The following is a 72,089-nucleotide window of genomic DNA, read 5'->3' as shown; positions in this document are numbered from 1 at the left end:
CAATCCTTATTAAAAAGTGTGATCCTGTTTGTTTAGAAGGCTCATTAGTGCTATCCATCTGTGATGGACTGTACAGCTTTAGAAGAAAGACAGATTGCATGGAAGCATAAGTATGCTAGCCATAATATAATAAAACTCAAGTACATCGCCCACACCCACAGGCATCAAAATTTAGATATCCTTTTGCTTTTGTGGGGGAAATAAATGACAGCAAAGATCACACGCATCTGAAGGTATGTCTTCCAGTAGTAAGGCGTCCCCCACAATTGCGTATGTGACCTTTAGAGAAAATTAAAGAAATAACAGGTAAATGTGTAATGTTGTGCAACTAGAGAACTGAGACCAGAAAATAGGCATGTTCAATCTAGGGCATTCATTACTGGTGAGTTAAGAATATTTACAGGAGTAGCTAGGGGAGTTTTCAGCAGGTTGAATGTTAGACTTGCATATGAGGCTCTGAATTGGATCCTTAGTACTTTCAGTACTTCATATGTCAGAGCAGCATGCTAGTCAGTCTCTCTCTCTCTCTCTCTCTCTCCCCTCTCTCCCTCCCCCTCTCTCTCCCTCCCTCCTTTGTCTCAATTAAAAAATCAATATCTAAAAAAAACATCAACCAGAAGTCAGGCTGTAGTGCAGTAGGTTAAGTGCATGTGGCACTAAGCGCAAGAACCAGAGTAAGGATCCCTGTTCCAGACCCCGGCTCCCCACCTGCAGGGGGGTCACTTCACAGGCGGTGAAGCAGGTCTGCATGTGTCTGTCTTCCTCTCCTCCTCTCTATCCTTCCCTCCTCTCTCCATTTCTCTCTGTACTATCCAACAACAACGACACCAACAACAACTACAACAAGGGCAACAAAAGGGAATAAGTAAATAAATATTTTTTTTAAAATCAACCAAAGTATGTTTACATAATTAAACCCAGAGACTTCACTTACCAGTAGAGAGATGATGGTCTCTTGAGTTATATTCTCCAAGACATTGAATTTTCTTTTTCTTCCTTTCTTTCTTTCTTTTTTTTTTTTTTTTAGCTCCAGGATTAATTCATGGTGCATGCACCATGAATCCACAGCTCCTGGAGGTTATTTTTTTTTCCCTTTTGTTGCCCTTGTTGTTTTATCGTTGTTGTTATTATTGTTGTTGTTGTTGTTGTTGGATAGGTCAGAGAGAAATGGAGAGAGGAGGGGAAGACAGAAAGGGTGAGAGATAGACAGCTGCAGACCTGCTTCACCACCTGTGAAGCGACCCCCCTGCAGGTGGGGATCCCGGGGCTCCAACAGGGATCCTTAAACCTGTCCTTGTGCTTTGCTCCATGTGCGCTTAACCCGCTGAGCTACCGCCCGACCCCCTAGTTATATATTTTATCTAGATCATAAATTGCCAATTTTTGAAATTATTTTTCAAAATAAAATAACCAAAATAAGCTTAACATGAAGTAAAGCAATCATTTAAAGATGTATTTGCCTACTAATGAAAAAGAGGGAAATATAACCAGAGCACCAGTTTAACCTGTATCTTGCTGGGCAGTAAGTGCTGAGAATAGAATAATCACCTCATGTTTGTGAGTCCCCTATTTGATTCACAACATCCCAGGCCACTGCGGATGACCCACTTCACCCCACTGGATCACATATTGCGCCTATCTTGCGGTACTTAAAAGTCACATATATATTTAAATATATAAATAGACATATGACATAGACCAGGGGTATCTGGAGTTAACTGATCTTCTGAGGTTTTATCAGTTTCTTTATTTTTTATGACCAGATATAAGCAAAATGAACTTAAGAAACATTACCAAGGCTGGGAAGATGGTGCAGCAGTACTGAAAAGGATTTGTCAGGGAGAAGTCATAGATCTCATCCCTGGCACTACCAATAGCCAAAGCTGAGATGTAATCTGATCAAAAGAAAGAAAAGAAATATTAGTGAGGGCACTAAGAATTTGTGTACCAGGCAGAGGAGATAGCATAATGGTTATGCAAACAGACTCTCATGCCTGAGGTTCCTAAATACCAGGTTCAATCCCCTGCACCACCATAAGCCAGAGCTGAGCAGTGCTCTGGTGTTTCTCTTTGTGTGTGTCTCTCTCTGCATTTCTCTCAAAAATAAAATAAAATAAAATATTTTAAAAAGAGAATTTGTGTACCAAAAATGAAACTAGTGTCAAATTGTGATGACCTAATGAACTAATATTTTTATATTATTTATTTATATAATCATTTTATATTATTATTAAATAAATTATATAAATTAAGACAGAAAAATGACATTTACCCTAATTAAACTGAAACCCAAAATGTGTTATACTTAATAACTAGCATATAACTTTGGAGTAAATTGGGCAAGGTATATGTAGACATTTATCTTACTATTTTGGCATATTTTTTATAAATATAAAATTACATCCAATTAAAATACCTCTTATTAAATTATTGAAGTAAAATTGAGAATTATTAATAAGGGGAGCCACTGAGTAGTTAAAAGAACTCAATTGACAGAAAAATAAGGGAAGATGGCAATTTAAAGGAAAAAAGGGAATGATAAGGAAGAAACAAGACAGAAAGAGAATGGAAGAAAAAGGAAAGGAATTTTTCCAACTTAGAATATTCAAAATAGAGTTATTAGTTTCCTTAAATCTGCAAAGGGCCAGACGCTTATATTTTATCATTCAATCTTTTAATTTCTTTTAGTATTTATTTTATTTATTCTCTTTTGTTGCCCTTGTTGTTTTATTGTTGTAGTTATTATTGTTGTCATCATTGTTGGATAGGACAGAGAGAAATGGAGAGAGGAAGACAGAAAGGTGGAAAGAAAGATAGACACCTGCAGACCTGCTTCACTGCTTCACCGCTTCTGAATCGACTCCCCTGCAGATGGGGAGCCAGGGCTCGAACCGGGATCCTTATGCAGGTCCTTGCGCTTTGTGCCACCTGCGCTTAACCTGCTGCACTATAGCCCGACTCCTTTTTTCATTCAATTTTAACCAAACAAGAAAGTTGCTGTCCTTATTAACTATGTTGAAGATGAGTACACTGAACCACAGAATGTTTAGTTACTGGACTCATGTCTCTTTGCTTAAAGCTTATTACATCTTGGGGACAGGGTTTCAGTGAAGCTCTACTACACACCATCTTTCAAACAGGAGAATGACTTCCTTTCCTTTTTGGGAAATTTTAGTGAGCTCATGCTCTAATAATGATTGCAATCCTATGAATTTTTTTCTTTCAGTTTTGCCTTCTAATCTTTTTGTTTCTTTCTTTTTCGTGTGTGTGTGTGTGTGTGTGTGTGTGTGTGTGTGTGTAGCTCCAAGGTTATCATGGGGGATTGGTGCCTGCACTACCAATCCACTGCTCCTGTAGGTTTTTTTTTTCTTTTCGTTGACCTTGTTTATCATGATCATTGTTGTTGTTGTTGCTCTTGTTGTTGTTGGATAAGACAGAGAAATCGAGAGAGGAGGGGTAGACAGAGACAGGGAGAGAAAGACACCTACAGACCTGCTTCACTGCTTGTAAAGTGACCCCAGCCCCCCTGCAGGTGGGGAGCCGGGGGCTCAAACTTGGATCTTTTCGCAGGTCCTTGAGCTTCATGCCATGTGCACTTAACCCGCTGTGCCACTGCCTGGCCCACCTTTTGGTTTCTATGCCTATACAGAGAGCAGAGCATAGGATAGATTTTCATATATAGTCCAATGAGAGAGCTACAGAAAGGCACCAAGACCAGAGCACTGCTCAGCTCTGTCTCAGTAGGACTGAACCTGGGATCTCAGAGAACCTCAGGCATGAAAGACATTCATATAATCAGTATGGTCTCTCCCCAAGACGGATTTTCATTAAAGCTATTATTTTTTTTCTCATATTTTTTTTCTCTAAGATGTAACTACAGGCAGAAACTAAGAGAAAGTATACTTTATATTCTGTGTATTTTACTACCTGGGACCTGTAGCAGAATCTCACAAAGTCAGTACTGAGAAAAGTTACTTCAGTATTTTTTATTCAGACTCTTTCTCTGTAGTGCTCAAATTAATCAAAGGGATGGGACCAAGTGAAAGATACTGCTTTGTACTTAACTTTTATCCTACTACTTCATACTATGACATTTCTCATTTTCCCTAATTCTGTCTCTAGGTTTTATAGAGTTTCTCAGAGGCTACAGCTCTGCCCTGTATCAGTTCATGCATAATGGATTCAGTATAGGTTAAGATGTCAGGTGGCCAGCAACTCTAAACCTAGGATGGGCTCAGCTGGGACTCACTGCTTCATAAGCTAATATGATGTGTAAATATAAACTAGAAAATAAAATATGGTGTTTCCTGTACTATGATTTATAAGAAATAAATATTTGATGATTCAGAGCACTAAGCTCTGCTTCTAAACTAAATATGACCTTCTTCTACAGCTCCTGGGTCTCAGCTCCCATAACCTTAGGTTTGTTTGTTTTTGTTTTTCTTCTAAACTTTGAGAATGGTAAAATGTTTTTTGTTATGTAAATTAGCCCTGGCAGCATCTAGCACGTGGACTGGTTGCCTAGGGAAACACCCATGTGACTACAGGGTTTGGACCTTTGGTTTCATTCCCAGATCTCCAAGGAGATGAGCTAGGGTGGAAATTGGGTTCAATTGCTATTGGACAACAATGGAGTCAGTTGATCAGTTGTGCCTAGGTAATGCTATCTTCATAAAAACCAAAAAGGAGGCAATTCAGACAGCTTCTGAAGCAGCAGATGAGACAAGAGAACCAATTATTTGGAAAAGATGAAATTTTATGTATGCTGGGGCTTGGTGTTTGATCTCTCCAAAAAAGAACACCAGTCACTAGCCTTTGTTCTGTAGATACAGGTCTCTAAGCTATTTAATGTTATTTCGTTGGTGCATAGCACAGCATTGATGCATAATAGGGGGTTCAGAAATACATTACTAGCAGTTGGCTCTTACATTTACACATATAGTCACACATGTTTTTGCATACCTTCTCATATAATGTAGCGGCATTCCCTTTGTCCACATTTAGCCTGGCCTTTCTTTCCTTTTATTTATTCATTTATTTGTTTATTTATTTATTTATTTATTGGTCACCAGGGTTATCGCTGGGGCCCGTTGCCTGCACAACAATCCATTCCTCCTGGAGGCAATTTTTCCCCTTTTGTTGCCATTGTTGTTTATTATTGTTGTTATTGCTGTCATTGTTGTTGTATAGGACAGAGAGAAAGAGAAAGAGGTGGTGAAGACAGAGAACAGGAGAGAAAGATAGACACCTGCAGACCTGCTCCACGCTTGTGGAGAGTCCTGCCAGGGGTTCGAACCGGGATTCTTTCGCCCATCTTTGCGCTTCGAGCCATGTGTGCTTAACTAGCTGTGCTACCGCCCGGCCCCCCACTTTTAAATGTTTCATTCCCTCTTCTTCATATTCTTATAGTTCTCTATGGGCCTGACTCAAAGGTATATAGGAATTTTGAATCAGGTTAAGATGGAAGGCCTGGAGGTGCTCGGTAATCATTCAGTTTCTCAGCCTTATACAAGAGAAGATGAGACAAGAACAACGAGGAAGAAAAACGGCCAGCAGGGAGCAGTAGCCAAACTGTCTAACTGTACAGTGGCAACCAGTTCTCCCATCCCTGGGAGTACTCTAGCTTCCTGTTATGAATTCTGTTCCTGAGCTCTCTAACTTTGCTCATTACTATTCCTGACTAGTTAATGTGGTAACAGCATTCTTCTCCCAGGAAGGTACAAAGCAACCCCTTCCACCCTACCCCACCCCACACCACCCCTGCCCTTTCTCTGCTGTAAGCAAGTCTAATCCTCATCTATTCTAGAGGATGACTGCAGCAAGAGAGATGATTTAGCACTGGAGTGATACTAGCAAATCTGTCACCCATTCCATATCAGCATTGAACTGCAGAGAGCTTGTGGTGTAGTCCCATTGAGGTGCTTATTCCAACTACTTCCCCATTCCCATCCCTTCAGCTATTCCAGCCCCTAAGAGCATCACATCTCATCAAGGACAGCCCTCTTCCCTAGATCTGAGGTTTAGCTTGTTTGTTTGTTTGTTTGTTTACCAGAGCATTGATCAAGTCCGGCTTATGGTGGTACATGGAATTGAACCCAGGACTTCAGAACCTCAGACAAGAGAGTCCTTTTGCATAACCATTATGGTATTTACCTCTGTCCATATTTAGGCTGACTTTCAAGCTCAAGCTCAGAGTAAACTGAAATCTTCAGAGTGAGGAAGACACATAGGCATATCCTGGCGCTGTTCTCAGATAAATACCTGTATTCAGTGTCACCACAAAGCAAGAAGACTGCACAGGGTCCTCAGAGAATGTTCCATTGGTGACTATGGATTTGTTCTGACTTCACCACTTCCCCTGAACTGGTCTCCCTGAGACCAATTTCCTTGGACTGGGCTTTTTAAGATGAGGCAGGTGAGGTTAATCTGGGTTGCTTAAATAACCTAAGTCACCACGGGACCTGCTAGGATAGTTGAATTATCAGGTTCATATCTCTGAAGCCAACTAGTTGGGTGGGGACTGCTATAAACTCCCAGCAAAACAGGGATATACAAAATTAGCAAATCTCTGTGTCATTGTCCTGTATACTCTGAACCATTTGGAATGATGTTAATTGCATTGATTATCTGTAGAGATTTTTCTCTCAAATTTGGTCAGGATCTAGAGGCTTTCTAGATCTAAGCCTTGGTATTGGGAAGGCACTGATGTCTGTATGGCCTGCATAATCTTGATTATTCTTTTCTGGTGTTATCTGGCTTTCAGCTAATCTTGTACTCCTTCCTCTACCACATTTCTGGGGTCACTCATTCTTCTGATAGTTCTTCTTCCAGCAGTAGGCACACTGGTCTTTCTCGAGGAGAAGACCTCTAAGAGGTGTCTTGCCTCAAGTGTTGGGGTGGGGGCTCCAGCTTTACTTGGGTCATTGTTTCTTTCAGCACCACAGTCATGATGTGAGCCTTCACCCAAGCTCAGTTATCTGCCTCCTTTCTAGCTGTCCCAGTTGGCCACCACTTTAGATGCAGTATCCATCAACTTGAAAATGTTTTGCTTGTGAATCCCACCAGTCTCTGTCATTTTCTTCAAATGTCATTTGCAGACTAGGTGACCTGGGTGACAAACTAGGTGTTGACCACAGAATGATGCTCAGAGGCTCTGAGTGAAAAGACATACTGTCTCTCATAGAAATGGCTGAGGGGATTTTTCATCTCCCTTGATGACATATGTTACTTCTGTCAGATATTTGGTAATCCAGGGCCCCAGTGTGTGTGCATTAGATCATCGCTGATGGGAACAAGGTGTGGGGGGAGGCTGGCCTTCACTGGTACTAGGATCCTAGTTGGGGCAATCATTTGAAAAGACACAGCATGCCCATACTTTATGACCAGTGTGCTTGATCCTAAAGTCACTGATGAGTGGCTATGACCAGATGGTTCCTTTCATTGGTGTCAAAGAGGGAGGCTGACAACGGTCCTCAATCACTCCATGTGAGCTGGTGAATTTCCATAATGGTACTGAGGAGATCAATCATGGTCTGAAGCTTTTTAGAATGAGGGGCTGTGTGGCTATGCTAGTTCAGGAGGTCTGTGGAGGTAAAAGGCTGAGAGATGAGAACAGATGGAACTTGATGGTAGGTGTCATCTGCTTGCAAGATTAAGGGCCCTGGTTATTCAATCAAAGGAAATAGGCTCTGGGGCAGGAATCAGCTCTCTAGGAGCAGGAGTGGTGGCATGGCTGGGAGAAAAGACAGGTGGCTTCAGCCAAGATGCCGCAGTTTGGGGAAGCAAGGAGGGAATCACTGTTGACTGAGTCATGGATGATGGGGAGATGGATGGGGAAGGACAGTCATCTAGATCAATCAAATTTCATTAGGGAGATTGAGAAGCTTGTGGAGTCACCTAAGGCAGGAGATGGGGAAGAAGCAATTCCTCAGGGGTCTGCTTGGCCAAAATGGCATAGCTGAGCTCTCTTTCAACTGAGGGGCAGTTTGGAAAGTGAGAAGGATCAACTTGGAAAGCAGTAACTTGGAAGTGGAGCCAGTGGGGGAGAATGGGAAGGTTTCTGGGCCAAGGAAAGCCAGAAGTCCACATATGGGAACTTATCCGGGTAGGCTGAGTTCCTGAGACGGACATCTCAGATTCGACCAGTGGTGGCCACATCAAGAATTCTCTGGCTAGACCAGCTATCATCAAAGGAGGCCCAGTTTGTCTTACAAATAGCTCCCTCCAGTTTCTGAGCCTTCATTCAGGTACTATAATCTCCTGAAAAGCCAGACTTAAAACTTTTGAGCACGAGTTAGAGGACTGTGGGAGTGTCGGGTGGCCTAGAGGGGACAATTTTATTTATACTCAGTCTGGTGTCACAAAAGGGAAGGGGAACGCAGATCCCAAAGAGCCCACGCAGCAAACAGATACTCACCTGACCAGATCCCATAGGGAACTTTAAGCCCATCTTAATGTAGAGATAAGCATATAAAACCCACTTTTGGTTGCAACTTCAAGAAGTTGTTGAATCCCTGTTAAGGTGAAATGGCTGCCTGTGGAACTGCAGGTTAGGTCCCACTCACACTCTGTAGCCTTAAGCCTATGTACCTACAAAATATTCACATCTACTCACATTCATTCATTCACTCCAGAAGTTAACACTTCCGCAATTTAAATTCTTACATTCCAGAGGAGATTTTTGTCTTCAGAATCTCCTAATAACTCGGGGCCTGATATATTTATCTATTTATTCATTTATAAAATGGAAGAATTGATAAGACCATAGGATAAGAGGGGTACAATTCCATGTAATTTCCACCACCAGAACTCCATATCCAGTCCCCTCCCTTGAAAGCTTTTCTATTCTTTGTGCTTCTGGGAGTATGGAGCCAGGATCATTATGGGGTACAGAAGGTGAGAGGTCTGGTTTCTGTAATTGCTTCCGTGCTGAACATGGGCATTGACAGGTCGATCCATACTCCCAGTCTGTCTATCTCTTTCCCTAAAGGGGTAGGGATCTGGGGAGGTGGGGCTCCAGGACACCTTGGTGGGGTCATCTGCTCAGGGAAGTCAGGTTAGCATTATGATAGTGTCTGGAACCTGGTGGCTGAAAAATAGTTAAATATAAGGCAGAAAAAATGTTGACTAATCATGGACCTAAAGGCAAGAATATCACAGATGAAGATTTGGGGTCTCCATTTTAGAAAAAGCTAGTAGGTCTATTTTAGGTATATTCTAAGGGGGTCATGACCTCATTAGTTTTTGTCTGAGCTTGATGTCTGACATGCAGGTGACCTAAGTTATCATCTGGGGAGATGGCATCATAGTTGGAAAAAAAGGACTAGAAAGCTGAATCAGGGAAAAGAGTAGCTTTCTAATATGGGGAAAGTATATAAATATTGTTAACTGTAGACCCCACAGGTTTGATCTGAGGCTCATAATCAACACAAGAGCCTATGTAGCTTCTGCATCTCTGTAGGTCTGATCCGGCATTCTGTGGTCATGGCTAGGAACATTCCAGGCTGCACTAATTTCAGGACCCATCATCCTCAGGTGATAGGTAGAGTATGTTATTCAACCTCTCTTCAGAGTATGGAACATTCTTTACCCACATTGAGGGCAATGTCCTATAGGGGTCCACAGAAGGGTTCATTATGTTGTTCCTGATGAAGATGACCAGTGACAGTGGTGAGACAAATCCACTAGAGGTCTAGAGCCATCATGTATGTGTAGGAATCCCAGGGCTCCATGACCAGAGGGCTGGAGATGTTTAGTCCCTGGAGATGTTTGGAGAAATCAGACCCAAACTGGTTCCTCTCCATTTAGGGACTCTGTGCTGACTTACCTGTCTAGACATCCCTGAAGTTGGTCCTGTTTCCAAATTACATCAGGGCAGTTCGAGACAGGAGATCTGGGTTGCAACTCAGAACAGGAGACTACTGATAATGTCAAGAATGTCAGAGGTGTGTACTTTTCTCAGTCTGAACTTAGATATAGGGACCCTAGCCTTGAGAAGTCCACCGACATGCTAGAAATGATCCTGGTGGTCTAATCTCACTGGAAAGCCTCTAAATGAAGCAGCAAATGAGACCAGAGAACCAAGTATTCAGAAAAGGAGAAACTATTTATTACAATGGGCTTGGTGTCTGATCTCTCCAGAAAAGAACACTAGCATCCAGCCTTTGTTCTATAGAGTATTTGTGCCTATAGACACAGACCTCTAAGTTACTTGGCACGATCTCATTGGTACATACTATAGCAAGCAGGAAGTTACAGAAATAGAATATTAGCAGTTGGCTATTACAGTTACACATATCTTCACATACCTTCTTGTAGAAGGCAGTGGCATTCCCTTTGTCCACATTTAGCCTGGTTTTTCTTTAAGTACTTCACTTCCAGGCTGGTGAATATATGAAGGTGCTGAAGAGTGGTTTACTGGAAAGGGTTTGGAGTTTTCTGTTCTTCTTCCCATACATTGCCTCATGCAACTTTTTCTTTCTTTTTTTTTTATTTTTTAATATTTATTTATTTATTTTTACCAGAGCACTCATCAACTATGGTTTATGGTGGTACAGGGTATTGAACCTGGGACTTTGGAGCCTCAGGCTTGACAGTCTGTTTTGCATAACCATTATGCTATTTACCCCTGCCCTCATGCAACTTTTTCAACTGACTGATTATTGCTGAACTATCCTTTGCATCTGAACAATGATCTGGTGAATATTTGGGTTTCTTTAGTTCTAGGACCTGTTCTCACAAATTAATCAAACCTAAGTAAAGAGTGGGTCATGAGAATCTCTAATTTATAGTCAGTTGGGCAGAAGTCCATATAATAAATAACCTAAGTCATGTGTTCTATATATAATAAAATATTATAGATATGTATATTATATAGTATACTACAAAGAGCAAGGATTAGTGTCCTGAGAATCTCTCATCTAATTGGTCAAAAACATAGGTTACAGTGTAACTGGCTACTTTAAAGGGAGCGTTTGGAAAGAACTGAGTTAAGGAAAAGAAAATGATACAGAAGAAAGGGTCTGAATAAAAAATGTCAAAAGATGTCCTGGAGACCCACCTCCCAAGATTCCTACCCCAGTAGGGAAAGAGAGAGACAGGCTGGGAATATGGATCGACCTGTCAACACCCATATTCAGTGGGGAAGCAATTAAAGAAGCCAGACCTTCCACCTTCTGTACCCCATAATGACCCTGGGTCCATACTCCCAGGGGATAAAGAATAGGGAAGCTATCAAGAGAGGGGATTGGATATGGAGTTCTGGGGGTGGGCATTATGTAGAAATGTACCCCTCTTATCCTATATTTCCTATATTATCAATATTTCCATTTTATAAATAAATTTTTTTAATGTCAAAATATAGTACACCCTTGCAAAAGAAATACTGGGCAGGAAATAATTTGCTTAGAGGTGAGAGGCTTCTGAATTTATAAAATGTTTTATTCCAAACTTACTTCTTGACCATGATTGGCTAATTCAAATTGCAAAGATACAGTGTCAGGTCACAGATTACAAATAGATGATCTAGCATCAGACACCTTGTCACCTCATGCTTAGCCATGCTGACCCATGTTATGGGATTAACACATAGATTTGGGGGGAGGGGTGAGCCTGGTGCTTGTAAATAAGGGTGGATATGGGGAATTATAAGAAAGTGGCTTACTTGCTTGTTTATGACTCTTAAAGCTAGTGAGGAACTAATCTCTTACTGCATGCCTCAGAGCAATGTATTTTAAAAAGCATTTTCAGGTTAATCTAATGCCAGAATCTAGTTACTTAGAGAAACTGCTTTATAAAAGACCCAACACAAAAAAAACAACTGTTAGCCATTGGATCTTCTCTCAGGAATATCACCTTCTTCCTCTATTTCTTTCTGAAAACAATTGATATTTTTAACAATAATGTGATTCTTCTCTCTCTGTTTCTCTATCTAACTAGCCTGTCTCATCAGACTGAAGAAATCTGAAGACTCAATAGTCTTCAGAGACTGAATCATATTTTCCTGTGGAATCTAACACCATCTCCTGGTAGATCACGGGAACTGAGTTGAATTCTCAGATACTCTGCTGGTATCTGAGTATTGCCACTTGGTACGGGAAATGCTTTCTTCCATACAGCCACTTCAGAACCTATACAATATTCTTATGAACCTAACACTATTTTTTTAAATAATGAATCCTTGAATATTTCTGAGAAACTAAGTATCACTAAATAGAAGCCCCTTTCTGTACATCTGGCGAGAGATTCAATAAATAACCACTGCAATTTAGCAACTTCAAATTTACAGATGAAAAAAAAAAAGCTGTGTTTTTACAACATGTAGAATTTCCCCCAATGTGACTCCAGCTGCATGGATACCTGATTTTCTAACCTTGCAAACGTGATAGCCCCAGGAGATCCAACTGAAAATGAACTCAGGCTCAGAGGGCCACTATGAAAATTACAGGAGATGATGTTGTGAAAATATTTGAAAACATGGAGCATTCTTAGAGTTCTCAGCCACTATTGTTGTTAATGTCTGATTTTCTCATTTCTTAAAGCTGTGGAGATAGGGTAAGATGATAAGATGTTTGTATTATATTGTAGCATAGCTCTATAATTATCTCCCCTTAAGGCAAATAGTAGGAATTAAAGGAGAAAGATGTCCAATTCTCAGCCTCAAGGGTCAAAAAGTCCATTTCTATGGTAAATCTGTGAAGAAGAATAGATAGATATATTTAAAATAATACAGAGAAACACTATCTCCTTTGCCTCCATGACCTATATTAATGAAGAACATTCATATTTGGAAGAAAGTAGAGTTGGAGAAAGAGTTCAACACATGTCTATTTTACAAATTTGCTTTATAAAACCTTGGGAGGTGACACGGTGAATATCAAGCAGGAGGTTCTCAGTTTGATCTTCCTCACTCCATATGCCAGAGTGAAGTTCTGGTTCTCTATGCCTCTCTTTCTTTTTCATTAATAAATGGATAACTAAATTAAAAAAAAAACACTTGTTTTAGATTTTTTTAAATTATTGTTTTATTAGAACAGTGCTCAGCTCAGCTCCTGCTTACGGTTCTTCTTCTAGCATTTGCCCTTCTTCCGTAGCCAGTCAACAGCATCAGGTTGAGCCTGATGTAAAGTTTCGAGACCTCCTTTGAATCTGGAGAGGTGGCAGTCATTGACTATGTGGGTCATAGTCTGTCTGGAGCCGAAGGGGCAGTTCAGGTCGTCTCTGGCTCCCCAGCGATGGAACATAGCGGCGCACCGGCCATGGCCTGTTCGATAGCGATTGAGGAGGGCCCAATCATAACGTGCTAGGTCAAAGCCGGGTTGACGCTTGCAGGGGTCTGTGATGAGGTGTTTGTTCTTTACCTCAGCTGACTGCCAACTCTGTTTCCAAGAGTCTGGAACAGAGAAGTTCAGTGTAGGCGTAGGGGACCAGATTGGGTGACGAGACGTCAAGCGTTGGACGAAGGGTGGACGAAGATATCCGCGTATATTGGCAGGTCCGGTCGAGCGTAGACTAGACGTGGGAAATGAACTTAGATGATGCCGCATCCCGGCGGATATCTGGCGGGGCGATGTTGCTAAGAACTGGCAGCCATGGAACCGGGGTGGAACGGATGGTTCCAGAAATTATCCTCATGGAGGAATATAATTTGGAATCGACCAAGTGGGCATGGGGGCTACGGAACCATACTGGGGCACAGTATTCTGCAGTGGAATAGCATAATGCCAGAGATGATGATCATAGTGTGGAAGCGCTCGCGCCCCATGAGGAGCTGGCCAGTCTTGCAATGATGTTATTGCCCACCTTTGCTGCAGTTTGTATGAGATGTTTGTGAAATGACAGAGTGTGATTGAGAGTAACGCCAAGATAGACTGGCTGGGCTTCATGCCGGATTCTTGTATCGCCAAGCTGCACATTAAGCTCAAGAGAGGCTGAGGCATGGTGTAGATGGAAAACAGATGATACCGTTTTTGCAGTGCTAGGGATTAGTCGCCATTTTTTACAGTAATCAGATAAGAGAAATTGTTGCCCAATAGGAAAAGAGAAATTTCCCACGAGTGGTCATCCCACTTCCGGTTATCTTGTCCATCTCCAAAACTCTCTCCCTTTACACTGTCTGAACTGGAAGACGCTTTGAAGAGAGTTAAACCTGGAACAGCTGCTGGCTATGATAACATCACCCCAGAACTCATTCTTAACCTGGGTCCCGCGGCAAAGAAGTGGCTTGCTTCATTCCTGTCCCACATCTTGGAATCTGAGTCTATGCCCAAAGTTTGGCATCGTGCGAAGATAATAGCGGTTTTGAAACCAAAGAAAGACCCAACACTGGCCGCCAGCTATAGACCAATTTCTCTCCTTTCTGCGTGTTACAAACTCCTTGAGAGGCTGCTTCTGTCACGTATTTCTCATCTTACAGAGAAATTCCTATCACCCGCCCAAGCTGGTTTCCGCCAAGGAAGATCTACCTGCGAACAAGCCCTGGCCCTCTCAACTTACATTGAAAATGGATTCCAGAAGAATTTAAAGACAGGTGCTGTCTTTGTTGATCTCACAGCAGCCTATGACACGGTCTGGCACCGTGGTCTCCTAGTCAAGATCTCAAGATGCCTGCCTCCATGGGTGGCCAACACTATATCGTTTCTTCTCCAAAACAGAAGATTCCGGGTGCATCTGGGTGACAAGTCTAGCAGATGGAGACCTGTCTCAAGTGGCCTCCCCCAGGGCTCTGTTCTGGCTCCTATGCTATTTAATATTTACATCAATGACCTCCCAGAAACTTCTTCAAGGAAGTTCATCTACGCCGATGACATCTGCTGTGAAACTCAGGCATCCAAGTTCGACGTCCTCGAGGAAACACTCACGAAAGACATGTCTCTGCTTACGGTAATGGAGGGAACTGACTCTGAGAGCTTGAAGTTTTAGGCATGAGAAACTTGCAAAACTGCTATGCTAGCTCCCCAAGCCAAAAATTTGCTTTTTATTTTATTGTTTACAAATATTTTCTCTTCCTGCTCTGCCTAAACGAACGAGATAAACTTGTTTACAGTGCCATACTTTTAGAGTAGGTCACATGACTTGCTTTGGCCAATAGGATACTAGCCGTTATGACAGGAAATGAGACTTGCATTTAGGAAATTGGTTTCATTCTCCTGTAAAAATCTCTGATATTCCAATAAGAGGTTTCCAAGACTAGCTACTTCCTTTCTAGTCTTGGACCAAAATAAACAACTTGGTACGGGTGTCATAAAGATGTCAGTTCTAACTAGAGCTTCAATGTGATGCAGTTATCCAGTTTCTTTCTCTAGAAATGTGTAACCCCCAAGCCACCCACAGATACTTGAGACAGGAAAAATAATTGCTGTTTGGTACCTAAATCTTGGATTGGTTTCTTAAACAGTAATGACTAGTAAGACAGGTCCTTAGGATTACTTCATTTAAAAAAAAAAGAAAAGAAAAGCACTAAAATGACAAATTATGGGGATAGCAAAACTCAATACTGAGTTTACATATGGAAAATCAGGCAACACACACACACACACACACACACACACACACACACACACACACACACACACACTGTAGGCTAGCTATCCTTTAGCCCTTAATTTATAATAATAACTTTACCCAGAATAGCTGGGAGCATAGCTGTTTGGTGAAAAAATGACAGAACTTAACTCCCCATGTACACACAAGTTACAGCATTCTCTTGAAACTATAGTTATTAAAATTGATTAGGCATATGACTTTGTTTTAGAAACTCATTAACAGAAGACCATGTTTTGTTTCTCACTCACACAATGCATAGTCTAGAGACAGCTGTACTGCTAAAACTATACTTCTGCCCAGAACCTTCACACATATGCTAGTCAGTGGTAAGGACAGGAAGCACTATCTCATGATGAAAATGACCTACTCCTCTGCTTAAAAAAATAATAATAATAAAAAGAGGGAAGTGCCATCCTCTTAACAGTGAGTGATAAATATTTATAAGGTGAAATGAAAAAGAAATGAGGGAAATAAGAAAGGAAGGAAGGAAGAAAGAAAGAAAGAAAGAGAGAGAGAAAGAAAGAAAGAGAGAAAAGAGGGTGAAGAAATGATGTGGAGAAAGAAGAAAAAATAAGGGAGGAAAAGAAAGGGATACTTAAGAGAGATCCCTAAAAAAAAGGTCATCCTCCATCTCTATTATCTTAATGGCAAGGGAAATTGGGCAAAAGCAATGATGATCATTATAAGATTTTTGTCATTATGCTTACTTTATCAAGGAGGCTATAGCTGAGAAAAACATTAAGTGTGAGTGTATACACATGTAAGAGGAACTTGGAAGTGGGCAGTGTGGAAAGGATAGGTGACTAGAAAGGAGAGTCAATAGGAGTAAAAGATTTGCTTCAATGTTTTAGAAACATCAAGGAAATTATAAAGACATTATTTTCCCTTTGCTATACAGAGAGAATTTCCATGGAAGCCAATGTGATTTTACATAAAAATCAATGACAAATTATGGTCTATCATGAAAGAGGAAATTATAATTATAGCACTGCTGATAGCATTACTATAGTTAAAGCTGAACAATCTTTTACATGTTCACTTATCAGGATTTAGCAGCTCAGCTATCTAGAGTTCTACTTGGCTGAAATGTGATCCACAACTCATCAGGCTGGATGTAATTGGTTATCTGTGTTATCGCATAAACAAAATTTTTAATAGCTAAAACATTTTTCACAATGAAGTTTAGAGTCTATGTTTCTTTTCTTAGAGATTAGTTCTAGAGTGAGGAAGAAAAGATATAAGGGGAACATGATTTAACAAAGGAAGACTGGTTGTTGGATATTCCTTTTTTTTTTTTTTTTGTCTCCAGGGTTATTGCTGGGTCTCAGTACCTACACTACAAATCCACTGCTCATGTGGCTATTTTTTCAATAGGACAAAGAAAAATTGAGAAAGGAGGGAAAGATGGAGGGAGAGAGATGGAGAGAGTAACAGACCTATATCTAAGATCTGAGAGTAACAGACCTATATCTAAGATCTAAGAGTAACAGACTTATGTCTAAAATCTGAGAGTAACAGACCTATATCTAAAATCTGAGAGTAACAGACCTGTGTCTAAGGTCTGAAAGTAACAGACTTCTATCTAAGGTCTGAGACTAACACACCTATATCTAAGATCTGAGAGTAACACACCTATATCTAAGATCTAACAACAAAGGACATGGTCTCTCCACTATATTGTCCCATCCAAATGGCTTCCATATGTTACCAGTGTTTTATACTGTATTTTATGTGTCTGTTTTCCTTATTTTTCAAAGACTTGTTTTTATTTGCATGTGATTGAAAACATGAAAAAGAGAGAGCCAGAACATCACTCTGATACATGCAATGCCTGTGACCTATACTCTGGACTTCATGCTCGAAAGGCCAGTACCTTACCCACTGCACCATATCTGGGCTAATGTTATATATATATAAAATTTATTGATTGATTAGAGACAAACAGAAGTCAAGACAGTAGGGGTGATATAGAGGGAGAGAGACAGAGAGATGAGTGCAACACTGCTTCACCACTCACAAAGTTTTACCTCTGCAGGTGGGGGCCAGGGGCTTAAACCCTGGTCCTTGTGCATTGTAACATGTGCCCTCAACCAGGTGCCCCACCACCTGGCCCTTAACATATATATTTTTTTAATTTATGTTTGTAGAAAGGAGTCTGACTAGACATATCTATGATGTTGGTTATAAAATACTAGTCACGAGGGCCAGTAGCACACCAGATTAAGTGCACACAGTATGAAGTGTAAAGACCTGCTCAAGGATGCCAGTTTGAGCCCCTAGCTTCCCACCTGCAGGGGTGGCGGGGGTCACTTCACAAGTGGTGAAGCTGCTGTTGTCAATATTTCTCTCCCTCTCTCTGTCTACTCTCCCCTCTCAATTTCTCTCTGTCCTATCCAAAATTTTTTAAAAATGGAAAAAATAAAATACTAATCATTTTTTGTTTTATTATATTCTTCTCTCTTTAAAATACATTGTAAGAACAAAAGAAAGAGACAAAGAAATCAGAGCACAGCATAACTCAGCTTTGGTTTATGGTGGTGGGACTGGACCTGGGACCTCAGAGCTTCAGTCATAAAAGTCTTTTTGCATAACCATTGTGCTAATACTCCATTTCCTCCTCATTTCTCAAATTTATACTTGGTATCCTCTACCATTAATTTATTGCCTTAGTCCTACAAACTTATACTTGGGAATTATAAAATTTAGCAGCATTGAGAATCAGTCTCTTAAATGAAAAAAAAAAAAAAGTGGTTCTGTAGTTAGAAAGGTAATGCAACTTTTTCCAGTACCCATACACACACACAGACACACACACACACACACCAAACTTTCTCAGGTTTTCTCTCTATGTATAAAGTTTTAGAAGTCTTTGCCAAAATGTATTTTATTCTAAAGTGTGTCCATGCCCTAAGAAAGAAAAGAGAAAAAATAAATAAAAGACTATTCCCTGAGGACCATGCAGTAGTTTTGTCTATCATTAAAAGGACTAACCTATTCAAATGGCCTTAGTGCAAATTATGAAATAATTATAGGTAACAGTCAGAAGTAACTATTAGAACATTTCTAGAGACCTAGTACTAGGTGAAAGGAAGTAGAAAACAAAGACATACGGGAGTCAGGCTGTAGTGCAGCGGGTTAAGTGCAGGTGGCGCAAAGCACAAGGACAGGCATAAGAATCCCGGTTCGAACCCCGGCTCCCCACCTGCAGGGGAGTCGCTTCACAGGCGGTGAAGCAGGTCTGCAGGTGTCTATCTTTCTCTCCTCCTCTCTGTCTTCCCCTCCTCTCTCCATTTCTCTCTGTCCTATCCAACAACGACAACAACAATAATAACTACAACAATAAAACAAGGGCAACAAAAGGGAATAAATAAATAAAATAAATATAAAAAAAGAAAACAAAGATATAAAAAGCATAATGGCATTTATGAAAGTTTTTTAAAAATATGTGCAGGCACTGTAATGTGTAGATTTAAAAACTACAGATGAACTTGAATGGTTGTGGTGGGGGTGTAGATTTGGAAGTCCAGGAAAAGAAATATAAGCAACTGAAATTTGTACCTGAGGAACTGTGGAAGGAAGAAGGTTAGGGGAAGGAGAGAAAAGAAACAGACACAAAACTCTGGGAAGGTATCAAATATTTCTATGTCCATTACACAAGAAGAAAAACAATGATAGATAGTAAATATAACTCCTGCTTGCACCACTTCAACGTTTGTTAATAGAACCCTTCTTGAGAGTGGACTGGAGTCACAATAATAGCTCTGAGTGCCAGGTCAGAGAGAGGAAACACTCAGAGCTACAGCAAAAGGATAATACATAGAAATAAGGAGTTGCCAGGCTGTCCATTTTTATTTTCCTAGAGCCTCTGAGTCTATTCTGACTTATTTATGCCATCTACCGGTCCTTTCAATTAACTGCTTTTTTGAAAATTTGCTTACTGCTTGTTTTGGATATCATTGCTGTGATTTGGGAGGAAATCCCAAGTGTTTTTTCACTCAGATACTCCACTTCTTCTTAAAGATATTTCTCCAAAGCAGCCTTTTGCTCTCATACTAAGAAGTTCCAACTTAAGATTTTTCCTTTGTTAGTTAAATCCTTCAGAATTATTTCCCTAGTTAGAAGTACACTTTTAGAAGAAAGGAAAAGACAAGGAAAGAAAAGAATGCAGTCTGAGAGAGACAAAAAGTCATTCTCAAACAGACTACACACTGCGGATTTCACTGTTGTTGTTCCTGTTCAAAAGCTTGAGACATGCTATCTTCATATAAGCCTAAAATGTATTTGTAATACTTTTCCATTTGAATTTAAAAGATTTGTATAAATTGATACTTTTATCCTGGATAGTCAATTTCTAGAGGTTTTTTTTCAGCATTATCATACATTTCTGAACTATAAGAATCTTTCACCTTGATATGCATTATCATGTCTGTATTATCTTAAAAGGAATTTTTAAAAATGTACACTCATCAGTCTATACTCTCATTCAACTCATTAAGACAGGATAAATGTCAGTATCTGCCATGCCATTTCTATCAAACATGTAGTCATGCAAGAAGCTAGTCATTACTTATGCCTTTTCATAAATAGAAGTCACTCCTTAACAAATATTAAAAATTCAACAACAAAAATATTTTGTCCTATTTCACATGTCTTTCATAGTAAAACTGTATGTTATGTAGAATTAGTCTTATTCATATTTACTATATACCAGTCTGAAAAATATGCAATATCAAGAAAGTTATTTCAGGAACAAACACTAAGAATAACCACAAAATGAGTACATCGTCTTCTGTCCTTTTGGTGATCAGACTACTAAATAGTTGAAGTTGATTCCAAGAACAGATTGTCTACAGAATATCTTCTCTAATGGCCATGTGACAATAATGTTGTTATTATATTAGTAGCAGTAATTGGATTGACCTTCTCGTGGTGCATCCCATGAGTACACATTCATTGGGGAAACTGACGATCCTTCGTAGCCGACTGAATCCACATGGATCCCAGTCACTCTCAAAGCCAGCAACAAGCAGCTCCTGACAGCTTTCAACCTGACCTGTTGACTGGCTACGGAAGAAGGGCAAACGCTAGAAGAAGAAGTAATATAAACTTAGACAAAGGGGAAGAGTTTTGAACTGAAGAACTGAAAGAAAATTGTATCTCCTGAGTCAATAGAATGCTGATGTGCTGAGCCGTTCCAGAGACTCATTCACACTCAAGAAGAGTTCAATTAACTTGGAACCCAAAAGTCCAGAAAATGATACAACCAGAGGAGTTATATTTAACAACATTCCTTTTCTATATGTGCATAGTAATACTTTGTATTGTGAATAGCCCCTGAGTATTGCAGAGGGCTTGAAGTCCTAAGGCAGGGATCAGAAAATTTCAGTAATGAATCAAAAATACTCCACTAGAAATGAATGAAGAATAGTGTACATTTCAAATGGTGAAAAATTATTTTATAAAAATAATATTTCACAAAGCACTTAAATCATTTGAAATTTATATTTCAATGTCCATAAAATTTTTATTGAAATAATCATTTTCTTTTTGAATTTTTTTTTCATTTTATTAGATAGACAAAGAGAAATTGAGAGGGGAGGGAGGATAGAGAAGAATGCTACTTGTGAAGCTGTGAAGTGCCCTTGCTGCAGGTGAGGAGCTGGGGTGTGCGCTTAACCAATTGCACCACCTCCCACACCCTAAAAAAGATTTTTTAATGAGAGAGTAAAAGGAGCAGAACATCATTCTGGTACACAGCATGCGAGATACTTGAGATCTGGTACTTGAGAATACAAGGCACTATCTATCTACTGAGTCAACTCACAGGGACTATTTTCATTTATTTACTGTTAACTCTTCTCTCCTCTCTCTCCTCCTCTCCTCCCCTCCCCTCTCCTCCCCTCTCCTCCCCTCCCCTCCCCTCCCCTCCCCTCCTCTCCTGTCCTCTCCTCTCCTCTCCTCTCCTCTCCTCTCTTCTCCTCCCCTTTCCTCCCCTCTCCTTTCCTTTCTGCTCCTCTCCTCATCTCCTCCCCTTTCCTCCCCTCTCTTCCCCTCCCCTCTCCTCTCCTCCCCTCCCCTCTCCTCTCCTCTCCTCTCCTCTCCTCCTCTTCTCTTCTCTCCTCTCCTCTCCTCTCCTCTCCTCTCTTCTCCTCCCCTTTCCTCCCCTCTCCTTTCCTTTCTGCTCCTCTCCTCATCTCCTCCCCTTTCCTCCCCTCTCTTCCCCTCCCCTCTCCTCTCCTCCCCTCCCCTCTCCTCTCCTCTCCTCTCCTCTCCTCCTCTTCTCTTCTCTCCTCTCCTCTCCTCTCCTCTCCTCTCCTCTCCTCTCCTCTCTCCTCCCTTCCCCTCCCCTCCCCTCCCCTCCCCTTCCCTTCCCTTCCCTTCCCTTCCCTTCCCTTCCCTTCCCTTCCCTTCCCTTCCCTTCCCTTCCCTTCCCTTCCCTTCCCTTCCCTTCCCTTCCCTTCCCTTCCCTTCCCTTCTCCCTTTCTCCCTCCCTCTCTCTCTCTCTCTCTCTCTCTCTCCTTGCATACTGCAAGGACAATTGAGCAGTTTTAACAGAGACTACATGCCACTAAGGCTGAAAATATTTACTAACTGACTTTTAAGTTTGATGAACCCTACCCCAAGGCCAAACTGAATGAAAGAGGTGCTAGGTTCTATGAAATAGTCAATAAAGTCTACAGATCAAGACACCAATAAATGAGAACTACTGCTGTCATCTCTCAAAATCCTTATGTTTCTTCCTGGTATATTTAATCCTTTTATCAACAAACTGGTGTAATAAGCTCCCCTTATTGCTATTTCCATGATGGACTAATTCACCAAGAATTACATACATAAGAAAGGGGAGGATTTGTACTTGATGTCAATTTCTCCTCCAAGTCTTGACTAAATTCTAGTAGTCTGTGGAGGGTTTTCCAGTCAAACAATTGGAAAACTCTGGGTATATCCATAGAAATAAAATAGAGATTTTACAAAGTAGAATCTTTTGGTCCTTGTAATTTGTTGATTCTTTTCATCCAGGTTTTTTTTTTGTTGTTGTTGTTGTTAACATAACAGAGAGAATCAGAGCATCACTCAGGTACATGCAGTGGCAGAGATCAAAAGGAGCCTTATGCTTTTATGTCCCCTTCTCTAGCCACTTCATCCAGTTTATATCGTTTATTCTGATGCAAGTAGTACTATAAACCTAGAAGTAGAACTATGTTTTTCATTTTAACAAGTAAATGAAGTCTCAAATCTTTTTTCCTACCAAGATTGTCAAATGATAAAGCTTTTTGCTTCATTCTAACAAAAAGTAACCTTAGGCTGATCATTAGGGAGATTCTTTTATATTATAAAGTATATTTCCTCTAAGTGTCAAAGGAATACACTTTATAAAAATAGAGATAATACAGAAGTTTCCAAACTATAATTTACGTCAGACCAAAATTCTGTGTCAAGGAGAGCTTTAGGTGTTCAAATGTCATTAACTTTTTTCACTGTGATGATTGCTCATGTCTAGAATTACTGTTGGATGTCTTCATTCTCCCTTCTAGCAAGTTTCCATGAGCTCAACAAGTACTCAGAACATAATTATTTATATTTATCTTTTTATTTCAATTTCTTAATAACCATAGAGTGCTAATTTTCAGTTTGTAGAAATAACACATTTTTAGGTGATGTTAGTTGAGTCTAGAGCCATACCATCCTGGACACAACCTATCTCCTTTGATCTCAGAAGCTAAGTAAGGTTGAGATTGGTTAGTACTGGAATGGGAGACTGGTTGACTTCCACCTAACTATCAAGAAGTAGCACATTAAATTCCAGAAAGTCTGATTAACCTTGTAGAAAGACTCAATTTTATGTGGATTATGCTACAAATAATACTTTCATAGGCTGAATAGATTGAACAAAATTCCAGGACAGGAATAGAGTAATAAATACATCGCAAATCTTTTTAAAAATATAGCGCAAGACTGAATACTCATCAGACTATACAGGTAAGAGAGTCAACTAGTAAGGAACAACCTATGAAACACAAAAGACAGTTTAGAGGATTTGGGGTGGTTCATGGAGAGAAAGAAAGTTATAAACAAAAGCTTGCAAAATTTTATTAGTAAAATGGAGTTTGTGAAAATTGGTAAGATTTAGAGCATAAATAGAGAATATTATCTTTCATTCTTAGAATTCAGTTGCTATGGCTCTTGATTTTATTATTCAGGTTTTCCCTTTCGAAGCAGTTTCATCACTGGCATCTTTTTTCTCTGCTTGATATTTTTATTTTATTTTTTCTATTTTTATTTAAACCACTTGAATTAATTCAATAATCTCCCATTAGGAACATGACTAGGTCTTACACATAGAAACTGTGCTGAAACTCAGAGTACCATTGTTTATGGACTTATAAAATGCAAGATAAAGTGTTTACATTGTCTAGTGTTATCCATTTTCCCTTTGTCCTTTTACTGGTGGTAAATGTTTTATAGTATAGCTGTGGACACATGAATACACTCTCATCTCCCTGTAATAGCTGTTTGTAATACACTTTCATCCCCAACTTAGTTCTTTTTCTCCATCATGCACTAGGAATCCCATAGCCCTGCCAGTCTCTTCCTGCTTTCTTTCCTCAGAGTCCTTTGCTTTGGTGCAATATGCCTAACGGAGTTCAACTATTATTTTATATTTTCCATCTCTGTCCTTGTTTCCTAAGTTCTTTGTATGAGTGAAGTGATCTGATATTTATCCTTTCAAGGAAATAGAAAAGGAAATAAAGAAATGAAAAAAAATCTTTTTCTTATGGATTAGAAGAATCATGTATTCTTAATTTATGCACTGTGTTGTGGTATGTCACTGAAGTTCTCTTGGCATTTTCCTGGTTATTACTTATGTTCACCATCTTTTGAGATGATGGGTCATTTTTGCAACATATATGTTGAAGTATTTTACATGTTCAATTATTTTTCTTATCTGTTATTGTGAGTTCTTTATGTGCTCTGGATAGAGTTCTTTGTTGATACTTGTTCAAATTTTCTCCCTAAACCTGTTAAAATTTTCCTCCAAAACCACAGTGTTCTCCTATTTATCTATTTATATGTATCATCTATCTCTGGCAGAAAGGGGGACCTTGTACATGTGAAGTGTTATCACTCCAGGGCCAACTTTTTTTGTATAGTGATAAGAGTGAGAAAGATATGGAGAAATAACCAAAGCACCCTCAAGACCATGGCACTCCCACGTGGTACCAAGAGTTCAACCCAACTTGAGCTTTACAAGGTCCACACCCAACCCAGTGGGTTATGTTTACTAACCTTCCCATTTGTTGAACCCCTAACAAAGTGCCACAGAAGTTTTTGTTTTCTTGTTTTTAATAACTCTAGCTTTTTAAAATGTGTACTTAAAAAATAAAATGTTTTAATTTTGATGAGGTTTACTTTTCAAATTCTTTATGATTCTTATATCTTAAGAAAGCTATGCCTAATATAAATATCTTAAAGATCTTCTTTGAGTTTTCTTCTGTAAATTCATCTGACTCTTGCATTTAACTTCATGATTCATTTTGACTTGAATTTTGTACATGAAATAAGGTAAGAATTGGAGTTTCCTCATTGTTGTTTTATTTTCTTTGCATTCCTGTATTTGTTGCAGTATTGTTTTGGAAAAGGATATCTTTCCAACTAAGTGGATTTGGTATTTTGATTGTAAATTGGCTGAAAAATTAAGCATGAGTGTCATTTCTGTTAGAAAACATTACTTATATATTTTTATTGTGCATGATTAAGCCTTTTGCTTATTAATACTTTAATAGTTATTTACAAAAGTATATGATGATAGGGATATAATTCCACACCATTTTCACCACTAGAGTTCTGTGTCCCCAACCCCCTCCTGCAGAAACTTCCCATTGTCATAAATATGCATTGACACCCTCTCTTTCTCTCTCTCTCCCTCCCTTTCTCTCTCTCTCTCTCTCTCTCTATATATATATATATATATGATATTATATTATATATCATATATCTTATATCATATATTATATATTATATATTGTATGTATAATTTTTGCCAATTTTTTTTAGGCAAGATGGGAGATGCCACAGAACCCAGAGGAAAGATGGATGATGGGACAGAGCTCCAGACAAAATGGTGGAGAGGACAGAGCCACAGAGGCAAGATAGCCAATACTACCGAACCCAGAGGCAATATGGCCAATGCCACTGAGCCCCAGAAGCAAAATTGCTGATGTTGCTGAGCTTCAAAGGCAAAATGACTGACACCATGGAGACCTGGAGGTAAGACAGTTATGCCACAGAGACCAAGATGCAAGCTGTCCAAAAGGACAGAGTAGCAGAGGCAAGATACACAATGCCAATGAGCCCCAGAGGCAAGATGGCAGACATGGAGACCAAGACACAAGATGGCCAACACCACAAAGCCCCATAGGCAAGATGGCCAATGCCAGAAAACCAAGAGGTAAGATGGCCTATGCCCCTGAGTCCCAGAGGCAAGATGCCTGATGCCACAGAGAACAAGTGGCAAGATGGCCGACAGGATGGAGCTCCAGACAAGATGGTCAACAGGACAGAGGCAAGATGGCCACCAGAAGGAGACCCAGAGGCAGAATGGTCAGTGCCATGGAGCCCCAGAGGCAAGATAGCCTATGCCATGGAGCCAAAGAGGCAATATGACCGATGCCACAGAAACCAAGTGGCAAGATGGCCAATGAGATGGAGCAGCAGAAGCAAGATGCCAGCTCCACCAAGCCCCAAAGGCAAGATGGCTGATGCCATGGAACCTAGAGGCAAGATGGCCAATGCCATGGAGACCAAAAGGCAAGGGTCCAATGAGACAGAACAAGAAAGGCAAGATGGCCAATGCTTCAGAACCCCAGAGGTAAGATGGCCAACACCACAAAACCAAGAGTTAAGATGGCCGACACCACAGTGCCCAAAAAGCAATATGGCCAATGCTATGGAGACTGAGATGCAAGATGGCCAACAGGATGGCACAAAAGAGGCAAGATGGCTGATGTCAAGGAAGCCAAAGGCAAGATGGCGATGCCATGGAGCCCCACAGGAAAGATGGCCAACTGGATGGAGTCTCAGAGGCAAGATGGTTGAAGCTACAGAAACCAGAGGCAAGATGGCCAACAGGACAGAGCTCCACACAAGATGGTCAATGGGACAGAACCACAGAGGCAAGATGGTTGATGCCGATGAACCCAGAGGTAAGATGGCCGACATCACAGAGCCCAAGCAGTAAGATGGGCAATACCATAGAGACCAAAATGCAGGTGGTCGATGGGATGGAGCCCTACAGGCAAGATGGCTGACAGGACAGAACTCCAGACAAGATCGTTGATGGGACAGAGCCCCTGAAGCAAGATGGCCAATGCCACTGAGCCCCAGAGGCAAGATAGCAAATGCCATAGGACCAGAGGCAAGATGGCTGATAGGATGGAGCCTCAGGGGCTAGATGTCAATGCCAATGAACCCAGAGGCAAGATGGCTGATGCCACAGACCTCGATAGGCAGGATAGCTGACACCACGTAGCCCAAGAAGCAAGATGCCCCTTTGCCACTGAGCCCCAAAGGCAAGATGGCTGATGCCAACAGAGGCCCAAAGGCAAGATGGCTGATGCTACAGAAACAAGAGGTTAGATGGCCGATGGTACGGAGCTCCAGAGTCAAGATGGCTGATGCCATGGAACCCCAGTGGCAAGATGACCAATAGGACGGAGCTCCAGACAAGCTGGTCAACAGGGCAGAGTCCCAGAGGCAAAATGGCCAATGCCACCAAACCCAGAGGCAACATGGCCCAAACCACAGAGCCCAAGAGTCAAGATAGTCAATGGAACCAAGCACCAAAGGCAAGATGGCTGACGCCATGGAGGCCAAGAGGCAAGATGGCTCACAGGACGGAGCCCCAGTGGTAAGATATCTGATACCAACAAGCCCCAGAGGCAAGATGGTCTACCCCCAATCTCCAGAGGCAAGATGGCAGACACCACAGAAAACAAAGGCAAGAAGGCAGATGCCACAGAGCCCCAGAGGATAGTTGGCCAACTGGATGGAGAGTCTCAGAGGCAATATGGCCAATGCCACGGGCCCAAGAGGCAAAATAGCTGATGCCACAGAGTCAAAGAGGCAAGATGGCAAAAGCCATCTTTGACAAAGCCCATGGTGTCCAAGAAGCAAAATGGCCAATGCCACAGAACCTCAGAGGAAAGATGGCCAACTGGATGGATTCTCAGAGGTAAAATGGCTGACAACAAAGAGCCTTAGAGGCAAGATGGCTGACCCCACCGAGCCCCAGAGGCAAGATGGCTAAACCAAGAGGCAGGATTGCCAACAGGATGGAGTACCAAAGGCAAAAGGCTGATGCTACAGAACGCAGAGACAAGATGGCCAACGGGACAGAGCTACAGACAAGATAGTCAATGGGACAGAGCCCAGTAGCAAGATCAGCTTTTGCCAATTTTTATTAACTTCTACAGCCCTGGCTTCACTTTCTTCACACCTATTACTACTTCCAAGTGTCCTTTTTCCTCTTCCCTCTCAGATAAAAGAAACACCACTTAGATCTCTTAATGAATCTTTTAAGAAAGATCTGTAAAGATAGAGGTAACTTTCATGAGTGAAGTTTAAAGCTAAATTCCCACCTAATTATGGACATACACAGGAATATTTTGGTAGGTGCATGGGAAGACTAAAGTAAATAGCACATTGCTTTAGGTATTTTAATTTAGTCTCATGGTGTATTGATGACTTTCTTTTCTTTGACTTTAGTGAGGGGATTTGAGAACACTCATGTATTCAATAAGTAAATAAGAGATTATTTGAAAGTGTGTGGTTTATAATCAACCCTCCAAGTCTTGTATATTACTCCTCTATATTATGCTGAATTTCTGCAATATATTTATTCTAAATGGTACTAAGAGGAAAACAACATTAACTATTGTAAAGTGAGAATAATGCAGTTAAAGTCATCAGCCTTTTTTAATGAACTACATTGACTCTTAATGCAGATCTTTCATTCTGTAGCTAATAAAGAGAAGACAGGAAGTAAGCAGCTGGACAAAACCATCTCAACATCATCCTGGTCATTGATCACTGCTAAAATTGGCAAGGTTTGTGTTCAAAGGACTGTCATTGCATTTGTGTTCTCAACTTATCCAGCCTTTTCTCCCACTGCACTTCCTTTCACTATCTTCTAAGTCTGTCATTCATCTCACCTCCCCAATACCCAGCTCCTCCTGTTGATTATGAGTGTTTCTCATTCATACATATTTAACCTGGTTGAAGTAATTAAATGGTATTCTCACTTCTCTAGAGATTTACTCTTGTCATTTGAGTCTGCAAATGACAAACTGGGATAAATTATAGATGCTCAGTACATAGTTTGGTAATTTTAAATGATGTATGAAAACAAAATAAAGATGGATTAATTTTGATATCTAACTTTGATTCTACTTGGCTGCAAACTATGATAAAACTTGCTTTGAATGAAAAACTTAGAAAGGTGAGATAAAAGTCAGGATGACAGAAAATTGTAGGTTTCAAATATCTAAGTATTTCTCCCACCAAAGACCCATTCATTAAAGATCCTTTCAGTAACAAAATAGCTCCTTTAGATAGTGAGTTTCCTTTGTCACACACATTACCTGAAATAAGCTCCCACCATACTGAAATAAGCTCCAGTTCTGTGGTGTCTGTTCCTCTCTCCCTGTGTTTCTCTGTCTCTGGTTCTATGTCTCTATGACTTTCTATCTAACAAATTCAGGGGCAGTATGTCATAGAGAGTACAAAACGAAAGTGTGGGGAATAAAAGATATTTTGGAAAGCTAGTCACATCACTTGGTAACTCATGTGTTAAACTTCTAGTGTTAATTGAGTGCACAATGTATGTCAGTATTCACATGCTGAATGCATATAGTTGTAATACCAGAGACTTTAGACCTGAAAAAGAGTTTAGAAATAAACTGTGATGCCCAAGCTTTGAATTTTACAAGTAAAATTCCTAAATCTTAAAGAAATAAAGAAATTAACTTCAAGCAGTACAGTGGATAAAGATTTAGCACAGTGAATAAAGCCAAGGACTTTCAAGTTTGAGATCCTGAATTCTGTTGCCCGCATCACATATACTAGAGTGTTGCCCTGGTTCTTTCCCTTTCTCCTTTTCTCTTCCCTCCCCTGATCCTTAATAAATAATAAAATAAGGAGCTGGCTGGTGGTACACCCAGTTTAGAGCACATATTATCATGCTCAAGGATGCAAGTTCAAGGCCCTACTCCCCATCTGCAGAGGAGCATTTCACAAGCAGTGAAGCAGGTGTGTAGGTGTCTATCTTTCCCTCTCACTTTATTTTTTTTTATTTTTTATTTAAGAAAGGATTAATTAACAAAACCATAGGGTAGGAGGGGTACAACTCCACACAATTCCCACCACCCAATCCCCATGTCACACCCCCTCCCCCTGATAGCTTTTCCATTCTCTATCTCTCTGGGAGCATGGACCCAGGCTCATTGTGGGTTGCAGAAGGTAGAAGGTCTGGCTTCTGTAATTGCTTCCCTGCTGAACATGGGCGTTGACTGGTCAGTCCATACTCCCAGTCTGCCTCTCTCTTACCCTAGTAGGGTGTGTCTCTGGGGAAGCCGAGCTCCAGGACACATTGGTGGGGTCTTCAATCCAGGGAAGCCTGGCCAGCATCCTGGTGGCATCTGGAACCTGGTGATTGAAAAGAGAGTTAACATACGAAGCCAAACAAATTGTTGAGCAATCATGGACCCAAAGCTTGGAATAGTGGAGAGGAAGTATTAGGGGGGTACTCACTGCAAACTCTAGTGTACTTCTGCTTTCAGGTATATATTTTGCAGTAGTTTATGGATACGTGTGAACATAAGCTCTCTCTCACAGAAACTGGTGTAAGTCTAGGTTATGGGACTTTGTTAGAAAGTGACCACCTGAGATGAAATTAGAGTGTACTATAAAAGGAAAGGTCTCACCCGAGTAATGAAGCTGAAGGGTTGTCATTCCACACGTGAAGTCTCTGGACACAGTCTGAGCTGAAGCATGTTGAGGTGGCAATCGTTGGGTTGGTTCGGTTGTGATCGGCAGATGCAATATTATTTCATATGGATTGGGAGACGCATACGGGAAAGTGGGCCCTATCCAAGGGTTCCAGGACTGGGGGAAGTAGGGCCTCTATAGTGGAGATGTGAGGTTCCTGCTGTCTAAGGGTTCCAAAAAACAATCGATAGTTAATGTTATCATCACATTATTTGTTAATTGGGTTAACTTTGAAAAGTCCTTTTGTTATGGTTTGCTGTACAGTACCCAGTATTTTGTATATAGCTGTGCTATTGGATGCTTCTAATCTACTTGGTCTAGGCTTTTGAGAGAGTCTGCATATCAAATACACAGCCTATATATTAAAAAGATTCAGTTTGTGTTTTGAAAAACTTTGAGACATACGACTGATTTTCTCCCTCTCATATTAATTAACTAGTGATTTATATATCTACATTTTGCTAGGAGTGTACATAAACACCATTCCCACCACCAAAAGACTGTGACCCATCCCTCCCACCCACTCCCACCCCCCTCTGTCCCAGGAAGCTGCATGTCTACCCCTCACCGCAGAGTTTTTACTTTGATGCCCTACTTAGAATTTGGTCAGGTCCTGCTTTTAGTTTCCCTTTCAGACCTTCTTACTCAACTTCTATTGATGAGTGGGATCATCCCATACTCATCTTTATCTTTCTGACTTAGCTCACTTAACATAATTCCTTCTATCTCTGTCCAAGATGGGTCAGAGAAGGTGGGTTCATTGTTCTTAATAGCTGCATAATATTCCATTGTGTATATATACCACCGCTTTCTCAGCCACTCATCTGGTGTTGGACAGCTGGGTTGCTTCCAGGTTTTAACTATTATGAATTGTGCTGCTATGAACATAGGAGTACACACCTCTTTTTGGTTGGGTGTTATGGAGTCCTTCGGGTATAACCCCAGGAGAGGAATTACTGGATCATATGGAAGGTCCATGTCTAGCCTTCTGAGAGTTTTCCAGACTGCTCTCCACAGAGGCTGGACCAATTTACATTCCCACCAGCAATGTAAAAGGGTTCCTCTGTCCCCACATCCTCTCCAGCATTTGTTGCTGCTGTCCTTTTTGATGTATGCCATTCTTACAGGAGTGAGGTGGTATCTTAGTGTTGTCTTAATTTGCATTTCTCTGACAATCAGTGACCTAGAGCAGTTTTTCATATGTTTGTTAGCCTTTTGGATCTCCTCTGAGGTGAATGTTTTGTTCATATCCTCTGCCCATTTTTGGATGGGGTCATTTGCTTTTTTGGTGCTAAGTTTGCTGAGCTCTTAATATATTTTGGTGATTAGTTTCTTGTCTGATGTAATGCATGTGAAGATCTTCTCCCATTCTGTGAGGGGTCTCTTTGTTTGTTTAATAGTTTCTTTGGATGTGCAGAAGCTTTTCAATTTGATGTAGTCCCATTGGTTTATTTCTGCTTTAGTCTTCCTTGCAATTGGGTTTGATTCATCAAAGATGTCCTTGAGGTGTAGGTGGGAAAGTGTTTTACCAATGTTTTCCTCTAAGTATTTGATTGTTTCAGGTCTGACATCCAGGTCTTTGATCCATTTGGAGTTGATTTTTGTTTCTCCCTCTCACTTTCTATCTCCCCTTTCCTCTCAATTTATCTCTGTCTTAACAGACATATTAGAAAGAGAAATAAAAGAGAAAAAAGTTGCTAGTGGCAATAAAAATAAACAGTAATAAAATAAATCTTTTAAAAGTTAAATTAAATTTAAGTCACAGTTCTAAATTACACAGGAAAATGTTGATTTCTAGTTTTCAGAGTCCCTTTTGGATGCTGAAACTCTAGAATCTAGAATAATACCAATTTACACAAATAGAGAATTTCATGAGTAATAAATATGAGGGATAGGAAGAACAACATCAACAACAACAATAATAAACACAACAAGGCTACAACAAGTGCAACAAAAGTGGAAAAATGGGCTCCAGGAGCAGTGAATTCATGGTGCAGGCACTGAGCCGTAGCAATAACCCTGGAGGCACAAAAAAAAAAAAAAAGAAGAGAAAAGGAAAGAAGAAAGAAGAAAGAAAGAAAGAAAGAAAGAAAGAAAGAAAGAAAGAAAGAAAGAAGGAAGGAAAGAAAGGAAACATATATCTGTGGGATTATTTAGTCAAGTAACAGCCAAAAATATTTTTGATTTCATGAAAGGATTTATCACATTAATAAAGACTTACTGCTATAGAGAAGTATAAGCAAAGTACTCTAAGGTACTAATAGAATATTTTAATTGGAACAATGAGATGAAATTCAAACTGGGCTTTGAACAGCTTGTTGAATAAAAAATTAACACCACTTTCTATGCTGCTGAAGCAGTAAATTCATGAACATTTATCTTTGTTTATGAGTGGAGGGAAGACAGAAGATTGGAATGTAAGTTGTGAGGAGAATAAACGGCTATAAAATGAGTGGCTGCACTTTTAGCTCCAGATTGATTCTTTAGGCAGGCAACCAACTCCAGTCTATATCACAAATAAATCGAATCTGACACATTGCTTTCTCCAGGTTCCCACTTTGATTGGTTTCTGGATGGCTTTTATTAGCTGGATCAGGCTAGGAACTGGATGGAAAAGAGTATCATCACTGGATGGTAAGGGCCAGGTCTGCTCCTCTCTAAATTTTACATATAACCTCTGGAAGTAACTGTGTCTTCTCCATGAGCCTTGATTGCTCAGAACAGTTCCACTCAGTGAGACTTCATTTCTCACTAGGGAGTTCCCGTCATTGTTGTTTCCTTCAAAGAACTTGAATTCTTGGCTCGAGTAACATCATCTTCTTGCATTGTACTCTCCACTTAAGGTTGACAACACTTCCTATTTTGAAGAAAATCAGACTATGGAGGGAGTCGGGTGGTAGCGCAGTGGGTTAAGTGCACATGGCACTAAGCACAAGGACAGCCTAAGGATCTGGCTGGAGCTTCCAGCTCCCCACCTGCAGGGGAGTCACTTTACAAGTGGTGAAGCAGGTCTGCAGGTATCTATCTTTCTCTCCCCCTCTCTGTCTTCCCCTCCTCTCTCCATTTCTCTCTGTCCTATCCAACAACTATGACAACAACAGCAATAATAACTACAACAATAAAAAACAACACAGGCAATAAAAGGGAAAATAAATAAATATAAAAAAAGAAAATCAGACTATGTCACCCCCAAATATTTCTATTTGACATAAAAAATACTTTTCTCAAAAGGGAATCAAGAAGCACTTAATACAGAGGATACTCTACTCTCTATTTTTTTTTAATTGAGGGCATTAATGGTTTACAGTAAACAGTAAATACAATTGTTGATACATGTGTAAAATGTGTTTCTGCAAAACACTCCAAACCACTCCCCCAGGTGTCTGCCTCTACCACCATCAGGACCTCAAAGTACCCCCTCTGCCCCAGAGTCCCAGAGTCCTTCACTTTGCTGCATTTATCCTCTATTTTTCTGCCCAAGGGCATGATGTAAATTCTTCCTTTGCTGACAATTCTATAAAATAAATAGACAGTTCTAGAGCAATCTGCAAGCAAGTTTCACTACTCTAGTTCCCTTCCCTACAGTTTATATGCTTATGGTCTTTGGAGTTATAAACTGACTTTCTTTGTCCTGTCATCTCTCTCTCTCTCTCTCTCTCTCTCTCTCTCTCTCTCTCTGTTTTTTGTTTGTTTGTTTTGTATTTTGCCTCCAGGGTTTTTGCTAGGGCTCAGGGTTTGGTGCTGGCACTATGAGTGCACTGCTCCTGGCAGCCAGTTCTTTCATCTTATTGTATAGAACAGAAAGAAATTGAGAGAGTTAGTGGGTTTCTATTTGGGAGTATGGATCGACCTGTCAATGCCCATGTTCAGTGAGGAAGCAGTTACAAAAGCCAGACCTTCCACCTTATGCACCCCATAATTACCCTGGGTCCATACTCCCAGAGGGATAAAGAATAGGAAAGCTATTTATTATATTCCACTTAAATATTAAATATTCTTTATAAAATTGTGCATTTTAACTTTTTAATTTAGAAATTCACTCCTGAGAATCCACTTCACTTTGTAGAACATTCATCCACCAGGGGGCAGGCATGACCAAATCATTAATAAGTTTCTTTTTGCCACTTTATATTTTTTTAATTTATTTGAGATGTAACATGCTCTTGAAGTGAAAGTTATATTTCTTGAAAACCGCACATCAAACAATTTTTTTTATGTTCTGGCAATTTAGCTTTCAGTCTTTCTTTTTTTCTTACCAGCCATTGGGTTTAAATCTGTTATCAGTTGCAATAAAATAAATTTACAGGGGGGTCGGGCAGTAGCACAGAGGGTAAGCGCACATGGCATGAAGCACAAGGACTGGCTTGAAGATCTTAATTCGAGCCCCAGCTCCCCACTTGTAGGGAGTTCGTTTCATGGGCGGTGAAGCAGGTCAGCAGGTGTCTGTTTTCCTCTCTCACTCTCTGTCTTCCCCTCCTCTCTCGATTTCTCTCTGTCCTATCCAACAACAACTACAACAATTACAACAATAACAATCACAACCAGGATAAACAACAAGGACAACAAAAATGGAAAAAAGTAACCTCTAGGAGCAGTGGGTTTCTGGTGCAGGCTGCCCCAGTGATAACCTTAGAGGCAAATAAATAAATAAATAAATTTAAAGGGGGGCACGTGGTAACACACCAGCGTTAAGTGTTCATAGCACAAAGCGCAAGGACAGCGCAAGGATCCCGGTTGGGGCCCCTGGCTCCCCACCTGCAGGGTCTTTGCTTTGAAAGCAGTGAAACAGTGAAGCAGGTCTGCAGGTGTCTATCTTTCTTTCCCCCTCTCTGTCTTCCCCTCCTCTCTCAATCTCTCTTTGTCCTGTCCAACAGCAGCAACAAAACAACAAAATAAGCAACAACAATAGAAAATAGATGGCATCCAGGAGCGTTGGATTTGTAGTGCAGGCACCAAGCCCCAATGATAACCCTGGAGGCAATAAATAAATAAATGTATTGACAACAGAGTCATAGGCAGTTATCCATTTATTTTTACATAGTATTGGTAATGTTGAGCAGTATCTGAGTTTGTATAGAAATGAAGTAAAGATATTCTAGCTATGTATACGTTGTCTAATTTAATGCTTACAGTAGACCAATGAGTAAAGTGCTATCATCCTCATCTGTGAGACAGAGAAACTAGGCTTGTTGTTTTTTTAAGATCACAAACCAGGACTATAGAGAAAGCACAAATGGCCCAGCATGTACCTGTCCAGGTTTAAACCCCAGCACCAGATGAGAGGTACTATGCTTCTAGCAAACATCTGATTTCTTATGCTCCCCATCATGGGTTTTGTTATAAAGAAGAACCCTGTATGTCAATGTAGGCGAATTTTAATTCCTTTATTGTTATATGTCCGTGTCTTGTTTTAGAAAATATGTCTTCATAAATGTTTCCTTACACCGAGTTTTGAAATTATCCTTACGGCCAGGCAGTGACACACCTGACAGTACACACATGTTGCCATGCACAGGAACCAGTGTTTAACCCCAGTCTCTGCCTGCAGGAAAGTTGAAGAAGTGTTGCAAATCTCTCTCTCTCTCTCTCTCTCTCTCTCTCTCTCTCTCTCTCTCTCTCTCTTTCTCTCTTTTCCTCTCTCTCCCCCTCTCCCACTCAATTTGTCTCAGAAGGTCAGGATGGTGTCATGGTGGCATCTACAACTTGGGGGGATATTTTATAGCATTAAGACATCCAACTATATGCATAACTTTTCAAAATGAGATTTATTTCTTCCTTTGAACCAATTAGATTCTATGGATACTAATATATCAAGTGGGTGATAATTTTATCATGGAGATTCTTTGCATATACATTTTATCTTCATTTGTATTTATGAACTAACTTGTATAGCTTATATTATGTGGTATACTTATGGTAGTTTTAAACGCTAAGCACAACACATATCAAAAATACTATTGTGACTTGTTGCTACCCTTCCCAGTAGAAAAGTCTATATATTTTCCTGTAAATGAGGTATTCATTTGAAGCTCAACACATTGTGGATACCATCTGGTCTGGGTAAGAAACATATGTCAGCTATCAAAGAACAACCTTGGATTGACAGAGGTTTCTTGATATCACTTGCTTCCCAGAAAGAGAAAATAGTTATCTTTTAGCTGTCCAATCCAATTTTACTAATTTCAACAAGGGTAATATACATGTCTTATTTTTTATTGTTTTTATTTTTAGTTTAGTTTATTTATTAGTGATGTTGTAATGGTTTCCAAGATCATAAGACTATAGGTGGTGGAGTTCCACACTGCACATTCCAACCCCCCACCCCATCCATGGATAACCACTAGAGTTTCCATAAAGTCTTCATGGGATTTTTGCTATTTTTTATATGAACTCATGTTTTGAAATTCTTTATATTGCACACATGAACGAAACCATCCAGTAGCTGCCTTTCCAAGAAATGCACTCCTCAGTTCTGGTTTCTGCTGGTGCCTTGGATGAACCAGTCATGAAAGATTTTTGCATAATGATTGTGCTACTTCCCTTGACTCTGAATATATATATAGTTATATATATATATATATATATATATATATAGTGTGTGTGTGTGTGTGTGTGTGTGTGTGTGTGTGTGTTGAACAGGTAAAGTGAAGTAGTTTTAACTTTCCAGTTTTCGTATGTATTCAAGAGCTGAAACCCAGACCTTCATACATGGTAAAACAAATGCTCTACTTTTAAAGTTGGACATTGTGCTTATAGGCAGCAACAATAAAGATTCCATCTCCAGTGGTGACTTGTAGTTGTAGGTGAATCTTAGTTTTCTGTTGCCTGGGTCTCTAGTTCTACCAATTACTGTTTTCTTCCTTCCCTGCTCCCTTTCTTTTTCAGTTTTAGGTGAAGTCATCATATTTCCCTTTGATTCACACAGAAAATCCTTAAAGAGAACTCCAATCCATATCTAAGGTAAAAATCTCTACTCACAATGGAGGTGAATATAAGCTGAGCAACTAAAATATCTATACACCAGGATTTTATCAAATCAACACGTTTACTACTAGAATTATTTTATTTTAGGCATAAAAATTACTTACAAAATTTCAGAGACAAATCCATCAGCAATATCTGATGGCCATATCAGACAATAACTCAGTATCTTGGATGCCATCTTGATTTCCTGAATACCTTACTGTGCTAATGTTCCTTCCTCATTTGTACATCATTTGGTCAAACGAGCAAGACTTGATTAATGGAAAATTAGTGATAGCTTATATCCCTTCATATTCATGCCAGCCAAAATTCCTAATATGTTCAGTTCAGTTCAAAAATAGTATTAAGGGGGATGGGTGGTGGCGCACCTAGTTCAGGTTCACATAGTTCAAAGTCCCACGCAAGGATCCAGGTTTGAACCCCAGCTTCCCACCTGCAGGGGGGATGCTTCACAAGTGGTGAAGCAGATCTACAGGTGTCTCTCTTCCTCTTTCCCTCTCTCTCTCTCCGACCCCTCTCAATTTTCTCTCTGTCCTATCCAATAAAATGGGAAAAACATGGCCAACAGGAGCAATGGATTCGTTTACACCAAGCCCTAGTGATAACCCTGGAAGCAAAGAAAAAAAATGTGTTGAAAAAACAAAGTAGTAGCTGTTTCAGTATAAGTAAAAACAATAGTTTTATTGGACTCCTGGAAGCCATGGCATCAACTTGACTTTCAGATGCTAGAGCCAATAAATAAAGTTAAATTAGGTGAAAGAGGAAAAGACCAAACAATAATCATGCTTCATGAGTTAGTTTCTCTTATAAGTCTATTCTCTAACCATTAGTTTCCAACCTCATGCCTCATGTATCCCAAAAGACCAGATCCCAAGAGAAGAGAACTGTTTCAACAAAGTCAGCTTAAATAGTTTTACAGATCATATGCTAATACTGAAATACTGTATGCTAATCACACCCACTTGGCCCCACCTTCCTCTTTGTGTATGGCTCTTAAAAATTAATAATCATAATGGATATTTCCAATAAAACTGGATTTTTTCCCACTCACAATAAAAAATGACAAATTTAATAAGAAAAACATGACTCACGTAAAAATATCCATTGAGGAGGGTCAAGAAAGTCAAGCACTATTTTTGCAATAAAAAAATCAAGTCAGAGTTTTTGTGTCAATCTTACAGGTTCATCTGAGTCTTTCCCAGAGGGAAAAATAATCCAGGATTTTTTGAGTTGGCAATTACTTGGCATTATATCAGAGAGAAAGTAGTAAAGAACAATTTCCTTGGGAGTAGGGCGGTAGCGCAGCGGGTTAAGCATAGGTGGTGCAAAGCGCAAGGACAGGCATAAGGATCTGGGTTTGAGTCCCCGGCACCCCGCCTGCAGGGGAATCGCTTCACAAGCACTGAAGCAGGTCTGCAGGTGTCTATCTTTCTCACCCCCTCTCTGTCTTCCCCTCCTCTCTCCATTTCTTTCTGCCCTATCCAACAACAACAATAATTACTACAAGAATAAAGCAACAAGGGCAACAAAAGGGAATAAATAAATAAACACTTTCCTCTTGCTCTGAGATACTCTCTTGAGAAATGAGTTATACATTCATTTTCAGCATCATTAACCATTTTATATATTCCCTTCCCATCTGCCACAAATTCCCCTTTCATTTCCATTTGCTGCTTATTTATTACCAGGGCTTATTTGCTGGATATGTTTTCATACTACTTACCTCAAGGACAGATAGCTGGACTGTATCTGAGAGGACTTCTTCAACTGTCCATTTCCAGGAAGAAGAAGAGAAAAAGGCAGGCAGTGACATGATTATCTTATTTATAGAGAATGGAAGAACACAGAAAGTCCTAGTTTGAACCCATGAAGTGAGTCATTGTTAACTCCTTTGTTTTACTATAGTGTGGTATAAAAAATAAAAAAAAACAAGCCTCATGCTCTTAAGTTCCTGGAGAATTCTCTGGATATCAGAATGTAATATTTCATTTGCATCTCAGGGTTGAAAAATAAACTTATTCACACCGTTAGTAATGAGATAAAATAGGTTTTATCAAGTGTCTCTCATGTGGACACCATAGACTTCTGTCTCCTGCATGTGTCTCTTCCTAGGTCTCTAATTGCTCTAATGTCTCTGATGTGTCTCGAGTCTCTAATGTTTCTGATGTCTCGCACAGGCTCACAGTCTCTCTATATCTTGGGTATGTGTGCATACAGCAGTGTCAAATATAAACATTTTATGGACATACACAAAACATCTTAAGCATATACATAGAACACCTTAAAGTCATACATAGTTGAATGATCTCTCTCTTCGTATATAAACCACTCTATTCAGACTTTTTATCTCCAATTTTAGTGATTATGTCAGATTGTATATTTAATCTTCAAATCCTGACCTTACCCCAAGGATATAGGCATAATTTAGGGATATCAGATAAGACAGGCTTTGTGTTAACCTGAGATCTGTTGACCACTCTCTGTGTTTGTCCTGATATGGCCAAAACACCTCTGGGGGCTAGAGACAGAACTATGGAGATAAAGAAGAATTTCCTATATCTTTGGCATAATGAATATCTGTTAGTAATTAAGAAAAGCAGTTCAGTCAATAAATTATATTATAATCAAAAGGGTTCTCCAAAGTATGGGAGTCATATTCAGAGGAACTAAAATATTTTCTAAGCATTAATACCTCCTTTGCTGGGATATTCTACTGTAGTCTCAAATTTGATTCCCATGGGTCCAGCAAGAATATAAAAAAATTCTGTTGGAAGGAGTTGTAAAATTGTATCATTACTCTTCATTATTCATACACACACAAACCTAAACAACACCATAGATTTTCCTAATGTATAGTGTATCAATCAAGTCGGTGTGTCATTCATGTTTTTATTATCACAATCTATCCCAGCTTTTAATCAAGCTTCTACTGTACGAATGACAGAATTTTTAGTTCCATATGATCCTTTAGAACATTTTTCTCTCTACTTAACAGTGAAATAATTGTACACTTAAATAAAACATAATCAAGGAGACAGAATTTATTTGCTGTCTGTTCTTCAAAATCTCTAATTATATCCTCAATAATTGTTACACACAAATAATAAGCAAAGTTAAAATATAAAATGTTTATTCCTGTTAGAACCCAATTGAAGTCACAAGAACTTCATGTAGTAAGGGTAACTTACTACCTTCTTATCACTTTTTTGCCTTCAAGAAATCTTACCTAAAGTCATAATTTGGAAATTCTCTTTAAATTCTTTTATTAAGTCTTACTTTTATATGTTATTTATTATTATATGTTATTTGTTATTATTTATTTATTTATTTAAGAGAGAGACAGAGAGAAAAGGAGACGAAAGAGGGAGGTAAAGGGGTCATTGTCAGTCTCACTGCTCATGAATGAAGTTTCCCTTTGCAGGTAGGGACTGGGGGCCTGAACCTGGGTCCTTGTACAGTGTAACATGTGTAGTCTACTAGATACCCTGTAGATATGTTTTGCTTAATAGCATATTGGATTGCCAAATCAGTAGTTTCAATATAAGAGTATTTAATTTTCCAACCCAATATTTACAGCTTGAGTAACAATATATTTTTCTTTCATGTACCCAAGCAGATGCGACTATAGAAAGACTCAGTATAATGTCCGTTGTATTCTAACAACTATGAGTCAACAGCAAGGTTTTATTTGTCCACTTCAGTTCTTTCTGTGTTCTATAGAGGACCATACTGGGGGCCTCACACTTGAAAGGAATGCTCTCTGCAACAACATAATGACATCTTTTCTTTTTGCCCTCCAGAGTTATCACTAGAGCTCAATGCCTACATGAAGAATCCACCTCTCTCTCACTGTTTCCCTGCAGTCTTTGTTTTCATTTCTTTCCTTTTTTTACCTTATGGGACAGACAGGAATTGAGAGGGGAGAAAGAAAGACAGAGGGAGAGAGAGAGACACCTTTAACCCTGCTTCACAACTTGTGAGAAATTCAATGCCTTGATCATGAATGTCTTTTGGCAGAGCCAGGCGCTGGTGCACCCAGCAGAGTGTGTGTATGTCTGTGATCAAGAGCCCGAGAGTAAGCCCTGAGTCGCATAAGCTATGGAGCAGTACTGCAAGTGTCTTTCTTTTTTCCTTCTTTCTCCTCTTTCTTCCTTTCTCTCTCTCCCTCCCTATTTTTCTTTTGTCAGTATAATAAAAAAAATTTTTTTTGCACAACCTTTATGCTATATCCTCAGCCCATACTGGTTACATTTCTTTGTTCCTTTGAATAACATGATTGTTCCTGGAGGTAGGCACGTGACTTAAGTTAGAGCAAATAAAGTTCTCTTTTGAGTATTTCGCAACAGTCTAGGGGGGGAAAGTTCTCTTTCAGACTGTCTGAGGTCTGAAAACTGAATGACTGTTTGAGGTTTGAACGCAGATAGTTTAAGATTTATTTTTTTAAAAAGCCAAGAAAATGATAGCAGTATGCTGAATGGAACATGGGGTGGGGAGAGGGGAGAAAGGATAGCTTTTGAATTATTTTTTAAATTCAATTCTTTCTGAAACCTGAATTTATTTTTAAATTCAATTCTAGGTTCAATCCTTTCTGAAACCATTTCAATGTTTACTTTTATATAGCTTAGTTCCTTGATCCAGTTCGATAGTTCACGTTTCTATTCATTTATGCAATTCAGGTGGAGTGTAACTAAAATAGTTGCAATTGACAGAGTAATAAAAAAATACTGCTTTCTAATTTTAGTCATGAAACTCAGTGTCAACTGCCACATATTAGTGCATATATAAAACAAAAATTTCTTTAGTTATTTTTCAGCATATACACAGAAACTTTATTATTAAAAAGTACACTTTTGAGGAAGGAAATAGGGAAGGAAATAGTATCACTTGAAGACAAAGAATACAGCATTAACTGAGAATTCAGTGAGATTAAAATCTCTTGTGTTATTGGAAATAACACAAGAGAGTAAAATTAAAATGAAGAGCAAAAAAGAATATTCTGAAAATTATAGTAACAGAAACTTTTCTAAAATCATGCACATATCTACACACTCAAGTTAAACTTAAGTCTGATAAGAAAAACTGCTTCAATTTTTTTTTATATTTATTTATTTTCTCTTTTTTCCTGCCTTTTTTATTGTTGTAGTTATGATTGTTGTTGTTACTGATGTTGTCATTGCTAGATAGGACAGAAAGAAATGGAAAGAAGAGAGGAAGACAGAGAGGGGGAGAGAAAGATAGACACCTGTAGATTTGCTTCACTGCCTGGGAAGCGACTCCCCTGCGGGTGGGGAGCCAGGGGCTTAAACCAGGATCCTTACACAGGTTCTTGCGCTTTTCGCCACGTGGGCTTAACCCACTGCGCTACCTCCTGACTCCCTCAATTGTTTTTTTTTACACATCTTAAATCTGAAAGAATTATTTTAAACAACCTGATTTAAAGTCCTACTATTCCTAGTAATTTATTAGTACTATGATAATATATAGATTCTTCATTCCAGACGAGTTAAATATACCCATTTGGTTTCAGCATCTTTTCTTTTTCAATATTTTTCACTTCTCAGTTTCACTCCTTAATCATGTTTAGTTCACATGTTTTCTTCTTTGAAACACTTGATTATATTTTCCTCTGGTATCTGAAAAAAAAAGATAAACTATTTTAATGTGTGAATACTATTAACTATACTTACAGTAAAGCAACCAGAGGAAAGAGGAGTATTGCACTACCAGAGATCTAAGTCAGTCTTGACATTTAGCTTATGTGTACAACGAAGAGAAGAAACTAAGGAAATCAGATAACAGCGCCAGAATAGTGAAGTTAGTTTTCCAGTAGTTTCTCAGTGAGTAAAAGACCGTCTGAAAAGGAGGGTGGGAGGTAGTGCACCCAGTTAAGTGCACATAGTGCCATGCAGAAGGACCTGTACAAGGACCCAGATTCAAGCCTCCATGCAGAATGCTTCACAAGAAGTGAAACAGAAGGTCGTTAGGTGTCTATCTTTCTCTCTACCTCTCTATCTTCCCATCAACCTCTCAATTTCTCTGTCCTGTTGAATAAAATAAAGAAGAAGAAAGAAAAAAAAAAAGGAAAAAAAGGCTGCCAGGAGCAGTGGATTTGTAGTGCTGGCAAGGAGCCCTAGTGATAATCTTAGAGGCAAAAGAAAAGGAAAGAAGAAAGAGAGGGAATGAACTGAAAAAGGTATGATTTGGTAATCTGATTTTCTATGAACTAAAAATAAAATTTGGGGTTTGGGATAAAGCTCACCACATAGAAAACACAATTTACCGTGAACAAGGACCTGCATTGAGTCCCTGGCCATCACATAAGAGCAGCATACAAACAGGAAGCTTCATGCCAGACAAAGAAAGGACTCCAAAAACCGGAAAGGAGCAAGACATTGGCCCATTTTAACGGTCATTTTGTCCAATGCCAGGCCACTTCGTCACTTATGATTCTAGGTAGGGAGTCCTTGGATTTCCCCTATAGATTCCAAGAGGAAAAACTTCTAAGAGATCCCTCTCTTGGCCATCACTAGTCACTTCCATCAGGAATGTCCTTTAACCTTTTGGGGGGTTTCTTAAGGGCCTTAACCTCAGTACAAAATAGCAATGGTAAGGGCTTCTCCACTCTCTGAAGGGAGTCTGGGTCATCCTACTCTGCCATGGGAGGAGGACTGATCCTATAATGTTTGCAACTTACATTGTTCCCAACTGTGACCATCTACTGTGAGCTTGGGCTGATAAGGACTCAGAGGATACACAGACTCATATGCTAAATATTGATACACATGGGCCATAGGCCATTTTGATGTGGTAAACAGTTAACTGTATCTATATATTCATCCAAATTTGAAAGCTACTCTCTGCCCTAACCCAGCTCTCAAGTTTCATTCTCTACTCTGATACCAGCCTCCCAGATAATATTTCTAGTCCAATTTATTGCTAGATATTAAGCTCAAGCAAAGATTACTAAAGTCCTGTGCTCCTAGGAACATACCTAAAGTAGACTCCCTAGCTTCTTTCTACTCTGGAGTTTCTATTCCTATTAGTTCTAATCCTACTCTTTGGTCCTTTTTTATTAAACATTAATGTTGTTCTGCTTCATATCTTTTTAAAGTATTTTATTCATTAATGAAAAATATAGGAGAGAGAGAAAGGAACAGACATGAGTCTGGTACATATGCTTCTGGGGATGGAACTCAGGACCTCATGCATGAGACTCCAATGCTTTATCCACTGTGCCACCTCCTGGACCACCCTGTTTTATATCTTATCACCTTTTAGCCACCAACTTCCAGATGCTACTGTGATCCTCCTGACCTCTGGGGAAAAGAAGTATAAAAAAAAAGAAAAAAAAAAAGAAGGGATATTAATAGTTAAGAGGTGGGGTGGGGAAGCCTTTAACAGTGGAACAAAAATAATTCATTTGAGTCTAATAAATAAAAAAAATGAGACATATACTCAGTGGAGTACTCCTCAGTGATTAAAAAGGACTCTATTGTTTCCTTTGGGACAAAATGGATAGAATTGGTGGCAGTGACAATGGTTAGTGAAGTATGTAAGGAAGTGAAAAACAGCTAAGGAATGATTTCATTCCTTTGTGGTATATAGAGAATCAAAACACAGAATGTGAAAAAAGAAAAAAATATATATATACACACAACTGGCCCATATCTGTGACTTTGGGAGAACTAGGGAGGCCACTATCGAAGAGCAGCAGTAGGGGCACAGAAGAATAATGGAAGGGGTAGTATAGTATACAGCCCTACCATTTTTTTCTTATAATCTTGTAAATAACTAATAAAAATATAATTTAAAAAATAATAAGTGTCATAGGAGGTGAAATAGTGCTATGATACCCCTTCAATCCTCTCTCTCTCTTTGCCTGTGCTCCCTGTCTTATATTCTGTAACTACAAAATAAAAATAGAAAAAGTAGTCCAGGAGTAGTGAAATTGGGTAGGCACAAAACCCTAGTGAGAACCTTAGGAGAAATAAATAAATAAATAAATGAAATTACTTCTAGTCTTTGGTTGAAACAGTCCTGTGTGTATTGTGCACAGTTTGATAGCAAACAATACATGTAACACTAAATTCTTAGGTCATAAATATGAAAGGCACATATTTTTCTTTACTACTTGGTCACAGTGTGTTAAAGAGAAAAGAGAGAGAGAGAATGAATCAGAAAAATCACAAGGAAGGAACAAACAATTGCAAAGCAAGTATGATACATTCATGGGTCTCAAGTCATATTTTGGGAGAAGAGGGCAAGGACACAGTTTCAGATGCAGAGATGACAGGCAAGGCATTTTAAAAATATTTGTCTAGTGAGGGTTCAGGTCCTGGAACATGACAGCAGAGAACCTAGTGTGGGGGTGTATTGTTAAGTGGAAAACTGGGAAATGTTATCTATAAACTATTGTATTTTACTGTCAGTTGTAAAACATCAACCCTCCAATAAAGGAAAAAAATAAAAAATGAAGAAAAAGAAAAATATTCTTCTAGTCCCTGCAAGACTACATGGGAGGGTAGCTGTTTTTGCAACGCACAGGACCCACATTTAGTCCTGTCTCCAGCACTCTGGAAGAGGCTTAAGAGATTTAATTTCCTTTCCTCTTCTGTCTGTATTGTCTTTTACTTTCTGTTTTAAAAAGTCATTCCACGGGGCTGGGCGGTGGTGCAGCAGGTCAAGTGCACATGGTATGAAGCACAAGAACCGGCGTAAGGATCCAGGTTAGAGCCCCCGGCTCCCCATCTGCAGGGGGTCACTTCACAAGTGGTGAAGCAGGTCTGCAGGTCTATCTTTCTCTCCCCCTCTCTGTCTTCCCCTCCTCTCTTGATTTCTTCTATCCTACCCAACAGCAAAGACAGCAATAACAACAACAATAATAACAACAATGACAATAAACAACAAGGGCAACAAAAAGGAAAAACGTAGCTTCCAGGAGCAGTGGATTCCTATTGCAGATTCTGAGCCCCAGTGATAACCCTAAAGGCAAAAAAAAAACAAAACAAAACAAAAAAAAACAAGCAACTCTTAAGAAATGGGGATGAAGAATAGGATAGATTTCCTAAAATACAACCCAGAGAATGGAGAGGAAAGAGAAAAATACATCCAGCCAATAGATTAATGGGCAGTACTACTCAAAGGGCAAAGACTCATAGGTACAGAGAACTGGCAGGTACTTCCAAGAAAGAAGTTCCGTGGTACCTAATACCTTTAAGCTTCTATACCACCAAATTTTACCTGTTTTCTCCATTTGTATCCTACAGAGGCAAATCTTCTAAGAAGTCATTTGCAGCCCAAAGCATTTGCTTCAGCACAGAGAGGATGAGATAGTCCTTAACCACATCTAGTTCCCACTCTGAGGTATAATTGCTAACTGCCAATATGTCACGAAGAGCAAATCCAAGTTTCTTGTGGACGGCCTCTAACTGTAATACAGAAATCAAAGCCCAGAAATCTTAAAACAGTAGAAAAATATTATTGTATGCCAATAAAATTTATAAAATCAGTAACAAAACCTAGGAGCTCGGTAATACTTTCCCTATTGAGGAAAATAAAGCTGGAGGTTTGGAATTTTATAAATTAACACTAACTACCACTAGTTATTTATATCTAAAATATACACAAGAAATTAAATATGAGTTAAGACTAGGTAACTAGTGGTTCTACAGAAATCATAGAGAAACTACAGCATTCATCACACATTTACACCTGAACACACCATTTCTGTCAATTTTCTTTGACAAGTTAGTTTCAAGACAGATCAGTTTTACTTGACTACCATAATGTTAATGTTGAGTTCTTGCTAAGACTATTTTTATCTGTGGAACCAGGTAGCCTAGATTCACAATAGATCTCTGTGATTTCTTGTGCAATTTCAATAAACATTAATAAATACATTTGATTTCTCAACTATAAAAGGTAGCCATGACAAAACATATTTTATAGGGTTATTGGAAGTATTGAAGAAGAAAATTTAGTACTTAACACATATTAGCTATCATTTATTACACTGTCCTATCTGATGCCCTTGTCCCCAGTCTCTTTTGACTCCAGCCTCTAATCACATGGACAACCGATCAATTTTTCTGATGCTTAGCTTTGATTATATCACTACTCTTGCCAAAAGTTGCTGAATCCTCATCACACAGAGAATTAAATAAAACAGCCTCATGCAAATGTAGCTTTCTCATTTCTCTCACCTCGTGAGGATTTAGCATTCTAGAAAATGGATTTTGTTTCCCTCCAAACATGCCATTCCTCTACATTTATGCTGTTCCCGTGCTCTGAATTCATCCTCTTTTTCACAAGTCACTTTCTGAGATACTCTTCCTACTTGGAAGCCATATCCTAGTGTCACACTACTAAGTAAAATCCACCCTTTCAAAACCTTTGCTATAATATTTCTCTCCTGTAAACTTGAAACACATTATTTTAAATCATTTCATGATGTTTATGAGACTCAATTATATGACATTCTCTAGTTGGCTTTTTTTTTTAAGATATTTTATTTGCTTGTTTTAATGAGTAAGATAGACAGAGAGAAAGATCCAGAAAAACAAAAGGAGCAGACCACTGAACAGCTTTGGTATGTGGTGGTTGGTGCTGAGGATTGAGTCTGGGACCTCAGTATCTCAGTCACAAAAGTCTTTTGCAGGGGGCCAGGCAGTAGTGCACCTGGACAAGCATTCCCAAGACAGTGCATAAGGACATTGGTTCAAGCTCCTGGCCCCCATCTGTAGGGGGAAAGCTTCACGAGAGGTAAAGCAGGGCTGCAGATGTCTCTCTCTCTCCCTCTCTCTGTCTCTCTCTGTACCTCTATCTCTATCTCCCCATCCCCTTTCAATTTTTCTCTGTCCCTATCCAATAATAAAATTTTGAAAGGCTTTTGAATAGTCATTTTTTTCCAGCCCTCATCAATTTTTTTTTCTCATCCTGGTTCCACATCCCCTCACCTATCAAGTTGTAAGCATTATTGTGCAGAGAGATTGTTTAATTGAATATGTGATTAGAGATAGTCATATTGGATTAGCAATTAATGATAACAAAATATTCATTTAATGGAAACTGAGTAAAATTTTAATGAACTGAATAATCTTTGTCAGTGTCAAGGAAATCTTCAACTTTAAAAACTGTTGAATTGTGGTCCAAAAAGGAAGTTCACTGGGTCAAGTACTTCCAGGCTGTCGGGCTGGGCTGCGCTGTGGAGGAGAGAGAGAAGATCCAGAGTGAAGAGGGAACACAAATCTTTATTCGCATGGGCACCTCCCAGGCCCTAGTCCCAGCACCATATATGAGTACTACTGACAGTGGAGAAAACTGCATGCCTTGATATTTCTCCCCCTTTCTCTCTCTGAATGAAAAAACAGTAAGATGGTGCATGAGCAAGTCCTTGATATCACACACAACAAACAAATTCTGTGAATTAGTCCAAGTTATTCAAACAATTGCTTCAATTCCTAAAATCAGTAAGTGTTTCCTTTTATGAACAGCAATATCATATTCTTAGTGGCATACTTCAAAATATGTTAATTACCACCTTGAGCTTCACAGGCATGCATCTGTATATGTCCATAAAGTCATCCTTGGTGATCAGATCCAATCTGTCCACATTGGTGAGCAAAGCCACATATACCACACCTGTGTTCAATAGAGACATGCCATTTTTATAACAGAAAACATCATTTGTATTTTTCAGCTAATTAGTTAGCAGCTATTCAATAGGTTTATCTATGGAACAGTTTCAGAGATTTTTGGAAGGCTCATCATACCCCCGACAAGAGAAGATTCCTCTGCATAAGATGAAGGGGTAAGGGATGGTGAATGTACACTTAACCATGTGCAAAGTTCAAGCCTCCAGTCCCCACTTGCAGTGGGGAAAGTGTCACAAGCGGTGAACCAAGTGCAGCAGATGTTTCTCTCCATCTATCTCCCCACTCCTCTCTCAATTTTTCTCTGTCCTAGCAAATAAAGAAAAGAGGGGAGAAGGGATATCTGCCTGGAATAGTGGATTTGCTGTGCAGGCACAGAGCCTCTTTGATAACTCTGGTGGGAAAAACAAAAGGGGAGGGGGAAAAGGGAAGAAAATGAAGGGAATGAGATAAATGAAACAAAAAGGTAATGAGCTTTGTGCTAGAATATTGCCATATTGCCAAGTGATTTGGTATTCTGTACAAACAGTTGTAGTTTTATGGAGTCTAGGTAATACCAGAGGACTCTAATAAGACCAGAGGACTCCCACCCCATCCCTGCACTACCTGCAAGTGGGGAGGAGAGAAGCTTCAGGAGTAGTGAAGCAAGTATTACAGGTATCTCTCTTTCTCTCTTCTTCTCTCTCTGTCCTTTATCTCTCATTTTCTCTGTCTTATCAAATAAAGGGGAAAAATGGCTGCCAGGAGAGGTGGATTTTTAGTGCAAGTATGTAGTCTCAGTGATAACCCTGATGGCAGAAAACAAAGATGTAGAAAAGACCTCAACAAAGTGGCAAGTTGTGTGAATGCATCTTAAAGAAAGTTCCTATGCTACAATGTTTGCAAATATTCTGTACACAATTTGTCACGGTCTCAAAATTCAGAGAAATTTTGAGTCAGTCCTTTCATGCTTCAAACTGACTCAAATATTGTGATAAATATCTCTGAAACAGAACAGACAAATGGGTGGAGGGGTTGTCAGTGTGGAAGCACCTTAAATCCCTAATCTTATTTATCTTCTCAAAAATATTTGTGCTACTTTACCTTACAGACCATCTTGCTTTACCTCCACTTTTTAAAAATGTTGTGTTTTGTAAAGTTTTTGCAAGAACAGAAAAAGGAAACATAAGGTAAAAGTTGGCCTGGGTGTGGTGTACTGCAGCAAAGCAAAGGACTCTGGGGGGGAAGTGGGGGAGCTCTGAAATCCTAACGCATGATGGTAGAAAAGGACTTGGGTTTGAGGAGATAGTATCCTGCAGACATGTATCATGAGGATATGTACCTATATGTTAACAAAAGTACCACAAACCATGAACCCTGCAATAAAGTGGAGAAAAAAAAAGACTTGAAAATGTTATATTTCTTTATATGAGAAGTTTTTTTTTCCATTGTTATATCCAGTCAGTGTGACTTCTCAAGCAATGTTTGGTTCATTACAAGTGGTAATTGTTATCCATCCTTTTAATTTTTTTTGCATTGAAGTAACAGTGTTTGTTACATTTTATAGGCTGCAGACGTTCAGTCACTTTTTCTTATTGATGTATTCTTTTCTGGTATCTAGCTTTATAAAATCAGGAGAAAACTAAGATTCAAATTAAATAAATTCATGTTAGAACGCAGTGGTAATAGGTAGTCAGAACACTATACTACACACTTCATGAAGTAATTTGTTAATCCTTATAATGAGTCTGGAATTGGTGCTGTTATTATCCTATGGAGAGTTTTATAGACTAGAAAGTTAGATGCAGAGAGTTCAAGTCACTTACAAATTTGCATTGTGCCTGATTTGATTGAACCACACTGATGAGACAGGGAAGACTCACATACTCGTTTTTTTAAGGCAGTCCATAAACCATTGTATTATATAACCTAGTCAAAACAAACAAACAAAAAAATGAAATGCCACTCACCACATTTTATCACTTCCCTTCGAATTCTTTTGATTTTTGTCACCACCTCATGGCAGAGGTATTCAACAGAAGTGGCATCAAGCACAAATGCCACACAATGGATTCTGTCCTTCAGTAAGGGATTGTGAATATAATTAGCATGGCTTGGTGTGATTGGTTGTTTGGAATGAAGCTGTGAGATAAACAAAAAGCAAATGAACTCATCAAATATCTAGAAGTACATACTAGGTACCAGACACAGAACAAGTAGATGAAATAGAGAATGAGAGAAGTGGTTTTGATACTAGGAGGCTAAGAATTTGGCAAGAAGACAGTCACTGTACAAATAGATGGCAATCATTTCACCTAAACAGACAAACTCTTGTGAGTTGAGGACATGTATTCTGAAAGCCAAAAGTTAAGGAGAGGTAGGCTGATAAGGATATCTAAGATAGACAAAAAAAAAAAAAAAAAAAAAAAGTTCTAGCAATAGATAAGCAATATAGGTTTAAGTAGAAGAGAGGGTATACTGAAAGAAGGCTGGTATTGGGGGCCAGGCAGTGGCACACCTGATTCAGCACTCACATTAGAATGCACGAGGACCCAGGTTCAAGACCTTGGTCCTGCCTGCAGAAGGAAAACTTAATGAGTAGTGCAGGTCTCTCCCTCTCTCTCTCTCTCTCTCTCTCTCTCTCTCTCTCTCTCTCCTCCTCCTCCTCCTCCTCTCTCAAATTCTCTCTGTCTCTATCTAATAAATAATAAATTTTTAAAAAGAAGGCCGTTGTTATTGGTCCAATATGAGGACAAGTGGCTTAAAGTGAGATGAACTTGGCTGGAAATGGGATCATTAGTCTTATACTTTCTTCATTTCACGTATGAAAGAGAACATTCTTAAAACACAAATTGCTAGAAAAATACCAAAATAGGGAACAGGTGTGGTTAATCTGGTAAAGAACACACATTACCATGTGAGGGGAACTGGGTTCAAGCCCTAAAACACAACCTATGGGGCAGGTGGAATTTCATGAGCAGTGTAGTAATGTTTCAGGTGTCTCCCTTCCTCTCTCTCTCTCTTTCTCACCCTCTCTCTTCCTTCTGTTTCTTTCTGTCTCTATAAAAATAAAAACATGATCACAGAAAAAGTGGAATCATCATGCAGGCACTTAGGCCCAGTGATAACTCTGGTGGCAAAAGAAAGAAAGAAAGAAAAGGTGGAGAAACTGGAGGAGGAGGGGAATGAGAATTATACCTACTGACAGTGAATAGATTTACTTCAATGGTTTTTCAAACTACTGAAAAAGATGCATGAGTCTTATAGTTAAAACTATGGACATTAAGTAGCATTTGATAAAGGACAAACTTGTTAAGTTTATATATGACAAAAGTAGTTATTATCTAATATATATATATATATATATATATATATATATATATATATATATATATGACTCCAACCTGACTTCCCCAGGCAGATGGCCTCACCAATATGTCCTGGAGCCCTGCTTCCCCAGAGCCCCGCCCCACTAGGGAAAGAAACAGGCTGGGGGCATGATTGACCTACCAATGCCCATGTTTAGGAGAGAAGCAATTACAGAAGCCAGACTTCCCACCTTCTGCACCCAATAATGACCTTGGGTCCATGCTCCCAGAGAGATAAAGAATAGGAAAGCTTCCAATGGAGGGGATGGGATACAGAACTCTGGTGGTGGGAATTGTGTCGAAATTTACCCCTCTTATCCTACAATCTTGTCAATTATTATTAACTCAATAGAAAAGAAAAAGATACAAACAAAAAAAGATTATGTGCTAAGGATCTCAGAATGGGAAACCAGACACCTGAAAGTAATAAACTTAAGGAGCTGCCACACTGAATCAAAGTTTCTTTCAGACTTTCTATTACATAAAATAATGGTATGTGATTAAGTTATTCTATTAAGATTTTCACTTTACATAAGCAAAATCAACTGAATGCTCAGCAGCACGCATATGAGAAGAGTCTCTGGATGCATATATTTTTTGTAAAATATAATACCTCAATTGAATAAGGTAGCTTGAACAAGTATAACTTAAGAAAATAAATTCGGGAGTCATGTGATAGCGCAGCGGGTTAAGCCCATGTGGCATGAAGCTCAAGGACCGATCTAAGGATCTCGGTTGAGTCCCCAGATCCCCACCTGCAGGGGAGTCGCTTCACAGGTGTTGAAGCAGGTCTGCAGGTATCTATCTTTCTCTCTCCCTCTCTGCCTTTCCCTCCTTTCTCCATTTATCTATGCCCAATCTAACAACGATGAATTCAGTAGCAACAACAATAATAACTACTACAACAATAAAAAAGGGGCAACAAAAGGGAAAATAAATAAATAAATATTAAAAAAAAGAATAGAAATTCTAGGAGACACCAGTCTGTATTAAGGGGGAAAGCTTCACAAGCAATGAAGTCTGCAAGTCTCTCTTTCTCGCTATCTTCCCATTTTCTCTACTTCTCTCTGTCCTATTCAAATAAGATTTTAAGAAATGTAAAGACAGAGGAAGGAAGAAAGAAAGAGAGAGAGAGAGAAAGAAAGAAAGAAAGAAAGAAAGAAGAATGGAAGTAGTAACTAAATACTGATGCTAGACTTGAGTCATATGCTTTCAGTAGAAGGTAAAAATAAGCTTTAAAACAGCGGTTACATTTTCTCAATAATGAAACAAATCTTACTTGATATCTGTCAGGAACATGACCTTTTAAGATGGGTACTACATCATCTATGCACAGCCCTTCTTCTTCTTCACCCAGGCCCACTGAGTCACACAGGATAAATGGTAGGGTATTACCATTTTTCCCATCTTTAATGGAATATGTCCTATACTGCAGAGAAGAAAAAAAAACACTTTGAGTTCGTTTTCAGAAGTGCTCTACAGATATGATTTGTACTCTGGTGGTAGGCATAGTACATTAACGCACATCAGGAAGAGTTATGAAATTGTAGCTAAAACAAAAAGCCTTGTAAAACAATGCTACTTCAATGAAAATATTAAAGTTTTAAAATTTTAATTAATTATAAAATAAAGCTACATGTTTATTATAAGCTGTACTCTGAAATGAAGTCTATGTGATAAAACAGCTTTTCAACACTAGCATGAAAAAGAAAGCTCAGGCAAATGAACCTACCATCTCTGATGTTCCATGTGTATTAGACCCAACCAAAACCTGGTGTGTCACGTGACCTCGGAAAACAGACTTCACGGAGTTGACAAAGCTCGACTTTCCAGCTCCGATTGGACCCACAAGCAGAATTCGGATTTGGTTAACCAAGTCACTATACGGCTTTATGAATTTATAAGTTTTCACAAAAGACAATAAATCCTCTCTGTACCTGTGTAGATGAGGCAATTTAGATAGTACCAAGACCTTATCATAATTTTTAAAGAATTTATTATTACAGTAGTAATAATATACTATACAGTATTATATTACATTACTATACAAATATGTACTATAGATTAATACATTCCTGTGTTGTATTTTTACTATAAAAAGGCATGAAACAATCCTACATAAAATTCTTTTGCTGAGGCTAGGTGATGGTGCACCCAGTAGAGTACACTCATTAACCATGCCTTAAGACCCAGGTTCAAGCAGTCTGTCTGTCCCCTCTCGCAGAAGGGAAGCTTAATGAAGTGTAAAGCAGTGCTGGAGGTATATCTTTTTCTCACTCCCTCTCTACCTCTCCCTTTTCTTTCAATTTTTCTCTGCAAAAACAAAAAAGGCACTGGTATGATAGAGTCACTTCAAACCCCAGTAATAGCCTTGGTAACAAATAATAACAATGGGTAAATAAGTAGAATAATAAAACAAAATAAAGATGTATTGCTAAAAGAGGAAAAGCTAAACTTACACTTTGAACAAAATCAAACAGATATAAAAGCTTGCATGTTTAAGCTACTTGTTTTTGCGAACTTAGAAGAAAACCAACTATTAAACATGAAGATAAATCATCAACTTCAAAAATCATAAGATAATAAGTGACTTTTGAAATCTATGGAAGTTAATCATTTCTAACATAATCTTTTTAAAAGTTTTTAATTATTTTTATTTTTGGATAGAGACAGCCAGAATCGAGAAGGGGAGAGTAGGGATGGAGAGAGACAGAGAGACACCTGAACACTGCTTTACCACTCATAAAGCTTTCTCTCTGCAGGTGGGGACAGGGGTTCGAACTTGGGTCCTTGCTCAACCAGATGAGCCACCACCCAGCCCCAGGAGTCATGGTAGGGAATTCCCTCATGCCACTATCATTTAAACAAGAATTTCCTGAGGTGAAGAAGGTAATTGAAATTGTAACTGCAAGAAGTGTAAACAAAAATATACGTATGAAGTCAAACTCTTCTTTTTCTTCAAATACAGAAAATGATTTAGAAATATGATCTCTATACTCACTGTTCTTTTTGTTTTAAGATTGTTCATCATCAAATTGTTTTATCATTAAATAGCCATGGTTTGTTCTTAATAACCCACAAGTTATCTGTTATAATTTGTACTTCTGATTTTATGAATAGAATCTGTGATAGGATAATTTAAAATACTCAACAATGAAATAGAACATTAATATCATCAACTTACTCAGTGACACCTTGCAATGTCCTTTCATTCAATATATCTAGGGAAATAAAGTAAAATGAAGGAAAAGTTGTTGAATGGTTGGCTGACTGAATTTCAATGTAGTCACAAGGAAAAATTCAAAGGTTACATTTCTGTGAGAACAGTGTAGAACAGTTAAAACACAAGTATAAAAAAACTATGACAACTCTCTCTTCTAGCTTCATTTTTATTTAATTGAGGGGTTAATGACTTATGGTATAGTTATTGACACATAGGCAAAATTTATCATCTCACCAAAATAGGTATCAGCAAAACCCTCTCACCCCAATTTAGGTGCTTTTCCACCATCATGCACCAGGACACCCCCCAAGCCCCTTTCTCCCCTCTCTTCCCAGAGTCCTTTGCTTTGACACAATACACCAAACCCAGTCCATGTTTTACTTTTTTTTTTCCTTTTGGATACTTGTTTTTTAAGTTCTATCCATGAATCAAATCATCCATATTAATCCTTCTCTTGCTGATTTATCTCACTTAACATATTTCCTTCAAGCTTTATCCAAGATGAGGTAAAGAAGATGACTTAGCCATTCCTGCTAGCTGAGAAGTGTTCCGTTGTGTATCTATACCACAATGTTTTGAGCCACTCATCTATTGTTAGGTTGTTTCTTAGTTTGTTCTTTTACAAATTATGCTGCTATGAGCATAGGTACAGATAAATCTCTTTAACTTCATCTTTTATAAAGAGTTTAAAGCTCAAAATTTGTTGGACATTACAAGACTAAATTTTCAGTAAATCACGCAGTTATTCATGGTACATTTCAACATGAAAAATAAGTTCTAGGGGCTGGGCAGGGTACACCTGGTTAATCACACATAGCAATAAGTGCAAGGCTCCAGGTTGAGGCCCTGCTCCTCACCTGCTGGGGAGGGGTGCTTACAAGCAGTGAAGCAGGTCTGCAGGTGTCTGTCTTTCTCCCTCTCGATCACCCCCTCTCTCAATTTCTCTCTGTCCTACCCAATAAAATAAGAAAAGAGGTTGGGGCTATCCTGCCCTGCCACTTGAAAAAGACTGGTCCTGCAATGAGTGCAGCCTGCTATGTTCCTCAGATGTGAACATGAGCTATAAGCTCAGACTAATAGGGACTTAGAGGTTATATAGCCTCTGACACTAAATATAAATATGCATTTACATATGAGTGTTGTAGCAGGTGGATGGAGATAGTTAATTTTAACTTCTTTTTTTTTTTTAAAAAAAAAAAAAAAAAAAAAAAAGGATGGGAGCTACTGCCTTCCCTAATCCAACTTTCTAGCCCTTTTCTCCACTCTGACACCACTCTCAGACAATGTTCCCATCCAAGCTCAGGCTAACTGCCAAGCAAAAGCAAAACTACTATAGTTGTATGCCCCCAGGAACATGCCTAAAATGGTTCTCCTAGCTTTCTTCTACCCTAAAATCCTTAATCACATCTGCACTGATCGTACTTTCTGGTTCCTGTTCATTAACCATCTTGTTTCAACTTAGGTCATGCCACCTTCCAGACACCAAGCTGCAGATGCTACCATGACTCCACCCCGACGTTTCTGGGCAGATGACCTCACCAATGTATCCTGGACCCTCACTTTTCCAGAGCTCTGGTCCACTAGGGAAAGACAGAAACAAGCTGAGGGTATAGATCCACCTATCAACGTCCATGCTCAGCAGAGAAGCAGCTGCAGAAGCTAGAACTCCTACCTTCTACTCCCCATAAACAACCCTGATCCATACTCCCATCAGGGGAGAAGTGATTGGATGAAGATAAGAGGACTCTGCACTCCAGCTCCATCAGCACCCAGAGAGAGAGAAGGAAAAGGAAAGGGCAATATGGAGGTAGTTATTATGTCATGAATGGCTTTGAGGAAAAGAGAGGATTGAATCAGGAAAAGAAGGGACAACTATGTATAAATGTGGACAGATATAGAGAAGATGGTTGGCCCATGTCTAAAACTTTAGGAGAACTCTGGTGGATTTCAGTGGGGAAAGCGAAGATTCAGAACTCTGGTGGTGGGAATGGTGTGGATTCAAACCCTTGTCGACATGTAATTCTGCAATATAAAAATATAAAAATTTAAATAAATAAAAAGAAAAGAAAGGAAAAAAATGGCTGCCAGGAGCAATGGAGCCCCAGCAACTGAAAACAAAAACAAAAACAAAACAAAACAAAAGAAAGAAAGATAAGTTCTAGAGTCCATTTTGAACCAGAAAAGAAAGACTAACGGCATAGGCAGAAAAGAAAAAGATAGGAATCTAAACCTCTCCATAATCTAATGGGTCTGAGACAGATCATATGTAGAAACAAACTTTTATGAAAATTCTGGCTGTGTCCACCCAATAACTAAAATAAAATTGAAAAGGAAGAAGGAAGAAAGAGGAAAGAACGAGAGAAAGAGAGAGAAAGGGGGAGGGAGAGGGACAGGGAGAGAGAAACTGACTGTAGAATAACTTTGTGGCAGTGGAATTGCTTTTGCTTATGTATAATCAGAGTTCAGGATCCCGTTTTATTTGGCAGCATTGGGTGGATGAGGTACAGGTTCTATAACAGGAATTTCTATAATGCTCTTGGAAATAGTGTAGAAAGCTGAAGTTTTCGAAAGGTATCAACTAAAATGTAAATAGACATAATCTATAAATAGCAGTTCCACTTCCAGAAAGTGACCATAAAGAGTCCTATTTTTGTTTGGTTTGGTTTTTATTTTCTGTCATTACTAGGGCTTCACTGCTGCAGGCCAACTTATTCAGATAAAGAAAGAGAGATGGAGAGAGAAAAAGAGAAAGGAAGGACACTATACACTAAAATTGTCTCCAGTGTGCTGGGGACAGTGTTAACAAAGCAGACATGCTCCTAACTCAATTATATGGATGGTACAAGCTAGAGTTTTCATGCATACGCCCACACTTAAAAACATTGTAAGTACTGTTTATAAATAAAAAATATGGAAATCATTTAAATGTCCTTTCACTTAAGAAAGTACATGATTTTGAACTTTAAAAAAAAATATTTACTTATTCCCTTAGGTTGCCCTTGTTGTTTTATTGTTGTAGTAGTAGTTGTTGTTATTGAAGTCATTGTTGTTGGATAGGACAGAGAGAAACGGAGAGAGGAGGGAAGACAGAGAGGGGGAGAGAAAGAGAGACACCTGCAGACCTGCTTCACCGCCTGTGAAGCGACTCCCCTGCAGGTGGGGATCCTGGGCTCTAACCCGGATCCTCAATGCAGGTACTTGGGTTTTGCGCCACCTGCACTTAACCCACTGCACTACCTCCGAACTCTCAATTTTGAACTTTTGATATAATGTATATAATAGTAAACTATATCAGAAGTCATTTAGTATCCATCAAAAAAAAAAATCGAATTCTGGTTTATTTCCAAGAGAACTTCACAATCCTCAAATTTTCTTTCCTCACACTTTTTTCCCCTCATTTTTCCACTCTTCTTCCTTAGTCCCTCCTTGATCAATACAAACATATACCAGAATATTTTGCTACATATGCTGCATTTATTCCTAATTGTATATTAGCAGATAAATTGTGGCTAGATTTCAATCTGTTACATTTGGAAATAACAAAAGAAAAGATTGCTTTTTCCTTAAAGAGATGAATTGGCTTATCCCCTCCAAACATTTGTGAGTGAACTCACTATAAGGTTATTTGATTAAACCTACCTTCACATCGAAAAACTTCACATTCCTGGAAGGAAATAGAATTTTGAGATAGTCCAAGTACTTTTGCGATTTGTGAATCCACAGTCATCACTTTTTTGTCTAGGTTTATATTCATTTCAGAAGACCAATAAAACAACTTATTTATATCATGTACTGCTATTTTGTACTTTGGCATCTTAGTCCCTTGAAAAATAAAAAGGAAATTGGAGGTTTTTCTTTTTTCCCGGTAAAGCTCTTGTAGATATGCTCCAAGAATATGATTTCCACTATAAATGACTGTTACAGTAGGTCCTTGATCCTGGCATTTTTTCAGCATATTTTCATACGAAAACTGATGGACAGTAGCCTTATAAAGAAGAATTAATTTCTTTCCCTCAAACTCAGTTTGCAGTTTTTTTTCTTGGATCCATGTCAAACGAGTAGTCACTGCCATACTTCTCAGTCTAGTGAGAAATCAAATGTATTTTTCCATTAAGTATCCCAAAACAGATAACATATCTTATCACAAAGCTTGAATTTATGCCTTTTACTGTACATTACACTTGAAATAAGTAAACAGAAATGAGTCAGCAGCTAACAAGAAACAGATTAGCTTGCTTTCTGTTCTAAAAGACTGGTTATTTATTTTTTTATGAATCTTACTTGTAAGTAGCGAGGAAAATTGAACAGTACAATTACCTGTTTGCAGAATCTTTTCAACAGCTAAAATAGCTGCTCTGTTTGGAAAGCTAGGCAGACACAAAAGAGAAGAGGAAATTCTTCAGAAACGTTGAAGCTTCAGAGATTCCGGAAAAGAAACTGAAACTCAGTATAACCACACCCACTGGGCTGTATGCCAACTTTTTTAAAGCAGAAAAGGCAAACTGATCCAGCTCGTTTTAATAGTCAAGCCATGTAAAATATTTGGAAAACAATGGAATTTAAGCCATTGTAAGAAGGAAAGTAGCTCACCATAATTTTAAATGAAGTTTTACAAGAAAATTTTGAATTAAAGCAGAGTTTATCTATCTGCCACCTCATAGTAAGAATAAATTTTTCCAATTCCGACATTTGTATAAAGGCAAATGGTTTATTTAGAAATAATGCACTTATGACACTAGATTTTTTTTTTAGCTTTCTTAACCCATGCTTCTCTCTATTGTTTCATGGATATTTTTTATTATATTATTTTCTCCACAACCAGAGGTGGAACTAGAGATCTAGTAGCTCTGGTTCTTGCCTTGTGATATTTTCTCTGCTGCTTTTCCAGCCAAAAGAGAGATGAGCAGTACCAAAAAAATGATAAACAGGTACTTTAACTGCCTTAGCTCTTCTCTAAGAAATGTAACTTCTCTGTATTCAACTTCAAATTCACTTATGAACCTGTATTTGCAAAAAGCCTTATTATTCCAGAATGCTCTCAAATTTATTCACTCAATCAAATTTATTTACTTCCCTTGATTTCTGCCATCAGTTTATTTTTAACCTAAATCATTCTTGATTTAGATTGCTTGAAATCTTCAAATGGCCCCTTTGTTTCACTGTTTGTCTATCTCCATCATCTCCACACAGCCAGGACCAATTCAATTATTCTGTAATATGGAAACTAAGTCATGTAAATTTCACATTAATAGGGGCCAGGCGGTGGCACACCTGGTTAAGGCCACACATTACAGTGCACAAGGATCTGGGTTCAAGCCCTTGGTCCCCGCCTGCAGGGGGAAAGCTTCATGAGTCATAAAGCAGGTCTGCAGGTGTCTCTCTGTCTCTCTCCTGCACTACTTCCCCCTCCCCTCACAATTTCTCTCTGTCTTTATTCAAAATAAATAAAAATAAAGCATTTTTTAAAAATTCACATTAATATCCCTTCTTTTACTTCAGTTCCTAGTGGTCAAGGTAGTGTCCTATAAACTAAAGGGAACATATAGACCTATTCTGTAATACCAACACCATTCATTTTTCTTTTCTTATTGGATTTAAATTTTAATGTTTTTACATGTGTAGGCATCAACCAAGGGGTTTCCAAGATTCCTGGTCTTCAAGTTTTATAGTCCTGGGGATGTATGGGACACTAGTTTAAAAAAGTAGAAAAAAAGGAAACTTTAAAATAGTTTATTTAATCTTGGGTAATCCCCTACACAACTGTATTTATGGAAAAATCCAGGTTAAGAAGTTATCATATAGAGTTAAAGAGCACTGATTAACAATCTAATAATTTTTGAAAGATTATATTGACATTTAACTTAGCTTTTATTTAAGGTTAGAATTGGAGCTTATAGAATTAATTAACCACATATAATTATTTATTTAACTATGGTAATAAACACATTAGAGTTTAAAACTTTCAGTAAACAGAAGTCATGCTTAGAAAGTCAGACACACGTTATGTGGCAATGCCTCTTAGAAATTTTAAGGTGTCAGAACCAAATTTGTTGTGGATTAATTTTTCCACAAAGAGAGTTCACAGGATATTCTGGGACCCTCAGAATACACTGGAATATCTCTTACCTAGTAAGTTATATAGGCATATATGTAATTTTGATTTTATTGTTTTGAGGATGAAGAATTGTGACATGACAAACCTTTTAAATAACTTGACATTGGTTTTACTTTGCTATTATAGTGAATGAAGAGTGTTGAAACTGTTTTTACCCTCCTTTTGCTGTAGCTGGCATGAAGCTCACATTCAGCTTCTCTAAAGAGAACATAGGATAGACAATTTACGTCAAAAAAAAGTTAGCAGTTAGCTAAAAGCTTATCCTGGGGAGAGTGGTATACTCTCAGGATAGCAAAGACAACTTTTTAAAGGCATTATTAAAAGTGTTAAGTCTAAAAATTCATTGCAGCCTGGCTGATATGTGTGTGTGTGTGTGTGTGTGTGTGTGTGTGTGTGTGTGTGTGTATTTCTATTATATGGTATGTCGATCACTGTCTTTTAGCCCATTCTGGCAAAGTAAATTTCATTGAAGAATTACATCACAATCTTTAGAGTGATTATAGAGTCACTGTCCAACTTACATATAGACCAGACTGAATACATAAATGTGTCCTATTTTGTGAGAAAGTTTGCTAGCAGCAATTTAGGTGGAATTCCTGGGAATAGGGGAGAAAAGGAGGTACCCAGATGAAAATCTGAAAAATGATAATATATATATATATTACTATATTTGGGCCCTAGCTGCTGCTCTCCTCATATTGCCCTCAAGGTGTTTCAAGAAACTGTAGAGAGGGGGCTGAGCAGTAGTGCAGCAGGTTAAGGGCACATGGTGCAAAGCAGGTTCGAGCCCCCAGCTCCCCACAGGTAGGAGGGTCAGTTCACAAGCAGTGGAGCAGGTCTACAGGTATTTATCTCTCCTGGATTAATGTACCAAACATTTACCCAAAAGTTTAGAGAGTCTTTGTATAAAGCCAAAAGAAAAGAAAAATTTAGGTGAGAGAAAAAAGTGTTCAAAAAGTTTGTAAAGTACATAATGAAATGAGATTCCCAGTGTAATGGGCTTTCAAAATGGTGATCAAAGGTGGCTGAGGACCATGTAGTTAAAGGTGATAATGGCATCAAACATCACAGCAAATAAAGATGGCCACTGGCCATGTGACAGTCTAAAATGGCTGCCCTTATGTGGTGTAGGAAAAATAGGACCACTCTCAGGGCTGAAGTGAGGAAGGTAACATAAAGACAGTAAACCAAGAGGAGAAAAATACTGGAACCAGTGGTGCATAGGGATGTTTAGTACAGACTCATGATAAGGAAATAACCACAGAGTTATTTATTGACATATAAAAATAACTATTTTTAGTGTAAAGACCATGATCCCAAAGGCTAGAAAGCTCAAACTGTAAGATGGAAATGTAGTCTCAAAGAAACATTCCTAGTATAGAAGTTAGATAAGTAAAGATCATGATCTTGAAACAGGAAAGGACCTAAGAAATGTCCTCAAGAGGGTACAGAGAATTTATCACATGGAAAGACATCTTGTAGTTTTAGCAAAGAGCTTCTTTAGAGAAAGGATATAGATCCAGACATGAAGAGAAAAACAAAAACATAAACTACACGTGGCTGGGGTGGCTTGTGCATGCAGGAAGACAGGAAAAAAAAAAAAGGAGAAAATGGGACAAATAAAAAGAAGCTTCAGTGAAAAGCTGCATACAAGGAACCATGTGTCAGTCACTCTTGTGGAAATTTACACGGCAAGTACTGCCTTTCGATGCTGTCTCCTCCCCCATCAAAAGATACTGTGAAGAAAAAAAAAAAAAGGATGCTGTTGTCTTCTGCAGAGTCATGCTGTAGGGAGCGCCATGCTCTATTCCCAACTAAACAAAAACAAAACTGTTGAGGGACAGGAGGTAGCTGCAGGGTACCACTCAGAAAATGGGAGTGGTAACAGGTGTGGCTTGGAAAGGTGAAGGTGATGACGATTGGGTTGTTATGAATTAGACCTGTGAGCGTGGCTCCTGTTCTCAGCTAGATGAGCCCTGGGTCAACATGTGAGTAAAATAGCTTGGGGGATTCGCTCTCTTTCTGTCTTTGTTCTCTCTTTTGCCCAGGTCATCATATGAGTTAGAGCTCTAAAGGGCTTCTTTGTCCCTCTCTTTCTCATTCTCTTTCTCTTTTTAGCCTAACGTGTGAATGTTTTCAATTTTTCCAGAGTAAAGTTTAAAATTCCTGTTGAGATAATGTGTGAACAACCGACTTTTAAATGTTGAGGAAACAAGCGCCATCTTTCTCCCAATACAAAACAAAAAAAAAAAAAAAAAAGAAAAGAAAAAAAAAAAAGAAAGAAAGGTGCCGCGGACCACCACAGCAGATGAGCAGCATGAGAGTCAGGGGTCTTGAAGGCAAACTCCCCAGTGGGTCAGGAGTCGGCGCAAGGGAGAACAGGTAGACACCACACTCTATTGGAGGGTGAATCTGGACTCATTTTAATAGTGAAACTGCATTAGCTTTTATACTTTTTCAGGTTACATTCAGGTTGTCTAAACAACTAGCTCATAAGGAAGTAGCAATAAGCATCATAGTCTTGTGGCTTTGGCAGGCTACATGTTACTCCCCTATTTCTGTAAAGAATGGTACAATACTTAGTATCACCCTGTTCTCAGGGAGGTCATACCCAGAATTGTTTTTGACTATTGCTGAGGGCTTTTTCTATCATTAATCTTCTACGGGGGGGGGGGGGGGGGTCTACGGATCTTTGCCTAGTCGTGGACCACTGCTCATCTAGATCAGGTAAAGTTTAACTATTAATCTGTCTTTGTTTTGATACGTCAACTTGTACCAGGGAGGCCTCAATCTCTGCATTCTTTCTTTGAGGGGCAAGTCATAACATGACTTCTTTTGTCTGTTTATGTTGACCCACCTTCCCCACTTTCATAATGTAACTTTCAAATATGCCCCTGTGTAAGGAAGAGGGGGTGCTTCTGACTCTCCATTCCCACCAGGCACTGCCAAAGTGCTATTAATCAATTGTGACAGTATAATTATTTGTAACAATAACGGAGGGAGAATGCGTTGTCCCATTCTTGTCCTCCTGCCCAGCTTCCTTGAAGTCTGAATGCAGGTCCAGAGGAGATGACTCTGTCATACTCCCTGGCATTCTTGATGGGGCACCACAGAAAGGGACAATAAAAATTTCTCAGTGGCTGCTGCTGTGGTGGCAGATGGCCTGTTGCAAGCAGGTGACTGACATCTCAGGAAACCTGCCATCTGCCAGCAAAGCTAGGACAGGTGAGTAGCACCCTGGTTTCTTTCACTAAAGGGGTGCCCAGTCTGTATTTTCACATCAGTTCTGGGGACATGCTCATCTGATCACCAGGTGATACCAGCCCTTAAGCTGGTAGAGAGCCAGGAAGGAAGTGAAACCCCACTGCCCAAAATGGAAGCACAGAAGAAAGAAGCAAAAGATAAAAAACAAACAAAAAAAAAAACTTAAAAAGGCAGAGGTGTAAAGTTCAAATCTAGAAAAGTAGAAACAATTAGAAGATCTCTTTGCACCCACTGGGGTGTTAAGCTCCTGAGTAAAAGAGAACCAATAAACTCAATAAGCTGTCCCAGAGAGTCCTCCTCCCCCTCTTAGAACCTGACTCCAAAAAAATTCTGCCTTTGGGGAAACTGCTGCAGAGCCAGGAAGTCTAGTGAAGCAGGAAGTCACCTCCTTCCTCTCAAAAGCCCTGCTCCATGGTGGGGATGGTGTGAAGTTACAGGGGAGGAAGATATAATAAAAGTAGAAAAGGCTGTAATGGGATATGAATAAAATAAATAAAATTGCCTCCATCTGTCCCACTTCTTGATGGGTGACTGAGGCTTCTTGGAGAAACCTGGTCTCCTTGGGGGGTGTGTGCTGTCTGCAGGGTTGTAGCTAGGATCCAGAAGTTTAATCCTAAGCACCACCCTTAGCCAGGGATGATCAGTAGTCTTGTCTCTCTTTCTCTTATCTCTGTTTCTCATGAAAATAATCTTAAATAAGTAGAGGATAAATACTGTTACAGATTTTTTTTATCACTTTTGATTTAAATAATCTGTCTTCTCAGGAAGACAGTGGGGAAGGAAATATTTATGAAAAATACATATGTCTCTATAAAATGAGAAGTTGTATAACTACATGTCGTTTGGCACCGCAGAGAAGAGAGAGAGGAGGTCCGGGGCGAAGAGGGAACACAAATCTTTATTTGCACTGGCACCTCAGAGTTGGGTGCAAGAGAAACAGGTTGGGCCATGTGGAGCTAGCAAAAACAGCTGCCTCACACAGTAGCCTTTCCTGTGTCTAAACACAGAAGTGGAACGCCGGCAAGAGAGAGAGGTGTGGAAGAAGAAGGGCTTTTATAGGAGTAGCTTTCGCGACAATGGGAAGGGGGAGAAGTAACCATAGCACTCCAGGATAGTATAATAACTCTCATGAGAATGGGAGGGGGGAGGAGTAACCAAAGCACTCCAAATATCGCAGGGAAATAGACAATGCCCTGAGGGCACAACATGGTGGAACAGGCACTCCGAGAATGTCCCAACTCTTGCAGGAACTAGCAGTAGCCTGGGGGGACAACATGGCAGATGTGACTGCATCTGCACAATTTCCCAGCATCTCCCCCTTTCCTTTTATCTAATGGCCAGGACAACAGTCTGTAAAGTCTATGAACTACTCAGGGTCAGTCTATGAAAAACCAGTGATGTGAAGGGAAGGAAGCTGCACCAGCAGGCTGGGCTAGCTTTGCGGCAGTGAACAGAGACTCGCGGACACACGGCTGGGCAGAGAAGCTATCTTTCTTTATTCACGAAGAACAATTCATAAACTAACCCAAACCAATCACCACACAGATCTGTCCTGCATCCTTCTCCTCCAGCGGCCGTGCCAAGAACTCCAGAACTACCTAGCATAGGTAGCGGGGAGAAAGACAGGTGCAAAACTAGCAAGGGCCAAACCAATTCTCCTGGTAGGGGGAGAGCGAGACCAAACCAATGTGAAGCATAGCAACAACTGCACATGGTGTTCAGTGTAAATCTTTAAAGTCCCATGTTGTGACTTAATTACCTTTTTCTCTTTGAACTCATCAGTTATAAGAATGTGATATTCCTAGTCAGGCAGTAGCACAGCAATTAAGAGCACTTGGCACAAAGCATAAGTATCCCCATTTGCAGGGGAGTCACTTCACAAGAGGTTGAAGCAGATCTGCAAGTGCCAAAAATAAATTAATAATAAAAGTAAAAAAGCAGTTGTCTAGTGAGGGCTCTAAATAAGTTGTGTGCCTCTATTGAAGCGCCTGTGGCTAGAAGAATGTGATATTCCTCTCTATAAATATAATGCTTATGATGACATCATAGATTATCAGGCAGAACACCTAAGAATGCCATAAGTATATTTATATTGGTATGTTTATTAAAATGGCACTAGTTTATTCAAATTTGAATTACTTCTAGTACAAAAAGTGAACTTAAAAAAGACTTAAATATGTTTCTTAGATTTTGTTGCTTAATGTCAGAAAGGCATTCTCATAAAAAAATCAAGTATTTAATTTTTTATATTATCTTTATTTATTGATTGGATAGACACAGAGACAGTTATAAATTATAACTGCTTCTCCACTGGACATGGGTGTTGGCAGGTCAATCCATACTCCCAGCTTGTTTCTGTCTTTTCCTAGTGGAGTAGAGCTCTGGAGAGGTAGGGTGCAGGGTCATTGGTGAGGTCGTCTGCCCAGGGAAGTCAGGTTGGCATCATGGTAGCATCTGCAACTTGGTGGCAAAGTACTGGAATTGAAGGGTTGACATTCTATGCCTAGCATCTCTGGACATAATCCAAAGTGAAATACGTTCAGATGGTCTTTTATTCATAGCAACATTGAGTGTTTATTTTTTGGTCATTTCTTTTAATTGGGAGGTTAATGGTTTGAAATACAGTTGTTGACATGTGGGTACAATTTCTCATCTCACCAAGATAGATGTCTGCAAAACACTCTCACCTCCAAACTCCAAATAAGGTCCATCATCATATAGCAGGACCTAAAACCCCTCACACCACACCATTTCCCTGTTCTCTTCCCCAGAGCTTCTTGCCTTGGTGAAATACACCAACTAAATCCAAGTTTGATTTTATGTTTTCCCTTTCTGTTCTTTCTTAAGTTCTGCCCATGAGTGTAATCACCCCATATCCATCTTTTATATGGTCTATACATTGTGTCATACATATTCAAAGCACCCTTGACAGAAAATATGTTCCCCATCCCTGCTTCAGGAAATATTCATATTTTCTACAAATATCCTTAAGGAATTCTTGATCTTGTAATGCAAATAATTTCCCAAAGATAATAATTCTGATTATTAATCAAATTAGATTGTTATAAGTAGCTATGGAACTAAGGCATATTCAGACAACAATTTATCAGATGTAGAAGAGAGTCAAGAAGACTTTAGAAAAAAATATATAAAGGTATACTTTTAGATTCCTTTTTCTTTATTATTAGTTCTAATTTTGACAGATACCTGGAGGAATTTGAAGTCGTTTGAGATATAATAATCTTCTTGTTGACTTGCACTAGAATCATAGTTAGTCACTGTATTTTGTCAATGTAGCAAGGGGAGTTTGGAACTCAAAATCAGGAAGAAATACTTTAGAATTTTTTTTTTTTTTTGCACACTAAAAGTGGAGTCTACAAAATGCTTTTTTGGTTAACTTATGCTTGAGTTTCCATCTAGAAATAAGTGAAACACTCTCCCTCCTTATTTTCTCCCTGCTAGTATTTTGTTCTCTTCCAGTCTTTGATATTGAGTTACCTTTTAAGTACAGGTTATCACACTGGGGAGGGTGGAAGTCATACAAAATGGTGGCTAAACACTATGCTGAGTTCTGTGAATAAAAAGAAATGTAAAATCTAAATCCTGTTTCTCAAAGCACTGACAATATAGTGAGGAAAGCAGATATCCATATAACTATTCTAAAAATCGCTATTAAGTTTGATTATTTTTTAGGTAGAGTTTTACATGTAATGCTACAGACAGTTCACATGTGTGTGTTTAAGCTGTACCTATACATAAGCATTCTTTTACACAGGGGTGGCTTTTGGGCTTGAACAATCACCAGTCCTAGAAGGAGTCATTAGTTATGTGCTATTAGAACAGGAGGCATGAATGAAAGCAGTTTCAAGGTTGATTTTAGCAGACACCAGCTCTAAGCAGGACATGCCAGTCTAGGTTAAGGCCATGTGTCAGCATCAAGGCAAGTGATGTCACATGAAGAACTTGAACAACCATTCAATTTAATCTAAAAACAAAACAAAAAATTTGGATGTGAAGCACATGTTCTTTTAAAGATGTTGGTACAAGAGTCCATATTCCCAGAGGGATAAAGAATAGGAAAGCTATCAGGGGAGGGGACAGGATAGGAAGTTCTGGTGGTGGGAACTATGCACCCCTCTTATCGGGTAGTTTTTATCAGTGTTCCCTTTTTATAAATAAAAATAAAAAAGAAACAAGGCTTACAGGTTTTCAAAATTATTGATATTTTATGTGAGAAAGAAAAGGAATGTGATTACCTATTTCCTCAAGAGGTAAATCTTCTAAGGCATCATCTGCAGCCCTTAACATCTGCCTCAGTGCAGAAAGAATTAAAATGTCCTTTAAAGGGTCCAGCTCCAACTCTGAAGCATAATTTTCAACCATGAAGATATTAAAAATAGGAATGCTTAGTAATTCATGGACCTTGTTAACAATTCGCTGTGGAGAAATAAATTCAAATAGCCTAACTCACATCTGAAATTTGACTAAATTTCTAAATAATTCAAGAAAGAAACAAAAAGCAGTAACCAGATAACTCTTCTCAAGATATAATTACTAAAGCAATATACAAGTTTTTTATTGCATTAATAACAGTGAGAGAGAATGAACAGTTCTACTCAGCTCTGGTTTATGATGGTATCAGAGATTAAACCAAGGACCCCAGGCACACACAGAAAGTATGCAAATTGCTGTGCAATTTCTTTGAGCCTAATAACTAAGCTTGAATAAGCCAAGCAATTGATCTACTTCTTCATTTACTTTACATATGTAGGGCCAGGCAGTGGTGCATGTGGTTAAATACTCATATTACTTTGCATATGTAATGTGAACACAAACACACACAGTAGAACACTATTAAAGTGAGATGTGCTAACAAACAAAATTTCCTTACTTGGTTTTGAGAAATCATCAATTCACTCATGTTTAAAAAATCGCCTTGCAGAACATCACTGTAGTTGTTCAGGTTAGTAAGCAAGACTACCAGTGCTATACCTATATCAAGTAAATAAATCAGTTCATTTGGATTATAAATCATGTGTCAATAATGTCAGTAAATATGTATGAAAGCAGTTTTCCATAAAATCACTTTAACTTATAGAGAATGACGCATCCCCGATAAATCTCAAAATGGAACCAGACATTCTTTTGCAAGGAAAAATTATCTTTTCCTTCCAACACAAGAGACCATTTAAGTTCTACTAAATTTGTACCAATTTGCAATCGTCTATAATTCCACATAAATAGTCTATCATAAGTTTGTTGGGAGGAGAAGTGACAGCTGAAGCTAGATCCTCTGTGGTACCAGTGAGGACCATGCTGAGCAGTGGTACCATATTCTTTACCCCAAAGTTGGGGGGCACTGGGCTGACTTTTTCAAATAGAAATGTCAGTGAAGGGAAACTGGTTTTTGACAATGGCACAAGCACAATTCAATGAAAAAAAAAAATTACTTATTTCAGCAAATAAGTATGATACTGGATCTCAATAGGGCAGAATATAATGAATCTTGACTTGGTTTTCCTAACTTAAAAATTAATTCACAGTGAATCATATATTCAAAACTAAAATATGAGACCATACTTAAAAAATAACAGAAAAAGTAAGTGTTCTAAGACTTAGCAAAATAATTTTTGTTTACCATTTGAAAGTATACTTTAAAGAAAAAAACTGGTGAGAATTCACTTAAATTTAAATACAATGCTTTATGAAAGCACTGTTGAGATAAGAAGAAGACAATTAAGTAAATACTGGAGAAACTATTTGCAAATCTTACATCTGACAATGCCCTCATATCTAGCCTTGATAGATTTCTTAAAATTTAATAATAAAAAACTAAACACTCCAAATAGGAACTATAAAAGGACACAAAGTCATTTCATTATGAAAAATATATGTAGAGAGCAAATAAGCAAGTGATAATTGGTAGTAATGATAATTAGTAATTAGTCATAATGGAACATAAATTAAGGCCACAATGAGAACATATTAGAAACATTCATTTTTTTTAAATAGCAGTAATGCCAAGCAGTGAGAATGTAGAAAAACTAGAATTCTTATATATTTCTATTGTTAGTATACAATGAGAAGCTATTCTGGAAGTAGTTTGCTCATTTTTTAGAAAACAAAGCATAAACTTACAATATAATCCAGAAATCACACTCCTGAGGACTTATCCAATAGAAATGAAAACATATCTACGTAAAAAGACTTGTATTCTAACATTAATAGGAGCTGCAATTGCTGCCAACACACCTCCCCCTTATTTAGAAGTAATGGGTCTCCAAAGGTGACATATGGTATGATTCTATTTACATAACTTTCCCAGTGACAAAATTGTGGAAATGAAGAAGAGGTTAGTGGTGGAAAGGGACTAGGGATACTGCAGATTAAGACGACCATGAGTGAATTTTTTTTAATGTTAGATTTGTTTTGAATCTTGATTGTTGTGGTGCTGACATGAATTTACTCATGTGACAAAACAACCTAGACACACACATTATGACAGTATGAATTTCCTTGTCTTAATTATCTTGGTTCAGTTACATCATGGGAGGAGGTGAGTTCTCTATCAAACTACAGGAAAGTTATGCATGGAAAAAACGCTAACTAACGGCAATGATTATATGCATTCTGGTCTTTCAGAACTAAACATGAAGGAATTAGAACCTCTTCATAATTCAATTTTCTGCTTGATCTTTGGCTACCTACCATACCAGGGCTCAGGAAATTGGGTGAAGGACACATGAAACATGTCTGTACTCTCTTTGCAACTTCCTTTGAGTATATAATAATTTCAAATTTATTTTTTCATAAATGCAAGACTCACCGCAGCTTAATGCTTCTCTTCGAATTTGTTTGAATATAGACACCATTTTCGAGGAGAGAGTGTCGACAGAGTTGGTATCTAAGACATAAGC

The 72,089-nt window shown here is 38.9% G+C and overlaps 2 protein-coding genes and 1 long non-coding RNA gene across 3 annotated transcripts in view; 1 reads left to right on the top strand and 2 right to left on the bottom strand.

The window, feature by feature from the left end:
• Nucleotides 1-40,441: 40,441 nt before the first annotated feature.
• On the bottom strand, nucleotides 40,442-60,236 carry IFI44 (interferon induced protein 44). The gene is made up of 9 exons (XM_007530160.3): nucleotides 60,111-60,236; nucleotides 59,433-59,875; nucleotides 55,755-55,791; nucleotides 54,303-54,507; nucleotides 53,850-53,999; nucleotides 51,173-51,344; nucleotides 49,112-49,212; nucleotides 46,813-47,000; nucleotides 40,442-43,205 (listed from the first exon to the last, which is right to left on the bottom strand). The coding sequence occupies exons 2-8, from the start codon at nucleotides 59,863-59,865 to the stop codon at nucleotides 46,833-46,835; spliced, it is 1,266 nt and encodes a 421-aa protein (XP_007530222.1). The 5' UTR covers nucleotides 59,866-59,875; nucleotides 60,111-60,236; the 3' UTR covers nucleotides 40,442-43,205; nucleotides 46,813-46,832.
• On the top strand, nucleotides 53,598-53,822 carry LOC132541250 (uncharacterized). Its single transcript, XR_009552417.1, has 2 exons — nucleotides 53,598-53,667; nucleotides 53,704-53,822. It is a non-coding gene; the product is annotated as an uncharacterized LOC132541250 (long non-coding RNA).
• An 8,789-nt stretch (nucleotides 60,237-69,025) lies between the features above and the next one.
• IFI44L (interferon induced protein 44 like) overlaps nucleotides 69,026-72,089 on the bottom strand; it is a 26,034-nt gene continuing 22,970 nt past the window's right edge. The window contains exons 6-9 of the mRNA XM_016191324.2: nucleotides 71,999-72,089; nucleotides 70,064-70,164; nucleotides 69,429-69,609; nucleotides 69,026-69,157 (exon numbers count right to left, since the gene is read on the bottom strand). The exon at nucleotides 71,999-72,089 is cut by the window's right edge and continues 81 nt beyond it. Of these exons, the coding sequence (XP_016046810.2) occupies nucleotides 69,153-69,157; nucleotides 69,429-69,609; nucleotides 70,064-70,164; nucleotides 71,999-72,089 (378 nt within the window). The 3' untranslated portion in view covers nucleotides 69,026-69,152. The remainder of the gene's footprint in view (nucleotides 69,158-69,428; nucleotides 69,610-70,063; nucleotides 70,165-71,998) is intronic.

Source organism: Erinaceus europaeus, chromosome 11 (genome assembly GCF_950295315.1).
Source record: "Erinaceus europaeus chromosome 11, mEriEur2.1, whole genome shotgun sequence".
NCBI lineage: Eukaryota > Metazoa > Chordata > Mammalia > Eulipotyphla > Erinaceidae > Erinaceus > Erinaceus europaeus.
Note: the sequence above shows the minus strand (reverse complement) of the source record. Positions and strands in the feature narration are given on the sequence as shown.

Bases quoted from the DNA above. Each gene is read 5' to 3' on its own strand.
- IFI44 (XM_007530160.3), bottom strand. From the start codon at position 59,865: ATGGCAGTGACTACTCGTTTGACATGGATCCAAGAAAAAAAACTGCAA. The intron at 51,345-53,849 runs GTAAGATTTGTT...TTTATCTCACAG, and splicing joins ATGTTCCTGACAGATATCAA to CTTCATTCCAAACAACCAAT. The intron at 47,001-49,111 runs GTGGTAATTAAC...TCTGTATTACAG, and splicing joins GCATGCCTGTGAAGCTCAAG to TTAGAGGCCGTCCACAAGAA.